This window comes from Coffea arabica, chromosome 2e (assembly GCF_036785885.1).
Source record: "Coffea arabica cultivar ET-39 chromosome 2e, Coffea Arabica ET-39 HiFi, whole genome shotgun sequence".
Taxonomy (NCBI): Eukaryota; Viridiplantae; Streptophyta; class Magnoliopsida; order Gentianales; family Rubiaceae; genus Coffea; species Coffea arabica.
The window spans coordinates 69567620-69639708 of record NC_092313.1 but is presented as its reverse complement, the minus strand read 5'-3'; the positions used below and the strand labels follow the sequence as shown (position 1 = coordinate 69639708).

Genomic DNA, 72089 nt, shown 5'->3' with positions numbered 1-72089 from the left:
TTTCTCTTTTGTATTTGATTTCGTGCTAAACTATAATACAAGTTTGGATCTTATTTTCATGTTTAGTTAAAATTTATGCCTAGAGTTATGGTTGAACTTGCTATATCTTGTTAGTGATGTGTATTTGGTTATGTGATGATATTATTTTAAGCAAGTTATTTATCACTTTTGCTCTTCTAACCATGATTAACCGGCCATTAATTGTGATTATCTAAAGGTGTTAAATTTACAATGAGAATTGAAATTTAACATTAGTTTAAGAAAGTGATAAACCTAGGGAGTACACTCACGAGAGTAGAGGTGCACCTTTGTGGCTTAAGTGACTTGTTTCATGTAATTTCATAGAAGAAATGACCTTGTAGTTAATTTCATAACCACGAGAGTAGGTATGACTTAGCTACAAGTATAATTGATTCACTACGAGAGTAGGTTTCACATACATTAGGAAATTACGCCATAACTAGCCAAGATAATAGGATTCACTTAACCGGTAATCTCATTTGCAAGTATAGTAAGGAATTCCATATCTCTAGGAGCTTTCTAGTATTATTTTCATTAATTTTATGTTTATGGTAGTCTAGATAATAAAGGAATTCGAAAAACACCGGTAGTTGCCTCTTCCCTGTGGGATCGACCTTTAATACCCTATACTCGCTCACGATTCGTATACTTGCGATGCGTGTGGGGGTATTTAAGAGTTTATAAATGTAAAAATTGATTGTGGATGAGCTAAATGTTATATGTATACCCCGCGCATGTCAATAAAAAACACAAGAGTAGATCTAGTTATTCACCATGAAAATAGGAAAAACTAAACTAGTCTAACCCATTACATCATGAGAATGAGTTTTGGTAAATATGAAAATGAATCCCTAGTTAAACAAGAGTAGTAATAAGAGGTAAATCTATTCATTTGTATCTTTTGTGCCATAAGTAGACTCTACATATAGTTAAGATAGTTGATTAGTAAGTATTGTGATTTCTATTGCTTTATTTGATAGTTAGTCCAAATAATAGAGCAAGTAAAGCTCTAGTATTTGCATTTGTTGTTCCTCGTGGAATTGACCTGATATATTCCCTAAACTACTATTTGACCTGTATACTTGCAGTCAAATAGGTGTATTTTAGATATAAACCTGTACTTATAACAAGAACCCGTCAATTTTCAATGATGGATTATATTATTAGCTTAGCATGCTATGTTTGCTAGGGGTATATACACTTTAGCTAAATTGACAATTAAAAATTTCTTTCTCCTATACCCTTTATTTCGTTGAATTTCATTATCTTGTATTCTTTTCCAATTGAAGATTTTCTTTTTCAAGAAATGCAGTTTGATTTTAGAAAATCCACTTATACTAACTACGACATGATAAGGATGCGATTAGATGCAATGGAAGGGAAGCCATTGCTGAATCTGTCCTAAACATATACAAAGGAGAGTAATTTCGGATTGCAATGTTAACTTTTCACAGTTGTTTTTCTTGTACTTATGCCTGATTTGGATTTCTTAATTACTTAGACTAATATTAATGAGTGCATTATTGTAAAGTTTGGCTTTGTAAACATAAACAACTGATTCTCCCTCTATCCTTCCCCTGATTTTCCTTTTGATTTCTTACTTTGATATATCATAGCATCATTTTGATGCTATTAAGAGTTTTATGTGGTCATTATAAATACCTATAGAGATTACCAACTTATTCTTTCGATTTAACTCCTACAACTTTTCATTTTGAAGCCCTAGAATTATAAACTAATAATATCTACTTCATATTTTGCAATTTCTAAAGAGTACTTGGGCACTGCCACGCATTTTTAATTATGTGACCCTTACCCGCTTCGCATCTAAGTGGGTACCCGACCATCTTTTGATTTGGTCAAATAGTACGGATCGGATATCCTAATTTTCAAATCGGATTAGATCTTCGAATTAGCGAATATTTTTGTCCACCCCTAATTGCCATATTAATATCCACTCATAAAGTTAATGGCCTTAGAATCCCGTTTGGATTGCTATTTTTAAAAAATTTTGTAGCAAAATATACTATAGCGATTTAATGTGTATAAGGTAAAAAACTGATTTAGAAATGTGTTCATTAAAAACGTAAAAATTTTCTACAAAAAATTGCAATGACCTTGTTTGGATTGCTACTTTTAGGAGTTTTATAGAAAATGTACCGTAGCGATTTAATGTATGTAAGGTAAAAATATGATTGGGAAATGTGTTCAACAAAAATGTAAAAGTTTTTCAGCGAAAAATTACAATCCTTGTTTGCATAAAAATTTGAAATATTTTCATAAACCTCTCTTAAGGTTTCTGACAATTTTACTAGCCTCTCTTGAAATTTGCAAAATTACACAAACCTCCCATGCGATTAAGGTTTTTACAACAAAATTAGTCTAAGTTAGAAAAAGTAACATTAAAAAAGTACTTTAAGGAGAAAGATGAAACTTTCATACCATAAATACCCTTTATGTATGTATATAGGTTGTATTAGTAAAAGAATCAAAATAATTAAAAGTTAGAAACAATTAATATACACATTTTACTACTCAAAAAGTTCACATTAAATACATTAAACAACACAAATAAGCAACAAACCTATACTAATGATCACAAGACTCAGCAAAATAGGCTAGTAATCTCTTTTAATATAATGTTTGCTATGATTTTTGTAATTTTGAATAAAACAGAATTCAAACTTTGTCTTTCTTTCCCTCCTTTTTCCTTTACTTACATGAAATTACTTTTAAGGGATAATTGCATAAACCTCCCCTGAGATTTTTGATAGTTGCATTCACCTCCTTTTGAGATTTGGAAAATAGCACTAATCTCCCTTAGCATGAATTTAGGGTCTATAGTTGACATAAGCTAGGAAAAATTCACTTCTATACCCTAAGAGTTTAAGGTTGTTAGTAAACAAATTTGGGCCAAAAAAATTAGGGCAATAAACAAGTCTAAGATAACTGATTAAACAAAATTAACAGTTATTTTTTGTTTGATTAGGCACTGTAAGTGCACTTACAAAATAGTGCCATTTTGATGCTCCAACATGGTACTATTTTGTGATTGACAACAGTTGAGAGGACAATACAAATCATATATTTACTACATAGAAGAGAAGCAGAAGCAAGAAAATGTGGGAGAAAGAAACCTCCAATAAGGTTTCATAAAAGAATAAGTTTTGGTGATTTTGGTTGAGTTTATTTCATCTTATGCATTCATGAAACAAAAGGAGAAAGAAAGCAGAAATGAAGGCAAAAATTTGAGAATTTTTCTGTTAAAAATCTATGACAATCAAAAGATGATAGATTAACAATCCTTTATTATCTCAATTTAATACACAAAGTTGTGGTGTTAGTTATCGTATGATGAAATTGTTGTGTCGATCATAAGAGAACATAGCTGTTTATGAAATACAGTAAATAGTGTGAGATCAATATACTATAAAATATGATAATAAGAAACTCTGTTGCATTGATCAAAGGTGAATTTTGTGACTGATAGAACTTAACAATGAATAGAAATCAGTTATACACAATGTTAGAAGAAGGGATTTGGTAGAAGAAAAATATACAGGACAAAAGAAGGTTGTTTATGACTTGCTATGTGGTATATCAATTGGCATTATTTTGTAATTGCAAGTCATTGTTCATCATTAAAGAAATTTTCAAAAGTTATTTTCATAAATCAATTACTAATAATTAATCAGTGCTCTAATTACATCATTGTTAGATATTAGTTTCTAATAAGACATAATGTCTTAGGGTATACGAGTAATTTTTTCCCTTGTGATGTAAGTAACTGGGCCCACAATTTTGCCAACGGAGGTAAGTCTAATTTTATAAACCTCAAGAAAGACCATTGAAATTGTTAGAAACCTCAAGGGAGGATTCCGAAATTATCCCTAAAAATTTTCAGGACCTTGTGATGTTGATATGCTAGCAAGAGTTCAATGGTTGAACTTATCTATTGTGGGACCAATCTTTGTGTGCTTAAGCTTAACTTTTTGTTATTATTACCTAGTTTGTTTGATGTATAGGCTCCTTGGGAAGATTGATTATTCCTGCGCGTGTTAACAATATTATCCTATCTGCTTATTTGTATATTCGATAGCAAGATTTTGTCTTTCTTCGCTTTATTATTCAGAAGAAGAACAATGACATAATCAAAGCTAGGAAACAGATGGTAAAAATATCCTATGGCCAATAAATGTAAATGGCCGATAAATTGAGCCTCTAAGCTAATGCACTGATTTTGTTGCAGAGCTACTATGTATCTGGTTTGGTAGGTTGAGTTGCTTATCTCCCTCTGTTTTGCAATGAAAACTGAACAACTCAATTTTAAACTATACACCAAATGATTTAAACTCTATTTTTTGAATGATCAGGATAGGACAAATAAATTTATTCCTAGAGACTAGCTTGTCTAAAATCTGCTAAGCACTTTGTATCTTGGTTGATAACAACTTTAATAACTTTAAAGAGCAAAAATAATGTACAAATGGAGTAACTAGCCCGACTGAAAAAATAGTCATTTGTAAGCATGAATAAATGAATCATTAATTCGAAATTTTGCAAATGTAATGCACCCATGTATACCGTCCTTGAAATGGAAATGTTTTTTTCTTAGAGGCATGCTTTAGAACATAGGAGTATCTTTTTCCTGACTTTATACATTTTCTCTTTGCCTTCTATGGGCTAAGTTGATCAATATAAGATTACACATAATTGAAAAGAAAAGCGTGTTTGTTGTCTATATTTTTGTTTTTACCTCTGATATGGAGGTGCCGATATTTGATTTTTAGGTGCATAGATTTCGATTTGCAATGATGGATTATCTTATTAGCTTAGCATGCTATGTTTGCTAGGGGTATATATATTGTGGTTATAGTGATAGTTAAAAATTTCTTTCTCCTGTACTCTTTATTTGTTGAATTTCATTATCTTGTATTCTTTTCCAATTGAAGATTTTCTTTTTCAAGAAATGCAGTTTGATATTAGGAAATCCACTTATATTAACTAGGGCATGATAAGGATGCTATTAGATGCAATGGAAGGAAAGCCGTTGCTGAATTTGTCCCAAACATATACAAAGGAGAGTTAATTTCAGACTGCAATGTTGACTTTTCACAGTTGTTTTTCTTGTACTTATGCCTGATTTGAATTTCTTAATTACTTAGACTAATATCAATGAGTGCATTATTATAAAGTTTGGCTTTGTAAACATAAACAACTGATTCTCCCTCCATCCTTCCCATGATTTTCCTTTTGATTTCTTACTTTAAGGATATATCATAACATCATTCTGATGCTATTAAGAATTTTATGTGGTCATTATAAATAACTATGGAGATTACCAACTTATTATTTCGATTTAACTCTTACAACTTTTCATTTTGAAGCACTAGAATTATAAACTAATAACATCTACTTCATATTTTGCAATTGCTAAACTGTACTTGGGCACCGCCATGCGTTTGCGTGGCTGGCAAAAACTAGCCAAGTTAAAGATGTAGCTTAGTGGCAAAACTTCGCTTTGCGCAAAAAAGCTAGTTACAGAGATAAAAATCCCTCTTACATTTCCAGTTTTCATGATTGATGAATGCACATGTAAATTTCTGACATAACATAAAAACTTTTGAAAATTTCTGGAGGGTCGAATAGCTAAATATATAGAGGAAATTTATGCTTAGAAAAAAGAAAAATTAAAAGATTCTTAAAATTCTTTAATGAAGAAAGTATGAAATTCTAGAACTTGAGGATGGTTTTCCGTGATCCTAGTTCGGTCCTTGCACAATAGGTGGCTGCTTAACTCCATGTTGCCGGCCAATGACCTTTCATTCATGATTGACCACCGGATAAACTTCACTCCGTGCAATAGCCCGTCAACCACAAGGTAGGCAAGTCTTGTGCAATGGACAGATGTTTCCAGGAGAGGTTTGAATCTAGATTGGCAGGAAAGTATGACACCAGCTCTACCATCTCGACCAACTGGGTTATTATCACTTTACCCCCTTAACGTTTGGTGCTACTATCAATTTTCCCCTTAACGTTATCTTTTAGTCACTTTACCCCCAAAACTAATAGTCAAACTTAACAGAATTTGTTAATTAAGTGAAAAGTTATGTTTAATCCTTAAAATTATTATCACTTTACCCCCATAAAATATAGTTTCATTATCAATTTACCCCTTAGAGTTATTTTCTAGGCAATTTATCCTACCATTAAACCAACTTAGCAAGTTAAAAAACTATAGAAGAAAATACCCTCCTCTTTGCATAATAAAAATAATAAAAAATTTAGAGTGACTTTTCTCATTTTTAGTATCAAGAAAAAAAGTCAAAGTATTAATTTCTTTCTTCTTGGCAATCTTATTAATATTGAAAAAAAATAGAAAGATGGAGAGGGGGAGGGGGAGGGGGAGGGGGAGGGGGAGAGGGAGAGAGAGAGCTCAATTCTTTTTTTAAAAATTATAAGTAAGAAAGAATTAAATACTTTTATTATTTTAAAATTATTTCACTTTTTTTGTTTACCACCAAATTCCAATCCTAATTTCGACAATCTTAAAATAATACGATAATGTTAGACTTTTCTTTATTTTCTTTTTTTGCAAAATCTAATTTTTTTTGTCTCCTTCTTTCCTATCTCTTTTTCTTTTCCTAGTATTAATAAGTGTGAAAAAAAGAAATTTGAAAAAACCCTTTTATTTTTATGTTTTTCGATCTCTTAAAGTGAAAAAAAGGAAGAATAACCATTCCAACTTTTTTATTTTTAATTATATATAAAAATGGTAAATATATTTAAAATATTTTGACCATACTAGTTAGATTAACGATGAGGTAAAATGCCAAGAAAATAATGTTAAGAACTAAAGTGATTGTATCACTATAATCTAAACGAATAAAGTGATAATAACAATATAGTAATGCTATAAAATAAAAGGATATTTTTGTCCAAAATTTCTTAACATGTTAGTTGAATTACTTATGGAGGTAAATTTACTAAAAGAAAACGTTATGGGGTAAACTGATAGTAGTGATATAGTTTAAGGGAGTAAAGTGATAATAACCCCGACCAACTCAAGGTACTCTACAAACAAATTTTAATAAAATTATACTCATGCACTGCATTTTTTGCTTTCATTTCAAACTTAGACAATATTTTCTATGAATCTTACTTGATAAGAGTGGGAAAAAATGCCAGTGGATTTAAAAATAGGTGGTAATAAGTGCTACATTTGACTTTAGATCTAGTATTACATAACAAGATTCGCTAAAAGCTGAAGTTAAATTTGAAATTTACATGAGAAATGGAGTTAAGAGCTTAGTATCACCAACATTTGACAATGGAACAGCAATGATGGATCGTTCATCGGTGGTGGTGGTCAAAGGTGATTGACTGGTGGTTGGGGCTTAGGAGTTACAGCACCCACCAGACATGGTTAGAGGAAGAAGATAATGACCACGTCATTTTAATTAGTATATTTGATTAAGGTTAACAGTTTAAAATGACAGAAATACTTGGTCATCCATTCACTAGTTAGGGACATAAGTATACAAATTTAAAAGTTCTAGGCCTATTTAGGTTGTTTACCCTAGTTAGTATAATAAGGGATAGGAATACTATGAAAAGCTATGTTATACAAAATTTTCTTATATACTTATAATTTGGTGTAAGAAGTATGAGTTTGACAAGATTATGAACATAAATACGTATCAGAAAAGTATGTAGACATCAACTAAAAGTGCGGGTAAACTTACTATAATTTTAAGATATTATACTGTGTTAATATAAAAGCATTATCCTTCTGTGTGAGGCACTATTTTAACTGAAGTTTTATCATCTTATTGGTTTTATGGCTTTAGCAATCAAACGTCTTGGGTCTAATACTACTTGACGGGTATTTTACATACGTACAAGCTAAAAAATATCGAATTACACCCGTTCACTGCAAGTATACAGATCAACTAGTAGTTTAGGGTATATATCGGGTCGATCCCACAGGGAAGAGTGAACAATTACCGGTATTACTAAAGCTTCTCTATTATTTAGACTATCAATGAATTATAACAAATTTAACCTACTGAAATTATGCAAGAAAATAGCAAATGAAAGCTCCTTAGGTTGTGGTATCCCTAACTACTCATGCAAGTGCTATATTTGGATCATTAAGTACTACATCTAGGCTAGTTATGGTGTAATTTCCTTAAACATATGAAACCTACTTTCGCAGTGAATCAACTATACTCATAACTAATCCATACCTATTTTCATGGTTATGAAATTAGCTACAAGTTCATTTCTTCAATGAAATTACATGAAATGAATCACTAAAAACCACATAAGTGCACCTCTACTTTCGTGAGTGTACTCCCTATGTTTAGCACTTCTTGAACTAGTGTTAAATCTCAATTTTCATTGCAGAAACAACACCTTAGATAATCACAATTAATGGTACCAGATTAATCATGATTTAAAGAGTCAAAGTGCTAAATAACTTGCTCAAATCGTAGCAATCAAATAACCAAACAATTAACACTAACAATCATAGAAAGTTCAACCAAACCCAAGGTATAAACTTTAGAAACACATAATGAACACAAAATCCAGAACTTGTATATTAACTAAACTTGGAATCAAATACAAAAGATAAAGAGTTTGGAAGGAATACAACCCTTGTCACATGAGCTTTCTTCCTTGCCTTCTTCATCCTCCATCTTCATCCTAATCTAGATAATAAACAAGAATGGAAAAGCTACACTACTCTATACTAAGCTAAACTAACACTAGGAAGATGAAAGAGCTACATTTCTGCAGCTTCAAACTTTCTCCCGTAGCTCACTCTCTATTTTCTTGTTGGATCCCCCCATTCCATTCTTCTTGCAATGAATTTGGCTCTTTAATGATGAAAGGTGGTCAAGAAATGAGGATTACATCTCCCTTTTACAGCTGGGAATGTTTCTCACATGTATAGCATCACATGTGAGTTGGTGGGAGTGAAATTGAGTTTTACGCGTACAGAGCAGCCTTTTCTGACCGCAATCCGGCCAGAAATCCGGCCTTAAATCCGGCCAAATTCCGGCCGGATTGATACAGTGACCATTTGGTCACTTCTGGTTCAATTTCCAGCTCTGCTCCGATTTTGACTCAATTTCAACTGCATTTTTCTTGATGATAAAAGCTGATTTAGCTCTTGACCAAAACATGAAACTTGTAGCCCTTTGCGTTAGCTTTCCAATGCATCAAGAATCACCTCATTTGGATCTGTGTAGGCTGATAAATGACCGAAATACCCTTACCTGCTCATTGCCCTGTTCCAGCTTCGACCAGTAGAAATTTTCTATTGTAATTCGGCATTTTGACCTAGAAAACCTTCAAACTGGATTTAGATGTCTTCACCAAAGTTGTAGATCTATCTCTTATCTTCAAATGGGTTCAAGAATCATCCCAATCCGATCATTGTAACTCAAGTTATAGCCGAAATACGAAAATGTGTCAAAACTGTCAAAATACACAAAATCCAAGTAAAAAGTGATAAAAACCTCATTTAATCACTTAAAAACATTTATTCACCAATTATAGCCAAAATGATTCATATTCTTTCAATAATATAACCAAAGTGACTAAAAATAATATAAAATGTCATACAATTATTACGTAAATTAGTCACTTATCACTACTTTTCCCATTTTCACTCCTTAAATCTCATCATTCCCCGGCTAAAAAGAAAAAAAAAACTTATCCATTTTATATCTATAAATATATAGAAATATGAATTCCATCCAATTCGCTTATAACTCAGAAGATCCTTTTACAAACTTCAAGTTTGTTTGAAATTGAAGTATTGTTCTTAAGTATAATTTGACAAAAGTTGATTACGTCTTTGATATGATTAGTTGAAAAGTTAGATTTTTCAGTGTGTTTGTGACAGGCATGTAATACCAAAATTTTTTCAAATCATACATAGGAACATAGTAGAATGCGAACTTTTACTAACTAGGGTTGTAATGCATGCCTTGATTAGGAGTTCACAAGAGGGAAAGTAGAAAAAATTTAGAAGTTCCCCCAAGTTTTTGTTTTTTATAATTAACGTAGTTTCTTTTATTTATAGTCACTTGTCTATTTAATCCTTATCATCAAACAAGTAACCAATTCAAAGACCTTAACCAGTGTGGAATTCTAGTGTTTTAACTTCTAAAGATTTAGCTAATGCGGTTGTTTAGTAAAACAAATTCGGAGTTGCTAATAAAATTGAGCGATTATTTCAGTTTTCATATCATAAGACTGAGCAAAGAATATCAAAGATTACAATGTTTTCAAATCATTATATTATATTATACTATTAGAAAAGTATGGATGTGTTTTCAGATTCGTGTTTTTTCCTTTTTGTACGCATGTGCCCAGTTTGCCGTGACTAATCAAATCCTACACAAGAATATAATAAAATGTACCAATATGTAAATCACAAACCGTACCAGTTTAACTTAAATTTCGATCTCCTATTCAAATATGAACTCTCAGTCTCATTCACCAATCTTTTCAAATATGCTTAGTAGTAAATGTGTTCCTTTGGTTGCAGGAAGTTGGATTGATGAATATGTACATTGCTTCACTCTATCGTCTGAGTGAAATAATGTTTTGAGTACGTTGATATAGAATCTAAACACTAGACAGTCCCAATTTTACTCTTAACATTTACAAGTTTTCTTGAAAAAAAATTGTAACATTACATGCGTATTTGGTGTGAGAAGATTGCATGTGAGGACTGTCTCGATGGGATAATGAGTTTAATGTCAAAAAGTATTGGTGCTGCGCAGTTACCTATTTTCTGTATCTATACATGCATGCCGATAGTTTTTCTTGCATGCTTCTCTGTCATTGGAATTTCTTCAATCATCTCTTTTCTGGTAATTGTTTCACGCCCTTTCACATAATCTTTGCCATATTATTTGGATTCTTCATGTTTATTAATCCACTTAAGCCACTTTACTCATAGTCAAATCCTCCATTCAATGTTCAAAGATTGACAGAGTTTTGACTCTTTAAGTTAAATTAGAATATAAGTTCTGGAAATTTTGCAAGGAAGGGTGGTTTTGACTTTAAAAGCAACAATGAGTTCCTTGAGACCTCTACCATGCGAACCCCGGCTCAAGCTCTTTGGATTTGGTAAAAAGTTTGCAGGCATTTTCTTTCCCTTTTTTTTTTGTTTCAATTGTATTTAACATGAAAAGTCTTTAATATACTATAATACGAGTTTGTTCTAAACCAGGTGTTCCTTTTTGGGTGAATTACATAATTCGCATGACAACAAAACTGAGTAGTTACTCTTTGGATACGTGTAACATATGGTATGAATGTATGTATTTATATATATATATATATATATATATATATATATATATATATATATATATATATATATGGTTCTTCAATCCTGTATGCACAGAATAAGAAGTAGGCAAGATGTTTGGTTTTATATTAAAGTTTAGGTGAATGGTATTGTTTGAATTGTATGTTGATCCACTCCCTCTATTTTGCATGCTTATTCTGTGCCGACACACATAACAAACATAAAAACCTTATATGGGTTATTTGTATATATTTTAGGAAAATTTGAAGTGAGGGCATTTGGAAGCATTTTAAGCCCTATTTAAATTTAAATTTTAATTCTATACATTTGACATGCACCTAACTATGCTTGCTATGTAAATAAAAAATAAAAAAAAAGTTCTACTCACAAGTATATATTTTAAGAAAATTTGAAGTGCGGCAATCGGAAGCAATTTAACTCTACGTAAATTTGAAATTTGAAATCTGTATATTTGACATGCAACTAACTACTCTTGTTGTGCAAATTAAAAAATTAAAGTTTTACTTACATGTTCATTTACATGCAAAAACTCTTAAAAACAAAACCCTGAAGCCCTCAAGACCTAATTTAGTTGGTAGGGACACTAGTCAGATAACTGTAAGATATAACTTTCACGCCCTCTCCTAACCCCTCTCCCCTTGGGTCAAAAGAAAAAGGAAAAGATAACTAATAGAGAATACCATTGAAGTAATAACTAGAAGTCCTTAAGAGTGATGCTCGTGTAAATAGTAGCCAAATCCGCCATAGCCAAATTACTGAGTAATAGAAGCTCACGTTCTGTTTCACATTTTGCATGAATGCAGAAACACATCCGGAGGGCTGTTATTGGTCACGCACTTATGGTGGAAGAGTTGAGTCCCCGGAATGTTTCTACTTTTATCATTATTATTGTTGAATGTTTCTACTTTATCATTATTATTGTTTCGTCATCGTAATTAGTGCACTTTGGGAGTTCCTTTAAAACCAACTTAGCACATTGATTAAATTAGTGGACTTTGGCCTTTGCGAGTTCCTTTATATCCAATTTTTGGCAGTTCCTCATGATTATTGTTGTTTCCTCATCATAATTTGTGTAGGCCTGTCAATCAAGCCATTTGAGTCGGATTTTAACAAGTATAGGTTCGACTCATAATTATTACCACTTTCAGATTTTGAATTATGAGTTTCGAATTAAATAAAGTAAAATTTATACTTGACTCACAAAATATTCGGACTATAAGTCTAATTCAAGTTTAGCCAAAATTCACTTATTACTCCTTAATTTTTTTAACATAATTAGTATAACTATTAAGTTCTAAAACTAATTTAACATCCACAGGACCACAACATTAAAACTATACATGAACCAATAACAGTTCATTAAATAGTATATAAATCAAGAATTTTCCAACAATAATATATCCAATTAGTTTAAATTACAAGAAAAATAGTAATAAACATGATCGACAATCAATATATTTTCAAAGATCCTCAATTTGCTCGTACTAAGATTTGTACTTCTGTATCTTTTGACATTATTTTGTATATTTAATATTTCTTATGTATATTAATATATTTTGACACATAACTCATAAGTATAAACTATTAATATTATATTTAATTATATTTAATATATATCCAATATGAATACATTATATATATATATATATATATATATATATATATATATATATATATGCAGATTAAAGGATCGAACCTATATCAGGTTTTAGCCTAATAAGTCCCAAGTTCGGCTCACATTTAATTCGGACATAATGTTTAGACTCAAACTCGGTCCAATTTAATAAAAGGTTAGGTTTATTGGGCTTTTTTCTCGGGCTGAACTCAGGTTGGCCCGGCACCATTGATAGTCCTAAATTTGTGGTGCTGTAATTATAATATATATATATATAGATGCAGATTAAACGGTCGGATCTATATAGGGTTTGAGCCTAATAAGACCCAAACTTGACTCACACTTAATTCAGACATATTGTTTAGGCCCAAATTTAATTCAGGGCCGAACTCGGGTTGGTTCGGCCCCATTGACAGACATAAATTTGTGGTGCTGTAAATATCTCATTTGCCTATCCTCATAATTATCTCGGTTTCCGGATTGCTCTGCTATTTTTCCATTCACTAATTGAGTTAGTCTTTTGGTTAAATGCAGATTTGGCCATAGTGAAAAGTTACCTTTTCTTTCCACAATAGGTAGAAGCAATGGCATATGAACATCAGGGCACGACCTAAATCCATCAGTTTTCAAACTTACGAGCTGTATTACAATTCACATTTTGCAGGCACCCAGTCCTCATTTGCCTCAATAAAAAAGTGCAATCCACTTACCTTTATTTTTTTTTTTGTAATTTTTTCTAACAGGAGAAAAGTGAAATTTAAAAAACAAAATAAGGGTAAAGGGATTATCATTTAGGACTTCTCATTCTTGAAATCTCAACCTTAATCATCCAACCAAGACTTTCTCGGCTTAATTTCAAAAGCAAATGGAACGAGTGTCGCGGATAAGCAGATTTTTTTGGTACACCCCTAGAGCACAATACTAGCCAAAGGTCCACCAGGAACACTCGTCCCTTGGCGGAGGGTGCAGCCTTGCAGATAAGACTTTTTTCCTGTCTATCATGTTCTTGATCAGACATACTTTCGGACATCTTTGGTTTCCATGCCCAAAGCAAAATATACGAGTAAGACAGGCATAAACAAGATATTTCCAAATGATTGACACCAGAATGATAAGTACAGTAGGCGGCCCCCGCCCATCCACACGAATAATTAAAGTAATCGAACTTAAGAAGAACGTGTTTGTAATCATAGTTTTTGTTTTTAGCAAATAATGAGGGTTTAAAAAGATCGAGGACTATACAGTTTACACAGGAGATTACTATCTCAAATAAATCAGGAGATCGATCCCTAACACGATGTAGAATTATGAACTGTGACTAACTATAACATTTGGGAAAACAATATAATATACGAATTAAGTGATAAAAATAAAGAAAAAAATGTTCTACACTGCTATTGGTTTTAGAATCTTGTATTGATGTTTCGTTTAGTATAATAATATGGATTAATCTTTCCTACACTGACAATGTATACACTGTCAGCGTTAGATGGATGATAACTATGCAAAATTTGAATATGAAATTTAACTTTTGCACACATGTTATAAATTAAACGATGATAGTGTCTCATCGTATATACACTATCGATGTATATAAGATTTACTCTAATAATATACTTATCTCCGACACCACTCAGTATAGCAAAAACTACTCCGTAAGAAAGTGGAAAATGCTCAAACAAAGCCAGATTTCAAGCTTTCTAAACCTAAACAGCCCTCAAACTTCAATGTTTGAATATATACTATCGGTAGTATTAATTTTATGACACTGGCCTCTCTCTAAACCTACAAAAAGTGTATACTTTTAACATTTTCATCAATTTAAACTGCTAACACTGAGGAAACACCAAAAGACTGATGCAGTTTTGATCGTTTTATTTCTCCAACCATATTAGGTGGCTGTTGCAACTCCAGGTGGCTGGTCAATGACCTTTCTTCGGTGAATGACCACTAATATTCGATTCTGAAGTTTTGATGCAATCACACTCTAGATAGATGAGATCTAAAAAAGATTTTAAAAAGGGTGAAATAAATTGTACCTTTGACTTCAATTCTAGTGTTATTTTGAAAGATTCACTAAAAACTGAAGCTCAATTTGGAATCTACGCCAAAGATGGAGTATAAGAGCATACTTTTGTCAATAGTCGACAAATAGAATGGTGATGGTCAATTGTAGGTCAAATGGTGGTCAATGGTCATTGATCGGCAGTTAGAATTTGCAGCAGCCACCGGACATGGTTGGAGTAAGAAGAAGATCAAAATTACATCACTTTATTACATTCTATATAAGTGTTAACAGCTTAAATTGACAAAAGGATTAAATCATCCATTTAATAGCCAAAATATACAAATTTAAAAAGTCCAAGACTATTTAGGTTCTTTGCCTTAGTTAATTAGTATAATAAGTATAATACAGGATAAGAATGCTAATATGGAAGATCATATGTATATATATACTATACAATTTTTTTACGTTTAATTATAATTTGGTGAAACTCCGAGAATGAGAACACATCTAAAAGGTATGAAACTAAAAATGCAAGTGAATTGACCATAATTTTAAGATGTTAAGCTGCATTAACATCAACTTTTATTCTCATGCTTTTCCATAGGAGACAGTAAATTAACGAAAGCTTTAGTCATCTTATTGGTTTTATATCTATGAATATACTATTTCGTACTATAACAGGAAAGACATGATAAATCCTTATACAAATATTAAAATTTTGCCTCAAAATGAAGTATGATTAGTGAAGTACTATACTATAAAAGTTTATGACATTTTTTTATAGGATTAGTTCAAAGTATAAGATTTTTTAAAGCATTCATAATTTGTATACAATACCAAAATTTTTTTTCAAATTATACATATGACCATATATTTTATGGGAATGATGCAAATTTTTACTTACTAGAGTTGTATGGCTTGTTTAGGAATTCACAAAGGGAAAAGAAGAAATAGAGGAAAAGTAATGAAAAATAAAAGCTCTGCCACATTTTTTTTTAAAAAAAAACTTTGGTAAAAAAGGGAATAGTTTCTTTTTTAGCTTTTCTTTTTTCGCTCAAACTCAATCACTATACATTGAACAAATTGACTAATTTTCTTCTGCTCCTCCGCTATGGTTCTTGTTAATTTGGATAACAGGAATTTTTTCAGGCACATACAAAGATATAAAATCTCTAGTACCTCCTTTACCAAAGAATTTTTATTCCTATTCTATGATATATGATAAAGATAATTTAAAGTTGATTATCAATGGCACTCCATCTTTTGATATGATAATTGCATAATTTAAAGATGATTATCAAGGGAGAATTGTAATTTTGGTCCCTAATCTATAGTGTATGCGTGGAATTATCCCCAATCTATTTCGAAAATCAATTTTGGTCCCCAATCTATTCAATTTTGTGCTAAAGTGGACAATTGACGGAATCTCTTCAATTTCAATTAGAACTAAGTCACGTGAGATCACGTGCCGGCACCTAAAACCCCTTTTTCAATTTTTTATTTCTAAAACACGTTTTTTCTAGTGGCTTGGCTTTTGGCATGGACACTCCTGTCCCTTCAGCCAGATCAATTTCCTCCTCGCCAATTCTTTTCCAATCAAAACTCTGAATTAGAGATCCCAAGGCCAAACCCACCACCCGCTGTGCTAGGCCAGAACCAGGGCAAGATCTCCTTCCCATCCCAAATGGAATCAGCTTTGATGGCTAAACCTGCAAGCCTTCGAATCTCTCTAGCTTGAAGCTTGTTGGATCATCCCATACGTTTGGGTCCCTGTGAACTGCCCATGCATTAACTAGCAAAATTGTGCCTCGCAGAATATTGTATCCCCCAATTTTATAGTCATCGGACGACTCATGTGGCACTAACATTGGTACTGCAGGGTACAACTGAAGTGTTTCTAAAATAATGTTATGAAGATAAGGAAGATTTGATAGATCATGTTCGTCGACCAATCGATCAATCCCTATTTGAGCATCCAATTCAGCTCGAGCTTTCTCTAGCACCTCGGGATGGTTGAGCAAAAGAGACAAGGACCATTCTATAGTCACCGATGAAGTGTCTGTTCTAGCCGTAAGCATGACCTACCAATAATATACTACTAATGCTCATTCCAGTTCAACGGTGAAGAATGGCTAATAGGGAAAGAATATACTTACCAGTATAATCCCTTTGATCATTTGGTCCGTATAATCCCATTGATTTCCAATTATTATCATCCGCTCTTCTCTCTCGACTGCTTGCTTGCTTGCTTATGAAGTAGTACTGCTGTTGCTGCTCCTGTTGTTTGTGCAGGAGAGTTAAACTAGGTCCGTCTCTGGCATTAATTGCAGATTATCTCCATTACTAATGGAGGCAGGAACGAGACTTGGACTTGGAGGCCAAGCTGAGCTTCTTACTCGTGCTGTGGGTTTTGGGGGTTTGAAGGCAGCGGCCAACAAGAGGAGTAATTTGGATTGTGAGATTAACCTTTGCATGTCTTTGTTTAACAAAGCTGAAAATATTAAAAAACGTGTTTTAGAAATTAAAAAATTCAAAAAGGGGTTTTAGGTGCCGACACGTGATCTCACGTGACTTAGTTCTGATTGAAATTGGAGAGATTCCGTCAATTGTCCACTTTAGCGTAAAATTGAATAGATTGGGGACCAAAATTGATTTTCAAAATAGATTGGGGATAATTCCGCACATACACTATAGATTGGTGACAGGTTGTCGAAGCCTGTGCAATAATAAAACCTGCTCAAACTAAAAGTAAATTTCTGTAGATAGTGTTAAGCAGGGTCGAATCCACAGGGACTGGGAGTACTTGTTCGTTTCCAAATTCACAGTGACAAGAGAGTGTTTTTGTGCAGAATGTGACAATCAAATAAATTCAAATAAAATCTAAGAAACTACTAAAAATTAAATAACAAATTACTAAAATCAAATGAGTGATAATTAAGGATCTAGCCAAGGAATAATTTCAACAATGGTTCACCTAATTGATCCTTGAAACAAAGACAATTCCAATTATTTATCAATAAATAGGTTATAACTACCAAACAAGCGATGGCAGTCCACCTCTCCTTACTGTGTCGGTGATCAAGGTACGCCCGTTAATCACTGCTCTAATTGAGAAATAATCCTAGGTACGCCCGTAGAATTTAATTCCCCAGTTGCCTTACGTATTAGAGGAGCCCTATTCTAACCAAATAACGCACTACCAGGGTTATTTTAGATTAGCCCGCGTATTCCCCTGACACAAACTTAATCATGCCAGTTGTCACTATTTTAGAGCAATTAAACAATTACGGATTTAATGCCCTAATTGACAATAGGTTACCCAATCAACTAATTATCTGGATCCAAGACAATCAATTAATTAAATAATCACAATTACTGCAAATAAGGAATATGCGAATACTAATTAATAAAAGAAAAAGACAAAATTAAATCGATCTCACAATTTTAGGCGACCCAAAGCATTCGTTGTTCCTTAGCTAGAGTGGTGAAATTAGTTCATGTTTGATGAACTATGTCCACAGGAAGTTGAAACAAGAGTCGCGGCCATTGTCACAAAAATTGGGAAACGCAATTCGCTCCAATCCAGAAAAGATAGCAAAGTTACAAGAGGTAGCCCTCTATTTCACTTCGAATGACATACGAAGAAAGAAACGTAAATACTAAAAGTTCAAAGATGAAGAAAAGTCAAAAGCCAAGAATGGCTTAGGGGTCCTGACATTCGTAAGTCCCCAAAGCCAAAAAGTAAGTCCAAGGGAAAAGTCAATAAAATTTAGCCTAAGCTAAAGACGAAAAACTAAGAAGAAAGGCCAGATCCCCCTAGTCCTCTGCTGCTCTCTTTGTTTTTATCCTCTGCCTCCCTTTTGATGTGCGGCGGCTCACTCCAAAAAGAAGACTTCGGCCCAATTTGCCCAACAAGGGCTCGCGTTTTGTTGTTCCAAAAATGCCCCTAGAACAAGCTCTATCATCTGGACTCTTTTTCTGTCAAATTAGTACCTGTTATTATATTTTCGTTCTACTCCCTGAAATAAATGTAAAATACTAAAAGTGAGTAGAATCCCGCAATTAATCCACATCAAGTCAGGTAATAGGAGGAATTAATAATAAAATAAATGATAAAATTGCAACCTATCAATTCCCTCCACACCAAAACTATGCTTGTCCTCAAGCATAAGAACAATAAACAAACACCAATATTTGACAATGGCTATTGCTCTATCTACCATATTGCCACGATATCAAGAAAAATATATATCAAGCATCAGTTATCAAAATCCAAAAAACATCACTCCGGTTAGCTTCTAAACCACAAACTCCTCCAATTTCAGATTAACTAATCTAAGAAAAAGAAATGACGCACTACATTTATCAGCAAATGGTCCAACTATTAACCAAAATCTCAACATTAAAGCTAACTATTATTATACACTAACACAACCTTAACTTTTTTATCACATTTTTCTACTATTCTCTTTTTTTTTTTTTTTTGCTTTTCTCAATAGTAACAAAAGACTTAGTCGCTAGCCATTGGAGCCTTTTGACGCAAACTCTGACATTTGTTAGATGAAAGAGCCCGGTTACTCAGTTTCTATCGTCACGTGACCACGTACTCATAGCAATTACAAATTTTTGACGTGAGAATCGACACTTTTGATGAAGATCCCCAGTTACTCGGTAGTAAAGACTAGCGGAGTACATTCAACTCTTATTCATAGCCAAATAACACAAAAACTCAAAATAACACAAAAACCCAAAAGAAAATTGCATTAGCAAGTCTCATTTTCAAACATGGAAAACTAAGGTTAATTACCGGACCAATTCACATGAAAATGCTAACAATCATTCCCTATGCCTAGGAAAGTTAACCAAAAATTATATGAGTAAAACAATCACTGATATTCACCAAAGAGATATTTTTGGACTCAACCACATTGACTTGATACACTTTTATTATTAAAGTTTGGCAATAGCAGAAATAGAGGCAACAATTCAACATCAAACTTGGCAGTCATAGGAGAGCTAGACAGATAAATGACAAAAAGTAAACGAAAACTAGACAAATAACAGACTAAAAATAAAAGAAAAATATCTGAAAACTAAGAACTAGAAAAACTAATACCATAACTGCTCCCCCCCACACCTAAATCCTACATTGTCCTCAATGGAGGTAATAAAGTAATTAAAGTGAAGAGAACAATGAAACTTCCCTCTCGAGTGACGAAGGGATAGGCGGGAACGGTGGAGGAAAACCGATGTGGCGGAAGTATGCACCCAAGTGCTGAGACATCTTAACTCAATTCAACCAACAAATGCAAAACTCTGTCCACCCAAAATCTCAACAAATGGCTCCAGTTGGCCAGTTACCGTTTGAACTCAAAATCAGCAATAGCAGTGCAGAAATTAGACAGTAACAAATCAATAAAAACACTTAGCTCTCACTCAAACAGTCACCCAAATAGCAACCTAAGTCAGCAGCCAATTTGGCACCGACTAATCACTTAAATTGGACCGATGTCAACGAGTAGATTCAAGTGCCCTCGTGCCACCCAAAACGTCAACCAAGTGAAACAAACGGGCAGAATATTCTTCAAACTATTAACTTAAATCCAGTCAACAACCAAGGCAGCAAAACAACCCCCAAAACAGTGCAATTAGCAACCCCAGCAATTCATCAGATGCACCCAACTGGAATAAGCAATGTAAATGGCATAGAAACCTCCCAATTTAACAAATAAGTGCGGTATTTCAGCTCACCCAAAGTCCCAACAAATGGCCCCAGTTGGCCAATTAATTGCACAATTTTACCCAACCCAAAAGAAATAGTAATTCCAAGCGAAAATAGTCCAACCAATACCACTGGTGGAATTCACCAATTGAGAAAATAAACTCCAACTGTCAACAACATTAACTATTGAGCAACCCAGGCAGCACCAATTAGTTATTAAGAGATTGGGGGACAAGTTCCAATTACCTCCACCTTGGACGACAACCAAATGAAAGGGGACAGTAGTGGGTGACGTGCGCAGGCGAGGTGGGTTGCGCGCGACTGTGGAGACCAAGCTGGAGGCAAAAGTGGAGCCCTGGTGGACTGGGCTGCGGTGGAAGAAAGTAGCCGCGACGACAATCGCGGCGAGCTTAACCTGGGCTTCGTGAGCTAATGGAGGCGGCGCGCTGAGATGGGGCTGTGGATGAGCTGGAGGTGAGTGGGTGGCGGCGGAGCTCAGAGAGAGAGGGACGGCGGCACTGTCGCGGCTTCCGCGCGGACAGCGGGTGAGGTGGAGTAAGCGACGGCGGCGTGCGGGAGAGAGGCGAGCATGAGCTGGTGGTGGCGGGGCTGGAGCTGGGATGGAGGTGATGGGCCGCGGCGTGCGTGGTGGACGGCTGATGGCGCGGGTGGAGATGGAGCTCAAAGTGCGCAGCGGCGACGAGGTGCAACGGCCCGCGTGCGCGTGGCCTTCGTGCAGAGTCGTGGACAGCCGTGCGTCGCGGCGGGCGGGAGTGGGAAGCGGCGGCGTGCGCAGAGGAAAAGAAAGAAAGGGCGAACAGGGGCAGCGGGGAAGAAAGAAAGAAGAAAGAAAGAAAAAGAAAGAAAAGAAGGAAAAAGAAAGAGATTTTTTTTTTTTTTTGGAAATTTAAGCTACGGTGAAAAGGAAATTTTTTTTTAATTTTAAATTAAATTTTTTTAATTAAATTTTTTTCCTATAACAATTGCAAAACTCAACCTTTAACTCTCTGACGAAGGCATGGAATGAGAACGGGGGAGCTCTCTGACCTTGAGCTCTTCTGACGATTCTGACCGTGAGCTCTCCAGACGTCATGACGTGGGCACGTCATGACAGAAAAACACCTACAAATGATCAAAAACGAAAATTGAAACCCGAAATCAGTCAAATTCAAGGAAAACATATTTAAACTATCACACGAAATCGAAACAAACAATTAAAAGAAATAATTGGGTTGCCTCCCAATGAGCGCCTTTCTTTAACGTTTTTGGCTTGACATTGAACACCACTCTTCAATCTGGGTGTAACTCAGTTTTTCTGGAAATCGGTGGTCCTCCTCCAGGATCCAAATAGCCTTTGAGGGCAGCCTCCTTTCTTAATTTTCTACTGTTTTTCACCTCATACAGTGCTTCCATCCCCTTATACTTGTTCTCAGTAAATTTGAATTTATTCCTACAAGCAAACGAAGAAAATTCTTGCACAGAGGGATTAATAGCATGAATAGCAAATACAGGGTGAGAGTTAACAGGATGTTCCATTGTATCGAAAATATTAAAGTGGACTAGTTCTCCATCAAATTCCATGGACAATGTACCCTTATTAACGTCAATTTTTGTCTGTGCTGTGCTCAAAAAGGGTCTACCTAGTAGCAAAGGTAAGGGGTCAGAGGAATGATCATCATCCATGTCAAGTACATAAAAGTCATCCGGGAATATCAATTCATTAACTTTAACCAGCACATCTTCTATCAACCCATCAGGGTATGCATTTGTTCGGTCAGCTAATTGAATTATTATTTCGATTTCTTTTAATGGACCGAAGTTCAGAGAAGTATACATAGATTTAGGCATTACGTTGATCGATGTTCCTAAGTCTAGCAGGGTATTCCTAATTAGAGTATTACCTATCTTACATGGGACAATAAACCTACCTGGATCCCCGCACTTTGGTGGAAGCTTCCTTTGGAGAACTGCTGACACATTCTCCCCAACAATGATCCTTTCGTCTCCCCTCAGCCGCTTTCGGTTGACACATAGATCCCTCAAAAATTTTGCATACTTCGACACTTGTTTGATGGCATCTAATAAGGGGATATTGACCTCTACCTTGCGGAACACCTCTAGGATCTCCTTCTCTTTGTCCTGCTTCTTCGGTTTCTCCAACCTGCAAGGAAATGGAGGGGGATTAGTTTTAACATCTATAATCGGGTCAGGGAGTACCGTTGAATTTTTGGTTCTTGTATTCTCTGCCTCAAGTTCTTTCTCAATCTTCTCTTCGTCCTTATCCTTTGGAGTCACGAGTTCGGGCCCCTAAATTTCTTTCCCGCTCCTTAAAGTCATTGCACTTACGTTCTTCAGGTTCAGTTCAGGTTGGGATGACAATCTTCCATTTACTTGGGACTCCAAACGGTTGATTTTTGGGGCCATTTGACTTATCTGATTTCTTATGTCCTGCATTTCGGAGTCCGTCCTTTGCTGATTTTGCGAGATGATTGCTATCAGTTGTTTCATCATCTCCTCCAAAGATAGACTAGAGCTCGGTAGCGGAGGTGGTCGGGGTTGGTACTGCTGCTGGTACCCTTGTTGTCTATTAGGCACGAAATTAGACTGCCTGTTCCCTCCATAACTGAGGTTAGGGTGGTCCCTCCAATCAGGATTGTAGGTACTTGAATAGGGGTCATAGTGCCTTCATGGCGCGGGCACGTGACCTGTCATGTTCACTTGCTCTGCACCCTCCTCTTGCATCATTGGACACATGTCTGTAGAATGAATCATATCAGTGCAAATCCCGCACACCTTGGCCTGAAATGCATTTCCTACAGCCAGTTGCCTAACAAACGAGGTCAACTAAGTTAGCTGCTGCTAGATAGAGGATGTCTCTACCTCATTCACCTTGCGTAGTGGAACATCCTCTCTCGTACCGAATTGTTGTGAATTCTCTGTCATCCCCTCTATTAACTCCCTTGCTTCCCGAGGGATTTTGTTCTCCAGTGCCCCTCCACTTGTAGCATCAATTATGCTCCTGTCTCTGAAAAGAAGCCCATCATAAAAATATTGTATGAGCAACTGCTCACTTATTTGGTGCTGGGAGCACTTGTTGCACAACTTCTTGTACCGTTCCCAATACTCATAGAGTGACTCGCCTGGGTGTTGCTTGATCCCGCAAATTTCTTTCCTTAGACTCGCAGCTCTGGACGCAGAAAAATATTTATCTAAAAATTTTTTCTTCAACTGGTTCCACATGGTGATGCTATCTGGTGGTAGGTAGTACAGCCAGTCCTTTGCAAAATCCTTCAAGGAAAAGGGAAATGCCCTCATTTTTATTTGCTCTTCTGTGATTCTTGGGGGTTTCATACTATTGCACACGACGTCAAACTCCTGCAGATGTTTATACGGCTCTTCACCTGGTAAACCATGAAAAGATGGTAAAAGATGAATCAGTCCAGATTTTAGTTCAAATGGAGTGTTATCATTTAGGGTGGGGAAGGTAATGCATAAAGGCTGCTGATTTAAATCAGGAGCAGCCAACTCCCTCAATGTTCGTGCATTAGCCATGGTTCCTTCCTCCTGGTCAGAGTCACTCGAAGTGTCTCCAAACGAATCTGTTGGTTCAACTTCTTGCTCAGGTCTCTGAGATGTAGCACTGGAGTGCTCCTCTAGGAGCTGTCTGGTCTCTTTTCTTGTCCTACGCTCAGTCTTCTCTACCTCGGGGTCGAAAATTAATTCACCTGTACGAGAAGAACGAGGCATACACTTGAAAAGCACCAGAAAGTTAGATCAAAAATGAATTTAAAAAGAAACAAATAATAACGCCAGTCCCCGGTAACGGCGCCAAAAATTGACAGGTTGTCGAAACCTGTGCAATAATAAAACCTGTTCAAACTAAAAGTAAATTTCTGTAGATAGTGGTAAGCAGGGTCGAATCCACAGGGATTGGGAGTACTTGTTCCTTTCCAAATTCACAGTGACAAGAGAGTGTTTTTGTGCAGAAGGTGACAATCAAATAAATTCAAATAAAATCTAAGAAACTACTAAAAATTAAATAACAAATTACTAAAATCAAATGAGTGATAATTAAGGATCTAGCCAAGAAATAATTTCAGTAATGGTTCACCTAATTGATCCTTGAAACAAAGGCAATTTCAATTATTTATCAATAAATAGGTTATAACTGCCAAACAAGCGATGACAGTCAACCCCTCCTTACTGCGTCGGTGATCAAGGTACGCCCGTTAATCACTGCTCTAATTGAGAAATAATCCTAGGTACGCCCGTAGAATTTAATTCCCCAATTGCCTTACGTATTAGAGGAGCCCTATTCTAACCAAATAACGCACTACCAGGGTTATTTTAGATTACCTCGCGTATTCCCCTGACACAAACCTAATCATGCCAGTTGTCACTATTTTAGAGCAATTAAACAATTACGGATTTAATGCCCTAATTGACAATAGGTTACCCAATCAACTAATTATCTGGATCCAAGACAATCAATTAATTAAATAATCACAAGCACTGCAAATAAGGAATATGTGAATACTAATAAATAAAAGAAAAAGATAAAATTAAATCGATCTCACAATTTTAAGCGACCCAAAGCATCCGTTATTCCTTAGCTAGACTGGTGAAATTAGTTCATATTTGATGAACTAAGTCCACAGGAAGTTGAAACAAGAGTCGCGGCCATTGTCACAAAAATTGGGAAACGCAATTCGCTCCAATCCAGAAAAGATAGCAAAGTTACAAGAGGTAGCCCTCTGTTTCACTTCGAATGACATACGAAGAAAGAAACGTAAATACTAAAAGTTCAAAGATGAAGAAAAGTCAAAAGCCAAGAATGGCTTAGGGGTCCTGACATTCGTAAGTCCCCGAAGCCAAAAAGTAAGTCCAAGGGAAAAGTCAATAAAATTTAGCCTAAACTAAAGACGAAAAACTAAGAAGAAAGGCCAGATCCCCCTAGTCCTCTGCTGCTCTCTTTGTGTTTATCCTCTGCCTCCCTTTTGATGTGCGGCGGCTCACTCCGAAAAGAAGACTTCGGCCCAATTTGTCCAACAAGGGCTCTCATTTTGTTGTTTAAAAAATGCGATAAACTCTATCATCTGGACTGTTTTCCTGCCAAATTAGTACCTGTTATTATATTTTCGTTCTACTTCCTGAAATAAATGTAAAATACTAAAAGTGAGTAGAATCCCGCAATTAATCCACATCAAGTCAGGTAATAGGAGGAATTAATAATAAAATAAATTCTGTCCATGTTTCTAAACACAAATTCGTCCATGTTTCTAAACACAAATTCGTAGAGTGATTTTTATTGTTAAATTTGAGTATAATTTTAACTTAAAAACATATTTTACATTGGAAAAAAAATATGTTTATTGTATAAACTTTCATTTAATTTAATTCATTATTACTGCATTCTATATGCTGTCGGAGATTGACCCTGACCTTAGCGTTTTAGCTCCATTGCTGACCAGTAAGGTTTTAGGACGTGCCCCAACAACACAAAGGCCAATCTATCACAAAGATACGCAGCCATCTGCTCCAACCGTCCAAGCTTCTTGTGTATATATCATCATCATCATCATCCCCATCCCCAGAATTATGTTCAACAACCAAACCCCCTTTGCATGCAATATTTTCTTACCCTGCATCTTGTCTCCAATTAATGGCTGCCTTCTCTTCTCTAACTTCCTTATTTCTCCTTATCTTCTTCCTCTTTTGCCTCCATGCATGCATGATTGCTGCCTCATCCGATGACAGTCATGAAACCTACATCGTCCACCTCTCCAAGTCTCAAAAGCCATCCCTTTTCACCACCCACCACGACTGGTACTCCTCCATGCTCAGCTCCCTCTCTCCTCTCTCCACCGATCGTCAACAGCCCACAACTAAACTCCTGTATACCTATGAACACGCTATCCATGGCTTTGCTGCCCGCCTTAACATCTCCCAGGCCGCAGAGCTCCGCCGTCACCATGGCATTCTATCTGTCGTCCCAGACAGCATCCGCCAGCTTCAAACTACCCGCACCCCCTACTTCATGGGCCTCGCTGACTTCTTTGGCCTCTGGCCAGTCTCCAATTACGCCAAGGACGTCGTCATCGGTGTCCTCGACACTGGCAGTTGGCCTGATCATCCGAGCTTCTCTGACGAAAACCTTCCTCCTGTTCCTTCATACTGGAAAGGAGAATGTGAAACGACTTCGGACTTTCCCTCAACTTCATGTAACAAAAAGCTTATTGGCGCCAGAGCTTATTACAGAGAATATGAGGAACAAATGAAAAAGTCCATAGAACAAATGGGAGAATCGAAGTTGCCTTGGGACTTCAAAGGTCATGGAACGCATACTGCTTCTACGGCAGCTGGTTCGGCCGTTAAAAATGCTGGCCTCTATGAATATGCTAAAGGGGAAGCGAGAGGAATGGCGATTAAAGCCAGGATTGCCGCCTACAAAGTCTGTTGGAGAGGTGGATGCTTTGACTCCGATATATTAGCAGGCATCAATCAAGCCATTTCCGATGGAGTTCACGTGATTTCACTGTCAGTGGGTGGCAAACAAGCTAGGGAGTACGACCTTGATCCCATTGCAATCGGTGCATTTAGCGCTATGGAGCAAGGGATTGTGACTTCTTGCTCAGCGGGAAATTCTGGCCCGCTCCCCTACACTGCCGACAATATTGCACCCTGGATTCTTACTGTCGGTGCATCCACAATCGACCGGGAGTTTCCAGCTGACGTTGTTCTCGGAGATGGAAGAATTTTCAGTGGCGTGTCGCTGTACTCCGGTCTCCCTCTGTCGGATGCTCAGATCCCACTTGTTTACGCCGCAAATTGCGGAAGCAAATTCTGTTTCCAAGGAAAACTCGATCCTTCCAAAGTCAAGGGAAAGATTGTGGTATGTGACCGTGGAGGTAATATTACCGGAGCTGCCAAAGGATGGGCAGTCAAACACGACGGTGGTGTTGGCATGATACATGCAGACACTGAGGAATATGCCATTTCCGGCGAAGACCTCAGGGCGGAAGCCCATCTAATTCCAGCTACGATGGTGGGGATAACAGCCGGCGACAAAATTAAGAGCTACCTCAAGTCCCATCCCTCCTCTGCGACAGCTACAATTATCTTTAGAGGAACGGTGACTGGGAACTCAATATCAGCGCCACGGGTGGCGGCATTCTCGAGCCGTGGTCCAAATCTTATTACACCGGAGATCTTAAAACCAGATGTTATCGCTCCCGGCGTGAATATCTTAGCCGGTTGGACCAGGCTGGCCGGACCATCCAGTTTGGAAAACATTGATAAGAGAAGAGTGAATTTCAACATTATGTCCGGTACGTCCATGGCCTGTCCTCATGTAAGTGGATTAGCAGCTTTGCTTCACAAAGCCTTTCCTGATTGGACTCCGGCAGCTATAAAATCAGCTCTTATGACGACTGCTTATAACGTTGACAACAGGGGCAACAATATTATGGACATTTCCACTGGCAAAGAATCCATCCCATTTGGACATGGGTCAGGTCACGTCGATCCTAACAAGGCGCTTAATCCAGGCTTGGTATACGATATGGGAACTAGTGATTACGTGGGGTTCTTGTGTACGATTGGGTATAGTCCAACTAAAATAGCAGTGTTTGTCAAGGATAGATCGGTTCCCGTGGACTGCAATGCACAGAAATTGGAGAGTGTTGGAGACTTGAATTATCCTTCTTTTTCTGTGGCTTTTAGTCGTAGTAAAAAGGCGGCTAAGCATAAACGGGTGGTCAAGAATGTGGGGAGCAAATCAGATGTTGTGTATGATGTGAAAGTAAATGCTCCTCAATTTGTGGAGGTGAGGGTGTCACCGAGTAAGCTGATATTCTGCAAAGGAAAGGATGCCTTGTCCTATGAGGTCTTGTTCACAAGGGCTGCATTGGAGGAAATTGGTGACATTGAGTCTGGATTTGGGTCACTGGATTGGAGTGATGGGGAGCACCTTGTGAGAAGCCCTATTGCAGTGAGGTTTCAGGGGAAATAATAAAGCACCCGGTTGGACAGTGGCATGCATAGCCAATATAATTTGCTTGAATGGTTATAGATCTTAATCACTATGCAAGTACGTTAATCAATAAGTGGAAAGCACTATTTTATTATAATGATAAACTGGTTTAGTTTGCTTTTTTAACTATTAAAAATTAGCTAATGTAGCTGCTAACTAAATTGAGTTATTATTAATGATTTTCACGTCATTGGTCTGAGCAAAGAATATCAATGACGAAGAAAATTTAATGACTTAGAAAATTTCTAAAGCTTCAAGAAATTAACTCTTTTGTACCATGATATTAAATAGAATTTAAGGGGGAAAAAAAAGCAATTTGAGCTCAATAATATCTGGTAATCTTTGCACAAATAAAAAATCAATACTTTATCCAAATAAGCCAAATTTTTTCCAAGGCACTAGTACTTATTGAAGCATAAAATGCAAAAGGTATAGTATATTGCATGTTCCCCCAATTTGGGTAGGGAAAATATTCGGGAGGCAAGTTTTTTCGGCCTCCATTCTTCATGGCCAAGTTAGGCCCAGGTTTAGGTTAGTATTGTTACCCTTTTGACACAAAAAAAAGGGCAAAATTGTTCTTCTAAAGTAACAGGAATTAGTTTACTTCTAGATTTGGTAGGCATTAGGCAATACAATATCGGGTCTTGTACAGCCCTCCAATCAGTCATAAATCATAATGGCTGTTACCCCAAATAAGTCATAGTGACAAAATTTAGCAAAAGTAATCAGGAGAAAAAAAAAAAAAAGAGGAATACATATTCATAGCTAGGTAACCATAACAAGTTTGGGAGAAGTTTGAATTAAGTGGTAAGGTAGAAGGGATAGTAAATGGAAGATTCTTTGTTTAAGATCTCTCACTTAAAAAAAAATTCATTGGCACAATTATGAAACCGAAAAAAGCTAATATCACACAGCACAAAACAAAAACTACAAAGCCGACACAAACATAAACCAACAAGGTACATATATCCATGGCAAAGTGATCAAATCATTCAGGTCATTCGCCAACTTATGGTGTAGGATTGAAGTTGAATTGATCACAGGTATTGTAATCAGCCTTTAGGGTCACCCTAAATCCCAACTGGGAACTAGCCAGATCAAACTCAAATATGTGATCCTCCAACTGATATGCACCCAAGACAATTGGAGCTCTGGGCTTATATCCTCCATCAACGAATGCTAAGCACCAAATTCCAGGCCTTGCTTTGACTATGGAATTTGAACCGAATATACTCCAGGCAGTGTCACGATTTTCCATCACAAAGTCGATGATAGGAGCAGCTATATCGACTTTTGGAACCGGAGGAGGCAATTTATTGAAGCATACTCCAAAAGGTGATACTGGATCCACCTGAGATGCACCAATGGCAGTGAATTCATTCGTGAAGAACTGAGTGAAGTTTTCGAAAATTGAGTGCTCAAGAACGGTGTACGGATCTGTTGTGCCGATCACTGTTCCACCAAAGCTTCTAGTTCTTGAAAGCAAAGGTGTGTTGAATTGGACAGGCTTGTGATTTATCCTGATTGATTTCACTAGTATCTGGTACTCTCCTTGTGATCCAATAGTTAATGGGGTATATTGCATACCTTGAGAGATGTCCTTGTCGCCAATTCTATAAGATGCGTTCCCCAAAAAGATGACTCCATTTTGGTTGGTCTTTGAAGATAAACACAAGGCAAATTTCTGCGGGAATCCAAAGTGAGAAGCTAGTTGCATTGGTAAAGAAACTTGATTGTGGCCAAATCCAACTATTCCTTGTACATTTTGCGGTAATGGCCCTTGTAGAAAAGATGATGGCGTGCATGCAAAGAGGAAGTAGCGGACAACAGCCAGAGGGCCTGGATTTGAGGCCTCAATAGTCTTAATTGCTAGTGTATCTTGTGCAAGTTCACTAACTACATTTGTGTTGGTGAGAGGGTTTGTTGCAAAGACTGCACAAGTGTTGTTATGGCAACCAGGCTTAGCCTGGGATAAACATGTGTGGCAGAAATGATTTTCAACTTGTGAACACTGAGTTGAATGACAAATTGGAGCATTATAGGTGGATGACAGGTAATCTTGCTCACAATTAACTGATAAGAACTTGCCATTCAGGTCTACAAGAAGTGGGATTGATTTGAGGGGTGTTCTTTTGTAGATATCGACAACAAGGAGGCTTGTGGCGTTATCTTTCAGCACTGGGAGGTAAAGGGCGTTCGGGTTGAAGGGAGCTTGAGCAGCTCCAGGTGCTGATGCAAACAGAAGGGAAACGAGAGTCAAGAGAGCGAGAATAAAATTGAAGCGGGAAGCCATAAGAGGAATCAGAGAAGATTAGCAGAATCAGTGTTTCTGAGATGTGGTTTTTGGGTAGTACGAGGAAAATGGCTTGATCTATATGTATAGCTATAAAGTTTGTAGCGGGTAAGAATGGGGGAAGATAACTTCAAGAAGGGGTGGGAATGGAGACAATCTTGATGATTTCTGTTTCTCGTGTAAATATCTGAGTTTGATGACTTAATCAGTGGATGAGTTTTCTTTTTCTTTCTATTTGGTAGGTTGTCTTTAAACCAAACTTAGAGCAAACAAGGGTAAAGACAGCGGTGTGATGATGGCAATAGAGGACACAGAAAGAGTAGAAGCAGCTAGGGAGTGCTTGATGAGGCAGCATCTAGCAAAGAGGGGATAAAACTTCACTAGCTAGTACTGCCACCAGGTTCTTCCAGACTGGATTCCAGCTTTATCAAAGGAAAGTGAGAAGTGCATACCCGTTAAAGTGAGAATTCTCTTGTCAGTTTAATTTTCTCAATGCAATTGCAATAGTCTAGAATAGTTCCATCACCAGTTACATTTTTTCTTTCCGAGGAATGTTTTATATGAAATTATTAGAAAAAAAAAACTAGTTTAACTTGCATTGTATAATTTCAAATGCAATGAGTTGGGATATCAAGATCAAGAACACTATCTCTCAGAAATCGACAAGTTGTTGGACACTAAAAGTTCAAGAGGTCAATGGAACAAAGAGAACAATAATATAATCCAATATGTACTAATTAGTAGTAAAACACAAGTAAAGACATTGAATGAGAGTTAATTCGGTCCGTTGAGCTAATTCTGCAAGAAAATAATCACAATCAACTTGAGCATGGTGATAAAATATATAATTTTCAATTGATTCCATTTATGAAAATTTAAAAACATATCAATATTGCATGTAATTAATGCTACATACATACTATGTATGTTAGCATGGATTAAGTTATAATGTGAATCAATTTTGAAAGGTAGAGTAAAAAAAATTCTTTCTTGAAATTACATTTTGCAGTTGGCAATAAAACGTTGCACCCGCTTGGATGTGTGTACAAGACGGTGATAAAGTTCAGCACGCAAAAAAAAAAAAAAAAAAAAAATATTCTGTCGCATCAAGGAGCACATAATTTATCTCCAAATACTTCAAAATAATTACATTCAACAGAATAAATCATCAATCTCAGTTCCCATTTTACAAATGGTACGAATGCAAGGTGAAATTGAAGTTAGCACAGGTAATATGACGCAAAAGTAGCGAAGATGCAAACCCTAATCTAGTTCTTTGCAAGACCAAATTGAAGAAGATTATTTTCCAGTTGATGTGTAGCTATGACAATTGAAGCCGTAGGGTTAGTTCCTCCATCAACAAAGGCTAAACACGAGACATTTTGTTCTACTTGTACCGTGAAATTTTCGCCAATAATTGTCCTGCTAAACTTTTGATTTTGCAGCATGAAATCAATTCTAGGAACTTCAGGGCCAGTTCTGGTACTTGCTAAGTAGTTGAAATTGAAGCATACCTCAAATTGTGAAACTGGTTTCACCTGAGGAACTCCTATGAGTTGATTCATGAATAATGATAAGTGAATATTTAACGTACATTTTGTACGAATTTGGCATGAATTTTTGGTATGTTTTGAGAAGATTAAAGCCATATTTGAACTCTTTTGGTGATAATTGCTTAAATATTATTTAAGAGTTAAGAAATTGATAAATGAATGGATTAATGCGTAATTTTGTGAAATTGTGAAGGTAATTGATGTATGAAATTCATGCACAAGTTGAAAGAAATGTCAGGGTCATCCAGAGGACAAAGTACACAAGAAATTGGGAGCAAAAATGTAGAAAAATGGAAGAAGTGAAAAACTGGAAATATTGCTTAACACGGATCCGAGCTCGGATCCGTGTGTACAAGAGGGATCCGACCCCTCGTCTGTACTTCTGGCGGAGTGTATCCGAGGTCAGGACGATCCGACCTCGGATCCATCATGGGAAGGCCTCGGATCCTATGATCCGAGCTCGGATCCATTATCACTCCTCGGATCCGAGGCTCGGATCTGTCTCTCTCCTCAGCAAGTGGCACAGCCGTTTTTCTTTACCTTTCTCACAACTTTTACAGCTATTTTGAGGGACAGAAATCGGTGGCACATGCTTCTGCAATAAAAGAGAAGACCAAATGAGTGTGGACAAAAGGAACATTGACTTCTTTTTTACAAATCTAAGTGGAGGAAATTATGAAGAGAGAGGAATGGAATTTCTACCACCTTTTATGCAGAAACTCAGGGGAGAAGCCAGAGGACCATACGTAGCTAGTTTTCCTTCTTGCAACAAGTTTTCTCTCTAGAGAGGAGTACTTGGAGAAGCATTTTTTGGAGAGTTTCACTTGTAATCATATTTTGCAAGAACATAGCAGGAATTGGAGAGCTTCACCTTCAATTGGCTAAGCTTTCTTTTATCTTTCTTATACTTGTACTTTATGATGTTTTGCATTAATAAACTTGTGAGTTTGATTGTTAAATCATTCATGAGTAGCTAAACTCCTTCATCTAGGGAGTAGATGAAACTTATGGCTAAATAATACTAATTGAATGTGATTTACACTTGTTATATCTTGTCTTAACTTGTCTACTTGTGTAGCTGTTCTTACTTGTTATTGATTGATCACCAATAGCATGTTTATAGTGTTATTATTCAATGAGAATTGGTAATAACAATTGAAACACATGAGTAGTGCTTGAGTTGTATGTTCATGAAAATAGAGATACACTTAGGTGGATTATTGAGTATTTCATGAAATAAAACGGAGTAGTAGTAGTATTTCACCATGAAAATAGGGAAATCTATATTGCTCTAAGCCATTTCATCATGAAAATGAGACTTGGTAATCTTGGAAATAAATCTCTGGTTAAACAAGAATAATAGCAAGAAGTAAATCCATTTATTTGTGTAGTTTATGCCATAAGTGGAATCTACATCCCTAGAATCTTCATTAAGTGAAATTTCTCTATTTGCATTCAGCATTTGTTAAACTAGATTTGTATATCAGATTTGTAGATTACAGCATTAGATTTTCTCTGCTCAAAATTAATTGTAAGTCTAAATAATAGAGAGAACAAGGGCTTAGTAATTGTTTAAATTGCTCCTCGTGGGATCGACCCGATACACATCTTGTACTACAATTGCGACCTGTATACTTGCAGTCCAACGGGTGTAAAATCGAAATTAAACTTGCACTTAAAGTAAAAACCCGTCAAGTTTTTGGCGCCGTTGCCGGGGAGCGGCAATATTAGGGCCTAGTCATCTCTATTAATTTAGACATCTTCATTGTTTTTATCCAAGTTGTTGAATTAAAATTACAAAAATTTCTCTTATTTTTACTTGTAGTGCATGTACCGATCAAATAGAGAAGTTGCACATTTTGATCCGGAAATTGAAAGAACATTGCGGAGACAAAGGAGGAATACACTGCACCAAGAGGAACAAGAGGTTTGGCAGCCAATAGAAGATATCTTGATAGAATTACCATTTGAAGAAGAAATGGCGGAAAATGACCTAAATAGGCGAGTTCTACGAGATTGTGCTCTACCGGGAACACAAGGATCTCAAACGAGCATAGCAAGGCCTGCGGTAAATGCTAACAACTTTGAGATTAAACCATCACTTATCCAAATGGTTCAACAATCTCAATTTGGAGGTAATGCAGTAGAAGATCCTAATACACACTTAGCTACATTCTTGGAAATTTGTGATACAATTAAAATGAATGGAGTTAGTGATGATGCTATAAGGCTAAGATTGTTCCCATTTTCATTGAGAGATAAGGCCAAACTTTGGCTACACTCTCATGCTCCTAATACTTTCACTGGATGGGATGAATTATCAAGAGCATTCTTAAATAAGTATTTTCCACCAGGAAAGACTGCTAATCTTAGAATGGATATCACTAGTTTTAGTCAATTGGAGGGAGAATCATTATATGAGGCATGGGAAAGGTTTAGAGATTTACTTCGGATATGTCCACATCATGGACTGCCGGAATGGTTAATCATACAAACCTTCTATAATGGTTTAGCTTTTTCTACTAAAACTATGATCGATGCAGCTGCAGGTGGAGCTTTAATGGGTAAATCACCCCAAGAGGCTCATAATTTGATAGAAGAAATGGCAGCAAATAACTACCAATGGGCCAATGAGAGAGGTAATACAAGACGTCACGCAGGTATGATAGAAATGGACACTCTCAATATGCTGAGTGCTCAAATGAATAATGTGATGAAGTTGCTAAGTAGACAAGGTGGAGTTGGTCCAAGTTCATCTAATGCACATGTAGCAAGTTGTTCTATATGTGGAGGTGAACATGATACTAATGAGTGTGTTGATTCTGAACAGGTACAATTCGTCAATAATTACAATCGTAATGCTCAAAATAACCCCTACTCGAATACTTACAATCCGGGGTGGAGAAATCATCCAAACTTTGGATGGAAGGATCAAGGAAATCAACCAAGGCAAACCAATCCACCGGGATTTCAATCAAGGCAACAACAAGCTGAAACTAAACCTGGTTGGGAGATGGCAGTGGAAAAGCTTGCAAAAGTTATCTCGGACAGATTTGAGCGAGTAGAAGGAAGGTTGGACCAACTCACTACAATGTACAGGAATGTAGAGGTCCAAATTGGTCAAATTGCTAGTTCTTTGAATAATCGAAATCAAGGAGAATTACCTAGCAAAACAGAGGTCAATCCTAAGGAGCATGTGAAAGCCATTACTCTTCGTAGTGGTAGACAATTAGAAGATCCTCCAGTGAAGGAAGTTGAGAAAGATGAGAATGAAAAACAAGAAGAAAAGCAGAGGAACCAAGAGGCGATTGTGGAGGAAAATAGTCGAGAGAATCCAAGAGAAAAGCAACCATCATCTTCCACTACCATTCCAATACCCCCTGCGGTTCCATTTCCACAAAGATTAAAGCAAAATAAGTTTGATAAAGATTTTGAAAAATTTGTTAAACTTTTCAAACAATTGCACATTAACATTCCTTTTGCCGATGCTATTTTGCAGATTCCGTCTTATGCGAAATTTCTCAAGGAAATCATGACTAGAAAAAGAAAGTTGGAAGACTGCGAAACAATAGCATTAACGGAGGAATGTAGTGCAATTATTCAAAATAAGCTACCATCGAAATTGAAGGATCCGGGGAGTTTTTCTATACCTTGCACCATAGGTAGCGTTGATTTTTCTAAGGCATTGTGTGATCTTGGTGCTAGTGTATCATTAATACCTTTAACGGTGGCTAGACAATTGGGTTTGCATGAGCTTAAACGCACTAATATTACTTTGCAACTAGTGGATCGGTCTATTAGATATCCATTGGGAGTGTTGGAGAATGTATTGATAAAAGTTCAAAAATTTATCATTCCAGTGGATTTTGTGGTATTAGATATGGAAGAATATATATCTATGCCAATTATTCTAGGTAGACCATTTCTAGCTACTGCAGGTACTATTATTGATGTAAAAAATGGCAAGCTTAAGTTTCAAGTAGGTGAAGAAGAAGTAGAATTTAATTTGAATGAAATGGAAAAATACCCTTCTTTTACCAATCATGCTTATTCTATTGGCACAATTGATAAACTAACCCAAGAGATGAGTCAAGTCAACCTTGACTTAGATCCTCTTGAGCATTGTTTAATGAGTTTAGGTAAGCAAGAAGATGTTTGTGAAGAAATTGAAGAATTGGCCAAGTACTTGGATTTTCAAGCACCTTATAAAAGGGGTAATTTGTATGAAAGTCTTGGCCAAGGAAAAGGGTTTTCACAACCTTCAGAAATTGAACCTCCAAGGTTAGAGCTCAAACCACTTCCGACTCATCTAAGGTATGAATTTCTTGGAGAAAATAAAACTTTACCTGTAATTGTTAGTGCTGACCTTGATGATGAACAGTGTGCAAAGTTGTTAAGAGTTCTAAGAAGGTGTAAGAAGGCAATTGGATGGACAATTTCAGACATTAAAGGTATAAGTCCTTCTATATGCATGCATCGAATTTTATTGGAGGACAATTGCAAACCAGTGGTGGAAACACAAAGAAGACTCAATCCAAACATGAAAGAGGTGGTAAGAAATGAAATTCTTGAATGGCTTGACGCAGGTATAGTTTTTCCTATCTCCGATAGTGTTTGGATTAGTCCAATTCATGTGGTACCAAAGAAGGATGGAATGACTACAATCGTGGGTAAAAATGATGAATTAATTCCATCTAGACTTGTGGTAGGGTGGAGAGTGTGTATTGATTATCGTAAGTTAAATACGGTAACAAGAAAATATCATTTTCCCTTACCATTTCTTGATCAATTATTGGAGCGTATAGCTGGATATGAATTTTACTGTTTTCTTGATGGTTTTTCAGGATATAATCAAATAGCTATAACTCCAGAGGATCAAGAGAAGACCACATTTACATGTCCTTATGGCACTTTTGCCTTTAGAAGAATGCCATTTGGGTTATGCAATGCTCCCGCAACTTTTCAACGATGCATGATGGCTATTTTTTCTGATTATATTGAGAAAATTATGGAGATATTTATGGATGATTTTTCTGTGTATGGTTCATCTTTTGATCAGTGTCTTCATAATTTGGAATTGATTTTGCAGAGATGCGAGGAAGCAAATCTTGTACTGAATTGGGAGAAATGTCATTTTATGGTAAAAGAAGGAATTGTCTTAGGACACAAGATTTCCTCCAAGGGAATTGAGGTGGATCAAGCCAAAATAGAAGTCATCGAAAAATTACCACCCCCAAGCAATGTCAAGGGGATAAGGAGTTTTTTAGGACATGCTGGCTTTTATAGACGTTTTATTAAAGATTTTTCTAAAATAGTAAAGCCATTATGTGATTTATTATGTAAAGATTCTCCTTTTCAATTTGATGACAATTGTTTGGTAGCATTTGAAAGGTTGAAGAAGGAATTGATTTCGGTCCCAATTATAACTTCGCCTGATTGGTCACTACCATTTGAATTGATGTGTGATGCAAGTGATTATGCGGTTGGAGCAGTTTTGGGACAAAAGAAAGAAGGACGATTGCACGTCATTTACTATGCTAGCAAGTTGCTAAATGAGGCACAACTCAATTATGCAACGACAGAAAAAGAGCTATTGGCAGTGATATTTGCTTTGGACAAATTTAGATCCTATTTAGTAGGATCTAAAGTCATTATATATACGGACCATTCAGCTCTTAAATATTTGCTGCATAAGAAGGATGCAAAACCTAGACTAATTCGGTGGATTCTTTTATTGCAGGAATTTGATGTGGAGATAAAAGACAAAAAGGGATCGGAGAATCTAGTTGCAGATCATTTATCACGTTTGGAATATATCCCAATCAAAGATCAAGTTCCAATTCAAGAGAATTTTCAGGATGAGTTTGTCCTAGCACTTAGAAATTCTCCATGGTATGCAGATTTTGCTAACTACTTGGTCAGTGGAGAGATTCAAAAGGGATTTAATTATCATCAAAAGAAGAAATTCTTACATGACGTAAAAAGTTACTTTTGGGAGGAACCATTGCTATACAGACATTGTGCCGATGGTATGATACGTAGATGTATTCCTGAAGATGAGGTACATAATGTTTTATATCATTGTCATAACCTTGAAACAGGTGGTCATTTCAGTACTTCAAAGACTGTGGCAAAGGTATGGCAATCAGGATTTTATTGGCCAACTATGTACCAAGATGCTAGGGAATATGTTAAAAATTGTGATGCATGCCAAAGAACTGGAAATATATCTCGAAAGAATGAAATGCCCCTGACTACGTTCTTGGAAGTTGAGTTATTTGATGTATGGGGTATTGATTTTATGGGACCATTTTCTAGTTCTTTTAATAATAAGTACATCTTAGTAGCAGTGGATTATGTTTCTAAATGGGTTGAAGCAATCGCTTCACCTACTAATGACTCTAAAATTGTACTTAGATTCCTTAAAAAGAATATTTTCAGTAGATTTGGTATACCCAAGGCCATAGTAAGTGATGAAGGGAAACATTTTTGTAACAGACAATTGGATTCCTTATTGTTTAAATATGGTTGTAGGCACAAGACATCACTTCCATATCATCCTCAAGCCAATGGACAAGCAGAGCTAGCTAATAGAGAGATAAAGCTCATTTTGGAGAAAACTGTGAATAAATCACGCAAGGATTGGGCTACAAAGCTAGATGATACACTATGGGCTTACCGAACGGCATTTAAGACACCCCTAGGGATGTCACCGTATCGTTTAGTCTATGGGAAAGCTTGTCACCTACCTGTGGAGATTGAGCACAAAGCTTATTGGGCAATTAAATCTATTAACATGGATTTTAATTTTGCAGGAGAAAAGCGATTACTTGAGCTAAGTGAATTGGAGGAACACCGACTACATGCATATGAAAATGCCAAAATTTATAAAGAAAAGATCAAATATTGGCATGACAAGCATATTATTCCTAAAAAATTTCTGGTAGGGCAAAAGGTACTTTTGTTCAATTCACGCCTGAGGTTATTTCCAGGAAAATTGAAGTCAAGGTGATCGGGACCATTTGAAATAACTCAAGTATTTCCTTATGGAGCAGTGGAAATAAAAGGAGAAAATGGTTCTCCATTTAAAGTAAATGGGCAAAGATTGAAGCCCTATTTGGCCGGAGAAAAGGTTCCTAAAGGAGTAAATTACTCCTTAGGAAATGCAATGGAGAATTAAAGAAGTTATAGGAAAGTCGAGCCAACGACTATAAACAAAAGCGCTTGTTGGGAGGCAACCTAATAATAATAGTGTATTTGTGTGTTTTTATGTGTTTCTTATATTTTGGTGTAAGTTAATTGACTAATTAGATGTATTTCACTTGTTTATAGGAGATACGGGAGTTTTATCATCCATCTTGGAGGTGCACTTGAAGATCATGTTGGCAGGGAGTTTTCTTACCAAATTGTGTTTTAAGTGTTTAAAATTTCTATGCCTATACATACATTGTGCATTTCAAGTGAGTTTTGGTGATATCATGGTTATAAAGGTTCATGGATTCATTTGATGTGTATTTAATGCTCAGAAATGCCATTTTGATGTAAAAATGCAAAAATGATCAAAGAACCTCACCCCTCGATTTTCAATGTAAATGTGTTTGTTGTGTTTTGAGAGGATGGATATTGTGTTTAAGGTATATTGCATGTGCGTGGGAGGTTAGAATTGATAAAAAGTTTGTCCAATGTGTGTTTTGGAATTGACCGGAAAAGGGAGAAAAAGTTTAAAAAATTGCAGTTTCTGCAATTAGTGCAGAGAAGTCAGGATCCGAGCTCGGATCCTAAAATCCCAGACAGATCCGATCGCGGATCCATAGATCCGAGCTCGGATCGTTTCCAATCCAGACAGATCCGAGGGATCGTCTGTGTTTCTGTTGAGGTTGATCCGAGCCATGTCGGATCCGAGACCTTCCAGAAAGGATCCGACCTCGGATATCTTCGCGATAAGAAAGGAAACGAGGCCTCGGTTCCTCATTTTTTCCAGATTTCTCTTCTCTCTCTCTTCGAAACCCTATCCCCTTTCCTCCAATCTTCCATTTCATCCATAAAATTCCCAATTTTTCACAATAAAACCTTCCCTAACCTCTTGTGAGCATTAACCCTCAACAATTTAGAATCAAAAACATCAAATTGAGAGGTTTTGATCTTCAAGACGCGAAATAGGGCCAAACTGAAATCTAGCAATTTGAGGTCGAATTTGGGCTTGTTTCTCTTCCATTTTTGCATCATTATCATCCTCCATCATCACTCCATCTATTTGAGGTAACAAATTTCGAATTTCTGTGACATTTTATATCTCTCATTTTTGTATATTTTTAGTTTTTCAATACATTTTGCTTAATTGTTGCAAATTCGTGATATAATTGTGCTACATTGTGCTCAAATCAGCTGTAATAATTATTTTCATGCTTATTTGTGTAAAAATTATGAATTTGGTGATAGTTTTGAGATTTCCTTCTCAATTTTTGGGCTTGAGCATTTTAGTGGTTTAAATTTGTGAATTTTGCTTTCAGTGAATATATGAACTGTTCCGAGAAGTATAAATCAATGTTATAATTGAAAATGATATGCTATCATTAGAGCAATAGCCCATTGGGTAAAAGTGTGTGTTCCCGATCAAGTTAAGCACATTGAACCACTTTTACTTGAAATAATTAATATTAGGATAAATTGGGAGTCATGTGTAGTTAACTTAAGTGTTAACGAGTGTTATGAATTGGATTGATGATATTCTCAAGTGTTTGAGTGTTTATTTTTGCAAATAGATATAATTTAAAATTGTTTGCACTTAATATGCATGAAATAATTTCTTTACTGCTAATATCCTTTCTAAGTGTAGGAATTGGATTTGAGAAGTGTTAGGAAGCTTATTTGTTTAAATTTGGGGACATTTTGGCAGGGAGTTTAGCTCTTTTTCAAAGGGAAACTCTGCCGAAATTTTCTTAAATTCCTATTTTAATATGAATGAGCGAGTTTCTATCTTTTCTAATAAATACTCATCTTGTTTATAGGTGCTATGGCTCGTACAAGGATGGCTCGTATTCGTACTCCTACACCATCGTCAAGTGAAGAACATACACCTTCTGTGCATGAGGAGTCGCCTGAGGAAGAATCTCCTTCGCCTGAGTCACCACCTCGATCTCGCCGGAAGACTGCATCCACTAGCCGTGATGAGCCACCGCCAGATTACGATACCACACGATTCACATCGCTCGAAAACCAAGAGTGGTATGAAACCGGCCTAGCCAAGGAGATCATCATTGAGAAACACTTGGCTCCAGAGGTGGATGCGCACTACCATATTTCGACAGCATTCAAGCGACTTGGATGGGAGAACATCCTTCAGTTGCCCAAGTACTACTACCCCAACTTGGTCCGGGAGTTCTACGCCAATGTGGAGAACAAGCAGAGCCACAGTGGCAACCTCATCGTCTCGTGGGTTCGAGGCAGGAAAGTGGTTCTCAATCGAGAGGCACTGCGACGTTTCGTTCAACTCATAGACGAAGGCGAAGATGTCAAACTGACTAAGGAATTCAAGGCTCGAGACCCTTGGCAAGTGGGAGAAGCCGTGGAGCGTCTAAAGGGTCAGTACCGTGAGCGAGGAACTTCGAAAAAACTCACGGTATATGCCGACTCCTTTGAGCATCGATACCACCTGATCTTCTATCTTTTTGCATTTAATGTGGTGCCGAAAAAGAGTGGTAAACGGGAGATCCGAAATAGCGATCTCTATTTTCTGGATAAGATGATACATGGATTGGGTAGGCAGTTGACTGGCATTCCTCTACCCAACATTATCATCAGCTATATGCGGACCACAGCTCGCATGAGGGCCGGCGAGACTTGCTTCGGATTCCCTCGACTGCTATCCCTCGTGTTTGAGAAGCTCAAGGTTCCTCGTGGAACCGAGAGAGCGGTGGTAACTAGGTATGTCGAGGAGGTAAATGCTTCTATACTCAACGCTTTGGGTATTTCTACGGATTTTGGAGCTGGTTTGGTCCGGGACACAGGAGAAGCATCGACTTCCACTCAGCCTCCGCCTCACACTGAACCACAAGCGGCAACCCAAGAGACGGAGGCACAGCAGACTCTTCCTCCTCCGGTTCCGCGACCACCTCCTCAACCGCGCTCCAAGTGGCAAGAGCTTCTCAATGCTATTTGTTGTATGGAGACGCGAGTCGTCGAGCGCATTGACCAGACGGAGCGGGTGATGACTGAGCGCCTCGACCGATATGATTGCCGCCTTCGTGCGATCGAGGATCATTTCCATATCCGACGGTCCTCTACTCCGACACCTCATCAGGATGAGGGCCATATTGGTACCTCACAGGGTCCTCATGGAGCCGAGGAGGCAGTAGACCCTCGTTCCGAGCAGCCATGACGCTACTTAGCGGATTTGATCTTTTATGTCTTTATTTTTTTTTTTTTTCTTTTGATTAAAGACACTTGTAGATTTTTCTTTTAGTTGAATCATCTTGTGCTACTTATGGTATTTGGTACCCTTGTTGTCTCATTTTGGACAGAAAATGGATGATCGTGATGATTAAGGGCTTCAAAATGGCATCACCACCTATTAGAGGGAAGTTTCAGTTCTTTTACCTTCCTTTACAATGAGGACATTGTAGACTTTAAGTGTGGGGGAGGGATTACTCTATCTTATGGGCGATTGTGTCTTGAAATGCATGATTTTAGTTGTTTATAGCTCAAAAATGTTGGAATTATATTTGGAGATATTGTCATGAGGATAATTTTTGTGAAATTGAGGTTGTTGGCAGGGAGTTTCATCTATTTTTATGGGGAAACTCTGCCAAAATTTTTCTAAAATAATTTCCAATATTTCATTGCAATTCTTCCAATTAAATGGCCAAAATGTTAAAATTTTAAGTGTTTAATTCTTCCATTGGATAAAATGCTATGTGTATTTTGGAAAAGTTTAATTCTTATTTGGCTTGGAATGAATTATTATGCAAGTAAGATTTTTACATTTTAGAAAGTATATTTGGTTAAATAAGAAAAATTATGCTTAGATTTTTGCAAGATTAATGATATTTATCATTTTTACTTAATTTTATAAGTAAGTGATTGATATAGTCAAAGAAAAGGCCAAATTCTTCCTTTATTTATATTTAGAGGGAAAAAGAAACGGATTCTGCTAAAAAAAAAAAAATTATTATTATTATTTTACTCAAATGATTCACATACTGAGTAACCGGGGGTTGGCATTTACAAATGTCGACATTCGCGTAAAAAGGTATTGGAATTAAGAGTAGGCTTAGCTATTTAAATAAGTGAAATGTCGAGTAACCGGGAATTTTCACCTAAAAGTGTTGATTTTCGCGTAAAAAGACGTTTTCACTATTTAAATAAAATGAATTGAGAATAAATCCCTCTAAATTGTTGAGTGTTTGAATGAGGAAGGCCATAGAATTGACTATGTGATTTACTTATTTGTAGAATTAGGATAGAATGAGAGATTGAGTTGAATTTGATAAAATTAGGGCATAATTATTTTTCTTTAATTAAATATTATGAGTATTTAGTGTAATTTGAGAAATGACATAATGATTGGTTTCTAGTTTTTTAGGAATTAAATTTGACAAAAGTACGTATATTGCTTTATCTATTGAATCATTGAAGTAAGTTTTGTGTAAAAGTGCTTGAGGACAAGCAATGATTCAAGTGTGGGGGAATTTGATAAGTGAATATTTAACGTACATTTTGTACGAATTTGGCATGAATTTTTGATATGTTTTGAGAAGATTAAAGCCATATTTGAACTCTTTTGGTGATAATTGCTTAAATATTATTTAAGAGTTAAGAAATTGATAAATGAATGGATTAATGCGTAATTTTGTGAAATTGTGAAGGTAATTGATGTATGAAATTCATGCACAAGTTGAAAGAAATGTCAGGGTCATCCAGAGGACAAAGTACACAAGAAATTGGGAGCAAAAATGTAGAAAAATGGAAGAAGTGAAAAACTGGAAATATTGCTTAACACGGATCCGAGCTCGGATCCGTGTGTACAAGAGGGATCCGACCCCTCGTCTGTACTTCTGGCGGAGTGTATCCGAGGTCAGGACGATCCGACCTCGGATCCATCATGGGAAGGCCTCGGATCCTATGATCCGAGCTCGGATCCATTATCACTCCTCGGATCCGAGGCTCGGATCTGTCTCTCTCCTCAGCAAGTGGCACAGCCGTTTTTCTTTACCTTTCTCACAACTTTTACAGCTATTTTGAGGGACAGAAATCGGTGGCACATGCTTCTGCAATAAAAGAGAAGACCAAATGAGTGTGGACAAAAGGAACATTGACTTCTTTTTTACAAATCTAAGTGGAGGAAATTATGAAGAGAGAGGAATGGAATTTCTACCACCTTTTATGCAGAAACTCAGGGGAGAAGCCAGAGGACCATACGTAGCTAGTTTTCCTTCTTGCAACAAGTTTTCTCTCTAGAGAGGAGTACTTGGAGAAGCATTTTTTGGAGAGTTTCACTTGTAATCATATTTTGCAAGAACATAGCAGGAATTGGAGAGCTTCACCTTCAATTGGCTAAGCTTTCTTTTATCTTTCTTATACTTGTACTTTATGATGTTTTGCATTAATAAACTTGTGAGTTTGATTGTTAAATCATTCATGAGTAGCTAAACTCCTTCATCTAGGGAGTAGATGAAACTTATGGCTAAATAATACTAATTGAATGTGATTTACACTTGTTATATCTTGTCTTAACTTGTCTACTTGTGTAGCTGTTCTTACTTGTTATTGATTGATCACCAATAGCATGTTTATAGTGTTATTATTCAATGAGAATTGGTAATAACAATTGAAACACATGAGTAGTGCTTGAGTTGTATGTTCATGAAAATAGAGATACACTTAGGTGGATTATTGAGCATTTCATGAAATAAAACGGAGTAGTAGTAGTATTTCACCATGAAAATAGGGAAATCTATATTGCTCTAAGCCATTTCATCATGAAAATGAGACTTGGTAATCTTGGAAATAAATCTCTGGTTAAGCAAGAATAATAGCAAGAAGTAAATCCATTTATTTGTGTAGTTTATGCCATAAGTGGAATCTACATCCCTAGAATCTTCATTAAGTGAAATTTCTCTATTTGCATTCAGCATTTGTTAAACTAGATTTGTATATCAGATTTGTAGATTACAGCATTAGATTTTCTCTGCTCAAAATTAATTGTAAGTCTAAATAATAGAGAGAACAAGGGCTTAGTAATTGTTTAAATTGCTCCTCGTGGGATCGACCCGATACACATCTTGTACTACAATTGCAACCTGTATACTTGCAGTCCAACGGGTGTAAAATCGGAATTAAACTTGCACTTAAAGTAAAAACCCGTCAAACAATTTCGCAAAAGATCTGAATAATGAGTGCTCCAAAGCTGTGTATGGAATTGTTGCACTAATTATTGTTCCTAGAAAAACCCTGGATCCTGAAATTGAAGCTGATTTGAGCAGAACTGGCTTTTAAAAAAAAAAATCTTGATCAATCTAACCAGGATAATGTATTTGCCCTCCTGAAAACCAATTGTTAAAGGCGGATAGCCCATTCATCGCGAAATATCAATTCCAGGGCGCATAATATAAGGGCCTTGTCCTATGAAAATGACTCCATTGCTCTTGGAGGAAGAGGACAGGCACAAGGCAAATATAGGTGAAGTATGGCCAAATCCAGCTACTCCTTGAACATTTTCCGGCAATGGTCTTTAAAGTAAAGATGAAGGTGCACAGGCTATTTACCCAAAAAAAGAATGTGCACAGGCAAAAAGCAAATAAGGAACTCTCACGCATGGACCTGATTTTGGACCTTGAGATCTGTAAATGGAAAGAACATCTTGTGCAAGCTCTCCAATGGCGTTTCGACGAGTCAGTGGGTTGTTGGTTAAGAGAAAGCATGCACTGTTATGACACCTAGGCCTAGAAGAATTGGAGGGACATTTGTGGCAGTAGTGAACTCCGGCCCTTGAACATTGAGTGGAGTGGCAAGAGGGAGCTATATAGGTTGATGATGAGTAGTTTTGCTCACAATTCACCCATAAAAATCTTGAATTGAGATCAAGAAGAAATGGAATAGATATCTGAGGAGCCCTCTTGACTATGTGGGCAACATGAAGGAAACTAGTAGAATCTTTGCACATTGGCAAAACGAGTGCGCTAGTCTTGAAAAGGGTTCGAGTTGCTTGAGTTTTGGACATGAATATTAGAGAAGTGAACCAAGAAGGAGTTGAGAGATTTAAAGTCGTAATTGAAGCCAGTAGAGGAATGAGAAATTGAAACTTATATCCAATAGGTGTTAGAATCATTATATAATAGCTAGTGAAAGCTGTATATTTTAGAGTACAAGCACTTAGATCAACGATGATAATAATGACTTTTTCAAGAAGAATACGTGAGTTGGGATCACTAACAATAATCACTTTTCTTAATGCTGATGTTTGATTTCGACTTGGTATCTACTTTTTACCTCGTTCCTCGATTTCAACAAAAGAAAGGAAAAAAAATGCAGTACATGCATGCAATATTTGTAGAGTGTCTGTGGCAACTTTTCAAGTGCTGGAGGTTTTTCATTTATTCTGGCTACTGCTCATGTGATCAAAGGCAATAGGCATTTAAGGGAGTTGCCATTTTTCATGTGAAGGCTGAGAATGCTGTTTGCAGATGCACCTAAGCCAGTCCCATGTTTTGGACTTTAGACCATGTCTTGAAGCTTCTAATTTAGCAAATAATGGTAGCGGATAATGGTGTTGACCATCATTCCCTTAAATTGAAGCCTAATTTTGTCTGTAGAATTTTTTTTTTAATTTAAATTGCAATTTACACATCAAAGATCAAGAATCAATTTGTGAAGGGAAAAAAAAGACCGACAATCATCTATTAGACAAAATTTTTAAAATGGCCCTTTTTTTTTGGGTTTTGTTGTTGGGGGGGGGGGGGTGGGGTGGGGGCGCAGGGCCGGGGCAGGAGTGGGGGTGTGGGGTGGGGGCTGGGGTATAGGGGTTTACACTTTTACATAGCGCGCAATTTGAAGTAGGAAAATTTGCTACAGGCTTTGTTGGGCCAAATAATTTTCTACCCCTAACAGTTTTTTGAACCTTGATTGGACAAATGCAAACAATTCCGATCCCAACGCATGCGAGTCACAATGGTTTGTAAAGGTAGTGACCCAAGCCAGAATGTGAGAGTGGGACACGGCCCGAACAGTTGTCAGGAAAATCGTTCAGGCCAATTTTGTGCAAAATACACAAAAAGTAACTTTATATGCACATGGTGTAACTCACTTTCAACAATGTGTAACTATAGAACAAAATTTTGTGAGCTCCACACATGATGTGAAAAATGATGTACAAGATACAATTTAAACCTTACTTTTTTTTTTGGTTAAATCGTGGCCATGGACCTCAGGAACAATTGCTTCCAGCAACCAACCTTTCCTGCCTCTCCTCCGTGAGATTGATACTAATACCATATCCAAGGTGTAATGTCAAGGCAAATGGATGAAAATCAAAATTGAACCCAATGAATCCCACCCAACAGTTTGGGCTGGAATAGAAGGAGACAGAGCCAACATTTATGATTTTGACTTGAAGGAGTTTGGGCTTTATTTTACGTGAGTTTGGGTGAAACTCGCTAATCTCCTCCGTATTGTCGAAACTCAAATTTTAATGTCATAGCAATTTTTTGTTTGTAAAATATCGAAAATATTCAAATCAAATGAGATATCATCGCCAAATTGACTTAAGAGGTGTAGTCTTGTTATTTTTGCTCTAGCAATCCCTATTTTTCCTCCCCATTGTACTAACAAAAGCAAGTGGGAGTGGATTAATCTTCTTCCTTCAAATCCACCCCTTTACTCATGAAAGGTAATTTTTCTGCATGTGGCGCCTTGAAAAATTTTGAGTCAAATTTTCGTCCTCAAGTAAGAGCCGAACTCTGCGGACGCTCCCGAATAGGATCCAAATTAGCCTTTTACTGGAGGTGGAGATATCGAGTGCTAAAAGCCAAAAACAAAAAGTAAGGGATTTGCCCGTATAGGTAGATCCAATAAGTTTTGAATTTGAACAGCCAATGTATTTAAAAAAAAAAAAATTTGTTCCGTCAAATCTTGGTATAGGCAGCTAGAGTTGAAAGCCTGGAACCATAATGAAGACAATGTGATGAACAGATTCATTGTAGCTGAGGGAATAGATATTTTTAACTCATGAAGGCGGTTTCATAGAAGCCTCATTGATATTACAGAAAAATCCTTCTGTCTGAAGTAACAGAAGCAATGATACATTTCCATCATAAAACCAAAAAACAGAATAGAAAAGCTGGCACATGGAGCTGTGAGGAATTAATCTTGTCTCCCAAGTGATTCTCTCCACCGCCTTTCATGGGGTCTGTGTCCCTTTTTACTTGAGCATTTAGAAAATAGCAATCCAACAGGAGCATACAAACAAGATTTGAATTCTGCCCTAATGAAGAATTATGAGGATAAAAATTTTCTTCAATAAATATCCTCTAAGAAGTAACAGTCAAAAATCTTGAAAGGCTGATAAGAAAGGACAATGTGCAGTAAAAAGAACCCCCCTCATACCCCACACAACCGGAAAGAATTGAGTAAAGGGCAGACCTGGGGCTAGACCGCTAGAGGTTAGAAATTAGAATGGCTCCCCTACCTTTTCCCGTTTCTAGCTTTTGAATTTAGCTCTTTGAAAAAAAATCTGTCATCCCTCTAGGCTTCAGTACTCAAATCCTTCCATAATTTTTCACAAAAGAATGAAAGAATGCTACAATAATGTTTATCTTGATTACGTACTGATCTAATTGTATTCTGAGCATGTTACTGAAACCTACCATTCACAGTAGACGAAGTATAGACAGACAACTCAAGAGAAAAGGCAGAACAACAACAGAGAAGAAAGAAATGATAAACTAACCACTTCTGAGTAGCATTGGATTGTTGCAACTTGCGACTCTCAACTTACAAACCAAAACATAGCACAAACTCATATCCTATGCTAAGTAGTAAACCAGAACAAAACAGAAGCAATTCCAATTTACATGATACTACAACTGTCAGTATTTTCATCACTGAAGATGTGAGTATAATGATCTGTGGCCTGAGGCGCCATCATCGGCGGTCCATAGTGCATGGGGGCCGGGGGACGGGCATACATCATAGGGTGGTACATGCCATGACCACCATTAGCTTGCTGTTGATTCATCATCATTTGAGCCATGTATTGCTGGTTCATATAAGGGTTCCCCTGTCCCATACCTTGATAATACCCACCGTTCATCCCTGCACCGGCCGGTAGTCCCTGCACCGCCGGCATATTTCCGGCAGGACCCATTGGATAGCCGCCCATTTGGGCCATTTGACCCATATTCCTGGGAACTGGTCCTCTGTGGTTCATATCCATGTCATGAAATCCCTGGGGTAAATTGTTCATCATCATGCCCCCACTCATCTTCCCTACCCCATTCTTACCCCAGCTCTCATTAATCTTTCCTCCACCATTGCTATTATTCTGACCTTTACCATTTACCGCACCGTTCTTACCCTCCCCTGGCATGCCTCCACCATTTTTACCGCCATTTTTACCACCTTGACCACCCTGATTTTGATTGCCTCCCTTACCATTCTTACCTCCATTGCCATTCTTACCGTCATTATTACCTCCCATACCTTTAATTTGCATAGATATATCAGCCCCACCACCTTTCTTGGCGTTCCCACCATTGAAAACACCTTTCAAAAAACCATTCATTATACCATTAGACCCCTTGTTAGGTCCATGACCACCGCCTCCACCAGGTCCACCACCGCCACCGCCACCCATAATAGGTATAGTTTTTGCAGATGGATGCTTATGATGACCACCATCAAAACCATCATCAAATTCATCATCTAAATCATCATCATAATCATCATCAAACTCGTCAAAATCATCATCGTCGAATTCATCATCTTCATCAGGCAATCTAAACTTGACAGATTTCTGATCCTTGGGAGGAAATTTCAGATGATCCTTTGGCCCTTTAAGATTCTGCAGCTGATGAGCTTGTTGGTCACCCTTCTGCTGATCCTTTCCACCCTTTTGAGATTTGTTATCTTTCCCACCTTTAAAGTTATCAATTTGCATATTCTTGAACTGGTTGATCAAGTTGAATGCACCACCCCCGCCTTTCTGTGCTCCCCACAATTCTGCGTGCTTTCCAGCCTTGTCAAGCTTCTTTATCAGTGTAGCTGGATCAACATTTCCCGTCACAGTAACTTTTTGTTGGTCTACATCTATTTTAACAGTATAAACTCCTGCAAAATCATATTTACCAAAGGGTCAGCAGTGAGTCCACAGGGGTCATACGCACTTGAACAGAGTTGCCCAAGATTTACCTATTCTGAGCAACTATTTAAAGATTCTAGTGCCAATTACTAACTAAAGAGTGACTTACCATCAATTTTCAGCAATTTCCTTTTGACCTTGTCCTTGCAACCATCACAATCGATGTTCACTCTGAGAACACAACTCTGCACGAAATTTGTGGAAAGGAAATTGAAGATGAGAAAGAAGTGCAAAATCTTTGCACATTCCGAGAGAAAATATCCTCATCAGGTCTCAAACTACAGATTTATTTGCTCTTTTTTTCTAAAAATCATCACTTTGAGGGAAAAAATAGTCTTGATTAGCTTTTACAACTCCAGAATCCTTCCGAGTTGAAATCTTTGCAGTAAATTTCTCATTTTTTTCTGTCAAACACTCAAAAAAGTTGAAAGAAACAACAAATATTGCTCCAGATAACTTCATGTAACAAGAATAGCCAATTACCATATCTTAAAATGGAAGAGTAGTACTACAAACTTAATCATGCACAATAAAGCAAAAACAAGAACCTAAATCTAATATAAGAGAAAGCCCATGGGAAGAAGTAACACAATACCTGAGTCCTCAAGAAGTCCTGTTTACTCATTCTGCTATTTTGTTACAGAACGAGATGCAAGGAGCCCTTAAATAGACTAATTGCTGACACGAAAATGAGAACTTCCAACCAGAAAACAAGTCCTTTTGGACAAAAGAAGCTAAATGCGATGAACCCCTCTCGAGGAAACTTAGCAGAGAACAAGAAAATGCAATGCTCAAATTCAGGAAAGGAAAAGAGAGAAAGAAGGGTCCGTTGGGAGCATATAATTTTTGCAAGAATAAAACTATTTAAGCTCTTTTCTGTATTTCTGGCTTTGCTACCTAGTTATATGGGGTTTCGTGCTGTTTTATACTCCTCCGTTCCATTTGATTGTCCCATTTTTTTTTCACACAGTTTAAGAAAAAGTAGTTAACTTTGTTGAAAAAGTAAATTTAGATTGCTATTTTTCTAAAATATCCTCACATTAAATAGAGTCAACTTTATGGAAACTTGAATTGATGGTAAAAAAAGAATCAATTTTCATTAAATGAGGTAGGTTTATAGTAACAACAACTTATATTGAATAAGGGCATTTTAGGAAAATTAAAATATAACTACATTCTTCAATTGGAAAGTGGAATATAATTTGGGACAGATGAAAAAGAAAAATGGGACTATCAAAGTGGAACGGAGCCAGTAATATGGAATTAGCATAGGAAAGCAAAGTGAAGCGAGTGTAGTCACAGTGCAAACCATGAGCTGTCTCAAACAATAAAGTGAGCACAATATGGCGGATTCGATATCAATAGCAGCTCCAGAAGATAGCTTTCTTATGGTACAACCGGTACCAGTACTGCTTGTGGGAACCCAAGACCAGATTTGACCATGTGACAGCTTGAATCATTTGAATCATTTGCCAGTAGATTTTAAAGTTATGTTTACCAGGAAAGTTCTGCCATCTATAATATGGTCGGAGGACAAGCTAAAAAGCACCACACTAAGCAATTTCTTACTTGCCACTGGCCATTTGGTCCGGTGGTCATCACCATTAAAGGTGATGCTGGAGGTCAGGGATTCAATCCCTGCCTCCCACAAATTTGTCACAATTTGTGGCAGTCTTAATTGACCTTCATCGATGGAGTCTGTACTCACATCGAACCCCCTCCCCTTCCCTTTAGACTAGGCTAGATTAGGTTATAGGACATCTATAGTTGCGACAAAAAAAAAAAGCAATTTCTTACTTAGGTTTGTTTTAATTTGTTGGAGGGTTTGATGTTGATGCTATAGTTAAAATGTTCTTTCACAAAAGCAAAAAAAAAAAAAAGAAGAAAGATGCTATAGTTAAAATGTTAATGTCACAAAAATTTTTGAGTAAATTATAAATTTGGGCATCGCAAGATTGCACCTAGACTTGAAGGTTTAATCTTGTCATTTCGACAAATATTTTGTTAATCCTCTCATCTTTTTCCATATTGTTCCTATTCTTAATTATGAGGTTCAGATTTGAACTTTGAACCTCCGACTATTATTTGATATACAAAATTTGCTTACCAAACAATAGATGATATTGGCACTTTTGTTTTTGTAAATGTCATATGTTTTTCCCTTTATTGCCCGTATTTTCCACTCAAGTTATGGCCTAAAGGAAGATGGAATGGTTATGATTGTAATGAAAATGAAGGGTATTCTTGTCTTTTACATATGATTAAGAAAGTACAAAGAAATGCCATTAACAGACAGGGGAATGACAAATATCAATCCCCTACCAAAAATATCTTCTTCCAATGGAAATCCTTTTTTCTTCTTTTTTTCAGAATAGTAAATTTTGTTTGAGTTGCATGACTTGCCCGCCATGTCCTAAAGGGTTTGCAGATGATTACTTGAATTGTACTAAAAGCCATATTGATGTTTACTGGATTTATCTTGCGTGCACATTTTGTGCATTATTCTGATTTCTTTCTTTCTTTTTTTTAATGTAAGAAATACATTATTGGGATAATTTAAGTGGTTTACACAAAAAGATAGTGAAAGTTTGTTATTTGTTTTATCAAATAAGAAAATGCGGACATTATCAGAAACCGAATTGAACTGAATATTTATGCTCGTTTCATTGGGTCTTTACCGTCTAGGATTTCATTCCATTTGAGAAACATTTGGTTTATTAATCAGTATTCCTTTAAGGTTTAAGTATTACAATGGTTCATTGTTTTTTTTCATTAATTACTAAATTATTGATGCTATTCTACTGCAAAAGTGAAACTCTACTTAGGCGTCTATCATTACTATAATAATTTGAAATGAACGCCTAGATAATGTGTTTGGATAATAGATTATTCGGAATAATCTTTTGAAAAAAATACTGTAGCACATTTTTTATATGATATATGTACGATAAAAAAAATGGTTAAAAATGAATTAATGGTGTAAACAAATAAATTTTGATAATAATGCACTGTGGCTCATGGTTGCCAAACAGATAATAAGTAAATTGATTCATAAATGAAGTAAATGAAACAAAAAATTGCTTATTTGGTTGGATATGAATTTTTTTTTTTAAGTTCAGCATTTGCTCTATTAAATATTTCTCAAGCATACAAAGATAGCTCAAATAATTGTCAATTTTCTTGATTCATAATTTTCTTCAGTAAAAGTCAATAAATATTTTTTAAAAATTCATGTTCCTTAATAATTGTTAATAATTTTCTTGATTTTCTATTAAATATTTCTCTAGGATTCAATGGTAGTTCAAATAATTGTCAATTTTCTTGATTCATAATTTTCTTCTTTTAAAAAATAAATATTTAAGTAATTCGTGTTCCTTAATACTACTATGAAACATTAATAAGTATCTTTGACTCAAAAAATATCTCATGAAAGAATTAGAACACAAGGCCCTGCTCTCTGCATATATAAAACAGTCAACAAGAATTAAAGGTCGACAGCATATGATATTGTCACTTGTCAGTAGGAAAGCTGGTCTACGTCGATTTGCTAAACACTGCAAGAGATTTACCCCCATTTTGAGGTACTTAGTTTAACATTAATTTTTCAGGTTCTATAGTTTAATGTAACCTAAACGTGCAAGAATCTTGCCAGCTCCAAACCCTATGAAAAATTTAACCCTTCAAACATTTTTTTTTTTTTTAACTACCACCATTTTGCAGATTTTTGTAATTGAATTAGTAGTCACAGTAATCAATATACCGAGTAAAAAAAGTTGGGACACAGAGAATTGCCTCTTCCCAAACATCATCGTTCTTGGGGTAGTCTTTGACATTTTGGAAGCGTTTAAAATTAAAATTTCAATCTCAATTGTTTATAATCAACCAATTAAGAAAATGATTAACTTTTTATATACTGGCAGTGCAGTAGTATACTGATTTTTTTATACCAGTAACTTTAAATGTATGTCACAACTATATGATTTAGATTTAGATTTCGAATTTAAATTCACGTTACGTGGCATGATATAAACTTACTAGTGTAAAAAAATTATATATATACACTAACAGTGCATAAAATAATTTAGTATTAAGAAAATATATGTCAAACTTCTCACATCTCATACGAAGTTGGTCAACTCGATTTTCTTGTAAAATGTGATTATGCAAATATTTAAACTCAAACCGTCCCATAAACATATTTAGATTGGTATAAACACACAAATCAAGATGCATTTGCAAGACAAGAGATTGATGAAAGCAATGACTTGCAAGCATAATAAGGTTGTTATTGCTTGTTAAAACAGCCCCTTCTCGCCTTAACCAAAATGTCATCTGTCAATCAATTGTTTAAAGTTAAAGAATTGATACCAATGGATCCATTTGCATTTGTATCATAGCTTGATCCAATAAGTTGATCTTTGCATTTCCAAAACTTCACCATTTGAAGAACTAGTCTCTCAAATTGCACGGGACAAGGTGAATATTCTTTACTTGGTCCAAGTCCCAATCACAAGTATGTCAATTAGGGCATCAAGAAAAATAGTTTTTAAATTGAAAGATTGATGAAAATTTGTAAATAATTAATTGCAAACTTGAATCTAATCTTGAATCAACACTTTTTAATGTGTTAGGCTATAAATTGGTGTGACTGGTGTAGGTCCAAAACTCTTCAATAAAATATCTTCTCAACAGGAAGGTTCCACTTTTGATGCTTTAATTACATCATGTGCATGTATAATTTCTATGCTTTAAAATTCGCTTGGACTTCTTGCTTAATTTTGTGATAGATTAGAAAGTTAACCTAATTTTGTATGCTGGATTCATGATATCTCTATTAATTAATAATGAAAACAGTGAGGGTAAGGAACAAATGAGTTTTCGGACCCCTCATGCATTCTTTTTTATTTTTTATTTTTTTGGATTTTTGTAAGCTAATTCCTTTAACGGATGACATCGCTCATTGTTACCTTAAATGGAATAGACAGCCCATAGCCACACCAGTAGAGCTGTAAGGTAAGGTTCAGTGTACCCATCGGTCCAATCAAAGATTTTTAGTGCCATTGTACAATTTTACCCTTCTCTTATGCCAAGAGTTTAATGACATCAATCTACATTTTTTTTTCGAATCTTGAATCTGATAACGGAGAAAATTCTAAAAGTCGTTCCCTAAACCATTAGGTGATATCAATCTACATTCTTAGAACAAATGTACAATAAAATTAACTTCCTTTAGCATCTCTTACTTTCTTTTTAACTTAAAATAGCGAACTGGGATGTGATTTGTTTACAATTTTACACCTGCTTCATTTTGGGGGAGCAATGAATGCTTAGTGCAAATTGTGAGTCAAAAAATTAGGAAACAAGGGGAACTTAAGAACTTGTAAGAATTTAAAAAAATCTGCAATCAAGTCGTGCATTATATACATTTTCTTTAAAATTATATTTGTCCCTAATTAAGTGTAGTAGAAGAGCAAATAATCGAAGATAAAATGGTGTAACAATACCTAAGAAAACTTATACTTACTTCTCAAGTTTTAGAACAATGAATGACTGTACTTTTACAAAATAAACTAGTTTTTCAACGCTCAAAAAGAGTTTCTATCACTACTCTTTTGAGTATTGAAAAACCCTTTTAACATTAACTCCATATGACTTTTTTCTGTCTTCAAAGAATTTCATTACTAAGAAAGATATTTATTTTTAGTGTAGCATGAGACATCTTTTAAAGTAAATTTTATAAATACTGATAATGTATATATTATCACTATTAAATTTATAATATATAAATTAAATTTTACATAATCTTCGTTCATCTAACGCAGCTGATAGTTAGTGTAGGCCAACATCATTGGTGCTTCTTGAATGCATAGGTAGGTATTGGGGCAAATGCCACGACGGTACATACACGTGAATGCGCCTTTTGGCGTTAAAAGAAGCTTCCAAAATAAGGCCAAGCTTGGTTTGGTTATTATTACGTTACGACTTAATGTAGTGGAGAGTACGCGTGAACATTAGGTAACATTTAAGTGACTGAAAATGAATTCGCATTCGGGATTTCGTCTAATAGTTGGGTTCCACGAATTAAACGTTTTGAATCGATTTAAGTGTTCAGTATATATGAGTTTGTTTTAACCACATAGTATTAAACAAATTAAACAATTTCACGTATGTCAATCAAAATACTCTAAAATAATTAATAAAATTTTGAACCACTCGAAGCACGGCTTACTAGTTTTGAAATCAAAACCAAGGTGCTTTAATGTGGTATCAGAACGAATAAAATTTTATCGGGTTAATTGATGATAGGGTCATTTTATCAAATTGTTTTGATTATAGATTGGTTTTGGATTAATATAATAGATTTTAGGGCACTAATTAGTCTGCTTTGCTTAACCAAAACGTAGGAGCGTTCGTTAAACAGACCGTTAAATTAGAGTTAAGCAAAACGTTGCAGTGCTTGCTAAACAGATCGTGAAATTAGAGTCTTATGAAATGATACTCTTGCTACTAATCTAGTTAATCCAATTGTATATGAGAGTATATGAAAATTTTATTATTTGAAATAATTACTATAACACTTTTTGTGATGTGATGTATGTGAGATAAAAAGGTGGGTTGAGAAAAGTATTTATGACGCAAGCGAAATATAAATTGGGTTTGTTTGGATATCCAAATTATCTCAAATAATATTTCGCTTGTATGATAGATACATTTTCCAACCCACCTTTTTTATATTCTCAACCACTTTTTTATCTCACATACATCACATCACAAAAAGTGCTACAATAATTATTCCAAAAAATATTTTAAATAATACACAATCCAAACAAACACATTATTTGAGATAATGTGCTATCCAAACACTCCCAAATAAAGGACCAAAATTTCTTAAGCTAGTTTCACGGGAATTATTGGGAATGGCTTCAAAATGGTTATCAGTGGCAATCATTTACCGACTTTCTTTATCTTTTTTGAGTACATAATTAACCTTGAGACATACGCAAATTCTAAAAAACATAACGTAGTTAATTTTCATATCTGATTACATCTATTTCATGTTTGATGTATGTTTTGTCATCAGTGCAAATTTGTTGATATAAAATCATGTTGTCAAGCTAAGATCAATCAAGGCTTCTTATGATAGCACCCTGCAATTTGTTAATATCAAATAATGTAAACCTGTTCAAAATTGTAATGCTAAGGAGCCCATCCTTAGACAAGGATGCGATAGCTAACCTTCCATGTCTGTGATATGTTTTCTTAGATGAGTTTTTTTGTTTGGTTCTAAGAGATTTAGGGCTGTGGAAAAACTAAGAGATTCATTTTTTTTACCCTCTTTTGTTGTGACAAAATCACTGGTTTAAACATAATAGCAAGTTTTAGTCCTAAATTTCCTTCTGCATAAAAAGTATTCTTAATTTTGTTTTTGTTTTCTTCAGAGCAGGGCATCCCTTATCTTTCTTTCTTTGGTGATCTGCATCCGTATAGCTTAAACAAATGGCACCAAGTATTTCAAAACTTTTTTTTTTTTTTTGTTGAATTTTAAAGCACAACGAAAGCTCTTTTCTATTTTCTGTTGGGCTTTTCCGAGTTATCATGACAAAAGTATTTTGTTCCATTCGAGAACCAGGCTGATCATCTGGAAAGCAACAGAGGGACTTTTATGAAACGATCCCTTTCTTTTATTAATTCCTTTCCTTTTTTGATTTAATAAAATAACGATCTGATATATATGAAATAAAAAGATGATTGAAAAATATATTCATGGAAAACGTTGAAATTCTTTTGGTGGAAAATGGCTTTCCAAACGAGATCGATTAAGAAACTTACCTCCCAAAAAAATGATTAGTTAAGAATATCCTATCTCTTTAACCTTTTTTGTTTTCTTTCTATGGGCAGGTGAATTACTTGTGCATGATGTAATTTTTTTCTATCATGTAACTACATGTTCCATATTCAAGATTCTGGGATGAAAATCCTAAGCATTAATCTACTCAAAGAAAAAAAAAATCCTAAGCACTAATCCAAAAAGTGAACAAATTAACAAATGAATGGAAAAAATGAACAAATTAATCATGTTCACCGGTCAAGATTTGGTGAAAAACAAAGTGATTTTGGAACTTGCTCAATAATGTCATTCCCAAAAAGCATTTTAATAATGATTCTTGATGGGGCTTGAACATACTAGTGGGGGATGTGTTCTATATTTTAAAAGAAAAAAAAAATTATGTCCCCATTCAGATCTCTTTTACAGATAAAGGGGTGTTTTCAAAGGGCAAAAGGAAATTGGACACGATTTTCTTCACGGGTTAGGCTTTTAAGACCAAATAATGATTTGGTTGCAAAAGAGGGGTCCGATCTTAGAGGCAAAGAAAAAATGAAAATCATTGTTCAACAACTTTTTTTTATTTTAACTTCTTGTGCCTTGGCTGTTAGTGCTTGTCTGCATCAACAGGGAATGTAACAAATCCTGCAATTACCTTTTGTTCCCTATTTTATACAAGCACATAGATATTTGCTGATTATTATATTTCCTTTCCTCAAAATTCTGAAAAACGAAACAAGAGATAGTATAAGATTTATATACACAAAAAAAAAAAAATCGAATTTCCTATCATTGCTATATCAAAAGTACAATGAGTCTTGGCAATAGAGTGTAAGTGTAAGCATATTTTGATCTTAATTTTTGTTATGCCTAAATTACCCTCATATCTTTTAATTAGAGCTATTGCATATGACACTAATAAGAAAAATGAAAAGTTTCAATAAATTACATCTCAACAATGTCGGTAATTAAAATTAAAAACTATCAACTTACAACTATATTCACCAATTATTTTCTTCATCTCCAATTATTGTCTGTGTCAAAATTATCTCCAATTATTATATTCTTATGCGTGATGAATAAAGTTAACTATATTTTATCTACATATTGGTTTAGAAGAAAATCACAATTAATAAAAAGAGAAAAGATCATAAATAGTTAATGAGAAAACAAAAGGTTAAATTGATAATTAAATTCACTATATTATGTCATATTGACTAAGAAAATTTCAAAAAAATTGTAGATAGTTATAAAAAATATAACAGGAAAGGTTTAAAACTACAAAAATTGATAAATATTTATTATATCCAAATCCTAATGTTTTTATATGTATTTTGATGAGATTTTGTTGTATACATTGGATTGACAAAACATATAAAATTTCCTCTTCTTACTGTCACAATCCAAGTAAAATATGCAATAACTTAGTTTAAATATGATAATCTTTGATCTACAGAATTCAATAAACTTTTAATTAATTTGTATATAATAAATGTTTTCTACAATTAGCAATTGTTTAATTTTGTTTATCATATGGTTTCTTAGTTAATATTATAGCAACAACTTAGTTTAAATATGATAATATTCCATCTTCAAAGTTTTTATAACTGTAGAATGCACAATAAACTTTTAATTGCTTTGTACACAATAAACATTTTGTACAATTACCAATTGCTTAATTTTGTTCATTATACAGTTTCTAAGTTTATATTATGCCAATAATAAAAGTTTTGCACAAAATTTAACATATTAAAGGTTTTATATTTTAAAAAATATATTCACGTGCAAAGCACGTGAGTTATTACTAGTGAAAATAAAGATGTAGTAATCAACCGTAATTTTACATTTTGTCAATTCTTTAAACATCCCACCAATTACCCCCCACACTTCACAATGAATTGATAGCAGTGATAAAATTTAAGGGGTAAAAATAACGTTAGGGGGTAAATTGACAGCAGTTATATAATTTAAGGAGATAAAGTGATAATAACTCTAAAAAGGACTTTTTATTTTCTTTTTTTTCAAATGTGGGCACTTTACATTTTTAAAGATTTAACCGACCATACTACTAAAAAAGCCTTAATTCCAATATATAATTGTTCTATGGGTGCTGTTTTTTTTTAGTTATTTTAGTGTGAAATGAAAAACGACAGTTCACAGCTACATATGATGAATTGATTTGTAGTGTGATGAAAGAAAGATTTGTCCCCTGCCGACTTGAACTTGTACAGTTCAAATTGAATATGTGTGATGATTTCCACATATCATCACACATATGGGTTGTGTTGAATGTTGGATGGGAAATTTTAAATTGCTGATCTAGTTGATATGAATCATATACTATATCATAAGGACTATTTAAGAACCTAATTTACGAGATGAAGGGCTTTTTGAAGGATAAATTAAGTTGAATTGAAGCCAAAAAATAATAATAACAAAGCACTTCGAATCAACTGACTATTTTTTGTTTAGCTTAGATTTACAAATCCTCTAATAATTTTGCATAAGGTGCTGGACATACAAAAACATGTACAAGGTGAAAAGATGATAAGGACTAAATACAATTGTACGTTGTGTGACTTTGTCCCGTCGTTATACATGTTTAGATTTTTGGTGTATAAATACATCATAATGTTATATTGAATGTTTGTCAAATATTTTATTCATGTACACAACTTTTACTCCGAATACAGTAATGTAATATAATTATATATCAAGTAATATAAAAAGTACGATAATAGGATCACTCGCAGAAAGATTTCATTCCTTGGGAAAGAATTTGCAAATAACACCCTAAAAAGCTTAGGAAACTTTAACTTAGCTCCTATTTGGATGTGAATTAACAAGTTGACCGGTATACCCGTGCATATTTAGGTATAGTTGCATGTGAGAATTGAGATAGAGTTGACCAAAATGATTCCGTGTTCCCAAGTTTCATTTCTGTCTCTAAGATGTTTATCAATCGAACTTAGTTTAAAGAGTTGGCTGCAATGAGATACATCGGTTTGGATTAGAGTTTGTGGGAATTTTTTTGTTGAAAGAATTACTATAATAATGCGATGTATATAAAAAAATAATTGAATTCAAAGAATTACCCTCACCGTCCATAGTCAATTTTAAAGAATCCACATATATAAAATGTGGTTTTATATTTGTCAAATTTTGATGCGTTAAAGTCTAAATCGACCATCTTACTTCAGAAAACCCTAACACCAATAATAATATGGCTCTAAAGTTCAGACCGACATGGACTAGCACAATTCAACTTGAACAAGAAATCAAACTTAAAACATGATGGACGGCGTTGAAAAGTTCAGTGGGAAAGCTCCACTTGCTACCCACTTGATTTGATATTGACTTATAATATAAGGGCTTACTCTTCTCACGTAAAATCTTTCAAAATGACAAAGTTGAGTCAAAGGAAAAAAAAAAAAAACACCTCACGCGAATTTAGTGACTAGTTTTTGCTTCAGTGTAGAGCTATATAAGTATTGATGCTAAAAATTTAAATGTTGGTTGACATGCCTATTAGTTAGTTCAAAATCAATGAGAGAATTTCATGTGTATTTATAAGAGTTTCACTTGACTCGAGATGCACGTACGAGTAGATTAAACTTGATACATAAATTAACAAGTAGAGTCTTTATACGATAACATGAAACTTTTTGGCTCATAAGTATGCTTAGTAGTCAGTCCAAACCGTCATAAGACTTCTGACATGAGGCAATTTGCTGCATTCTTTTCTAATTTTTGTATATGGTCCACGAAACTTCATCCCTTGTGAAAGAATTTGATAGTAATTCCAATCTATGAAATTTTAGCAAGCTCTTAATTGGCTGTGAATTGTCCTAAAATTAAGGTTGAGCACTAATGTATCCCACGCACGTTAAATTGCACGTGACACATAGTTGACCATTGTGAATCTTGTCCCCTTTTTCCTTTTCTTAGAGAAGTAAGAAATTTCGTACTTTCATTTTCATCTGTAATATATTTATCAAATCAAACTTAATTTCATATATTCTTGTGGTTCTGGATTTGAATCTTACCCTGAATTTGAACTCTCGTGACTCGTCCGGACTCGCTGAGTGGAGTCGTGATCCTAAGGGTTCGAGTAGGGACATATTCTGGGTTACCAAAAAAAAAAAGCGAACTTAATTTAAAGAGTCAGCTGCAACACAATGAGAGAGACTATTGGCTAAATTTTCAAAACGTAAAAAGTTTCCATTTGATGATATACAGTTATAAAGAATCCCAAGCTCAATCCCACTTGGTTCAGTGTTGGTGCATATATATAGTCTTTGTTATGAAACTGGTAATCCTCTGAAGTAAAGGGGATTAGGTCATGATCAATCCAAAGCACCACTGGACAAGAAGCAAATCTCCTGAAATCTTGCATGAATGGAACTAATACTACAGCAAATTGTAGTGCATTTGTAGACAGAATTTGGCACCCAATAAGGGGTTTGAGTTTGACCCTTCTCGTGATAGGATTTAAAGAATTCATGTGGATGATATGTGCCCATTGATTAAAGACTGCTGAGATGAAGAACCAATGAAAAATCAAGAACATTAATAAATGATCAAATTGTCCATTTTTACTACTGAAATCGTGAATGGAGTGTGGACTACACTACAGTACTGCGTACTGAGACAATTCAGTTCTGTTGTTGTGTAGCAGCAAATTTATTCAAGTTTTCAACCACCACTGTGCCCAACCTGACAGATCCCATATCTTTTGTTTGGTAAAAAAACATCTTGTCTGGTTAGGCTGGCTAGTCAACTCCACTCCACATCCACATTTCTGAAGATAATATTTGAAGAATCATCTTTACAGTTTTCAAAATCCAATCAATGACAGAAGCCCTTCAATTCCTTCCCATCAGAACAACAGCTTCTTCTCTGCTAACACGTAACTCAGATTGCCAGATCCTGGATTTCTTTCTTTTCATGACTCTTTTTCTTCAAGAATATATATATATAGTTTTGCTGCTTCCAGAGCAGTGAGTAGAATAAATACCGACAATGATAAGAGCTTTAGACCAATTTGCTTGCGTAGGTGAAGGTCCATACTGTACAGTATATTACTATATATGCAACAAAAATTCTTTCAAACAAAGATGTTAATTAAGAGGATTATTGCATGGGGAAACGAGATTAAGGACTCTTACCCTTCAACTGGGAAATTTTTAATGTAAAGATTAATTCTCAAGTTCTAGTTGAGCTAAATTCTCAAGTTTTAGTTGAGTTAATTGGCGTGTTTAACATTCTAACAACTAATGAGTTAATTATCGCCTCTTGGGAAATTAGAAAGATAAACCGTATTATAGAGGCCTTATCGTACGATGGAGGGAAAATGAAGCTAACAACTTTGAATTAATTCTTGCTTTCATAACAAATTTTAGATCCACACATATATTTAGTGGGGTTTTGGGGAGTTGGGAGACAAGAAATGGAAGCAAAGGATTAACAAAATCAAATCTTTTGAATTTGTAAAAAACTAATCTTAATACATAATTTACCACTTACCAAGTCGATTAGAAAAGTTACCGGTTGAATGAGAATTAAAAATTATTGGATTATCAAGTTGCTGGCACAAGATTCAAAAGGAGATTCTTGAATTGGACAAGGAATTAGGAACCTCTTATCAAATGACACACTCGGCTTTAACTGTTCAAGAATGAGCAATCAAACAAAATAAATCTTTCAAAGTTGCAATATCGACAAGATTACTCTGATGTTTAACTCTCACAAAAGTCGCACGTTCTTTTACCAAACTTTATTTTTATTTTTTATTTTTGGAATTAAAGATAACACTTTTCCTTTGGTGCGATCCAAGACGACAAGCATTATTCATTTCCAATTCTAATCATTACCCAATTAACTACGGTAGCTATAGTGAACAAAATATACTACTGTTTCTGTTTATCCTTTTTTGATCATTAAACCCACCCTGCATTATGGAGGATAACAAAGAAGACAGCGACATACTCAAACCTAATGAAGGGCCATAAATCGTCAACCAACTTTAGTACTTGACCAATTCAACTGGATTACGCCCTCAATCAATCCTCTCCATAACTTGATCTTATCTGGTTTTGAGAGCTGGTTCTTCCCATTTAACAGCTCCAGAAACCACAGTTTTGATATGATGCTTATAGCTAGGACATAATCTAATACTGATTGGAGCTCATTTACCGGGTAGCTGAGATGATGTTGATCGTTTTAGAATCAGAATCATACACTACACTGATTCAATCTCTTGTAATTGTAACAGGGAAGAAAGTGACTTGCTCAAAGTTAATGAATGGTGGTTGTAATGACTCAAAAAGTCACGCCGCAGCTTGACAAACTCGGTTGGGGTTAGGTCCATCACAACTTCATCAATAACATGACCTCTCTCGTGTTTCATCTTGTGCACATCAGAGCTCATTTGTGGTTTGACACGCAAGTCTTGAGTCCCATTTTGTGTTCTTGAGCTCCTTAGTCCTCGCACAGTTTATGAATTGTGTTGATTAGAGCTCGTTTGTCATCCAAAACATTGTGTGGTGGTTTAAACAACTCATCAATCACATTCATTGAACATTAGTGACATCCAATGCTTTGTTTGGATATTAAATTTTGTCAAAAACTATTTCGCTTGTATCATAAATACATTTTCTAATTCATCTTTTTATATTTTCAACCATCCTTTTATCTCACGTGCATCACATCACAAATAGAGTTATAATAATTATTTCAAATAATACTCTATCCAAATAATATTAATATTGTGTGGTGGTTTTAATAACTAATCAATCACATTCATTGAACGGTAGTAACATACAAGGTACTACTACGACTTTGGATAATTGTTTTCAGGTATTCTTAGTAAAGATTTACTGTACCATTTTTTTTAAAAATATAAATCTATACATAAAGTGGAAAAATAGTTGAGAAAAGCATGGTGCTCTTTGGATATACATCAAATTGAGTCGAGTTAACTCAACTCAATATTACTAGACTCAAAATGGACTCGAATTCAAATTTACTCGAACTCAGAGTTTTCTATGAACATACTCTTCAAATGCACGTCAAGTTGACTTTATAGCATCAGATTCGAACTCGAGTGTGAACTTAGTTGGACTTGAACTCGAACTTACTTGAGTTCACATAAAAATGAAATATTTCTTAAACTAGACAAAAAATGCAGTTTACTCTAATAAATATAAAACATAATTAAATAAATGTATGTTATAAGGCTCAAAAAGCCTTCCAATCAAATTATTTTTAAATTCAAACTCAACTTGAAGACTTGCATGAACTCGACTCGAATTCAGTGTCGATCAAATTGCGCTGCTCATGAGTGTTGGTGAGCTCACTCCGTTCGTTTGCAGCGCTAACCTTGCCTAGTTGTGTAACTACTGGACAAGCGCCAGAGGCATCAGGAGACAGCTTTATTTATGGCTGCAGTGTGATGCATACAAGTGATTTGTTATTTTTTTTCCTCGGTATCCTCCCCACGAAGGCGGCCCCTGTCGGACCCGGGGCCGAGCAACGCCAAAATTAGGTTTTAATAATGGGCATGGTCCACCACCAGTTCAATGGAGCAGGTTCATTAAGAAGAATAATGAAGCCCCATGACAATTGACAAGTTTGTCATAGTCCAAACCCATTCGACCCGATCTGAGTGTTGGGGACCCAGTTTTCAGATTACCAGAAAGTACATCAGGAATGGAATGGGACCCCCAAGCCAATTACCCTCCATCTACCATTAAATCATCAAAACTAGTAGTTGTAAATTTTTAAGTCACAAACAATTACCTACTTGAAAATTCAATTTTTTACTAAAACATATGGTAATTATTATGTCTAGATGAGATGACATTAGTAAATTAACAAAAATATCCTTTGACTTCAAAATATACTTTTGATAGATGTGTATTGAAATTTTCAAAAGTTGCTTTTTCAAATGACAATATTGGAAAGCATGTGCTAAATTTGAAATAATGACTCTTATTTTAAGACATTAATAAAGTGAAAAATGATAATAATAATGGGACGGAGGAAATACAAACTACTGTAATAAAAGATGGGATATGAATTTCAAAGATCATGAAACCTCTTCATGTACTTTTCTAATGGTCTCTGTGAGGCATAAAAAGCCTTACTACTCCACAAGCCTATAAATTAGTTAGTTATTAGTTTGAATTGCTATTTTGAGGAATTTTTTTAATAAAAAAATATATGATAAAAATTTAATGTATATAAGATAAAAAGATGATTGAAATTATGCTCACAAAAAATGTAAAAAATTTTCTACAAAAAACCACAATCCAAACAACGAAAATAGGGAAAACATGATTTTATAACAATCCAAACATGATGAAAACCAACTCCTACACAGTTGTCTTAGATGTTACAGCATAAAGAAGACGGATTGAAAGTAAAAACAAAATTGTACAACATTATGCTGTTGTGAGGGTGCATTATATGTTTGTGTGCGCGTGCTTGTTTGTGCTGTCGTGATGAACTGATGAGTTAACAAAAAGAAAAAGGAGATTCAGTTCTTGGCAAACTGCAGTCATGCAGGGAGCTGCAAGCAAAACTTATAAACCAAGCCCAAACAGAAATAGGCAGAATGTCAATTCTTTTACTTTGATTTTCTTTCTATCTGTCATTTCTTTGGTCAGCAAAGCTAAAAAAAGACTACATAGACAAGGACCAAGGCACTGCAGCACTTAGGGAAGAAGAATCAAACTTTTGCCCATGCCAAGAACAAACAAAGGTAACAAGATCCAGATACTCAACCTGGGGATTATAACCGATTCCTTTCACTTTATCTCTACTCAAAAACAAATTATGTTCCCTTCACACGTGACAAGTTCCTTTTCTTTTTTCCACAGTATTCCAGGCTTTTGTCACCTCAGACTCAAGACTAAAAAAAATGTTTCAGTCAACCTTTAAACTTTACTTCTTCAGCAAATATTCCCAGCCAAGTATTCTTCTTTCATATACATACCCATTGACTGCTTACTGATCCAGGAAGCAACGATTTGCATTCTTGCTCGGTTAAACATGTTAACATGACAAAAAGGAAACCAAACAAAAGTTTTCTGAACAAATGAGAATATAGAGAAAGCTATATATAAATCAAGAAATAAAACCAAAGAGAATCAATTATTCCTCTTTATTCAATATACAAGCGCTAAAAACCAGAATGCCCCGAATGTCATGTGTATTTGGTACTCTGCCAACCCACTCGTACAGAAGCTTAAGTCACCTGTGAAATATTCTTGTGATTTTGTACAGTTACAAGTTCCCTTGTGAAAACCAGCTCATGAAACAGCTACCAAAGGAAGCAGAAAGCAAGTCAATTAAAAGGTAAACAATGCAAGAAAAAGTAACAGATATCGATAGGTTACGCAAACATCTGGTTATTACCTTCATCAACCTTAATCTCCAGAAGTTCCTCGATGGGCTGGCGGCATATAGGACACTTGTTTGTTTGCAGCCTCAATTCTTTGGCACACTCACTGCACATACACTGAAAATGCAAGACATGTGTTAAAGAAGTTGAAATGCAAGAGAAATATTAAACAAGACATATAGACTAGAAAGGAACATGATGGATCAAGAGGAGACAAGCGTGATAGTCTTCCGTGATTAGACTATGTATTAACTTCTTTAGTTGCATTCACATAAATTTCCATCTTTGTTCCTTTTCTTTCAAAGCACTGGAGATTAGATGGGCTGGTATTGGAAACATGCTTCCTACTAAGAGTTTTTTGCCTCTGCACAAAAATCTCAATAAGCAAGCTTTGCAGATTAATTAGATCATAAAATTAAACCAATTAAGTGTTTGATTTTTGTGTGCCCAAAAGACCACCTGCCAGCCTCGTTTATGAGCCGACCCTAACCCAATCTCATGAGAAGCAAAGCCCCGCAGGCCCCAAGAAACTTTTCAGCATTCTTAGCACAGAAACTACTTAAATGAAGTAGCCTAAAACTACAATGCTTCTTTCTACTTAGCAGAAAAACTTAGATGTAACTTGAACCTCTGAACAAGAAAAGGGTATAAGCAAAATGCTTACCATATGCCTACATGGTAAAACTGCTGTGTCCTTTGGATCAGTCATGCAAATGACACATTCTTTTCCCAAGTCCTTGTCATTTATAGCTTGTTCATCTGAGTTACTGATGCCAAAGATCTCCCGCAGCTCATACCTAATTTCCTCTATCCACAGAATCTGCTTGATTACTTTAACCTGGAAATGGTCATCATTGTTCTTCTCTATAACCGCCTGAGTAATTTGCGCATGAGGAGATGTATTCACTGCTTCCTCATTGAGCTGATCTTCCATCAATGTCGACGACAAACATGATTGTGCTGATATCACAAGAGGGAAAACATCTCCTGCAGATGGCTTTGATAAGTCATCTATATCAAAGAACCCAAGATCAATTCCACTTCCTGAAGGCTGGCAGAATTTCTGACCCAATCCTTTCTGGAAAGGAATTTTCATTGGCACGTACATCTCAGGATGGACAGGATTGAATGTACATTTGGTTCCTTCCTTTGCAAAATAGTAAATGGTGATACTGTAACCAAAGAACAAGAAACAATGCCTTTAAGAAGGAACTCAGACAAATAATAAAACAAGTGAAAATTTATTCATAAGAGAAAATTGAAGTTCAGAATCCAAAATCGTGAGAGAAAAACAATCAACAGTTAACAATATGCAGATAACTCCAAAGATTTCACAAGTTTGTTGTCAACACTCAATAGATGACCGAAGCTCAGACTTCAGGAGAAAGATATGAAGACCACTTCCCCCAAAATTTCAGACACAAATAACTCAACAAATGGTAAATAAAGAATTCTTAAGAAACCACAGAGACATTTGATTTTTGAAAGGACAGAAATGAACCAGAGACACCCTGCCATCTCTCAGTATTGTAATAGATAAGCCAAGAAGATTTGGAGATTCCTATAGTTCCAAATATTAGAAGGAAAGTATTAGAAAGGTTGCGTGGTGCGCCAAAAACCCATTTCACTTGCTAGCTAGTGTAACCCAAGTAAAACAGGAAAACAGTCTTCCCTCATCAGAGAGTAAAATACAAATTTCTGAAACTAACTTTCAGAATTTCGCAATGATTTCCTAGACTACTGTTATTGTACTCACTCAATAATCTCAAAGGTGCTAATTTCCTGAAACCATAGGTATCTATACCTAAGTCTCCACAAAGGAAATGAAAACATGCACAGCACATTGAAGTTCAAATTCCAGGAAATCCAGCATTGTGCTTGTGCAAGCGGATGGAACCAAATAAATCATCATATATCAAATCTCAATTAAGCCAATGTGATAATAATGGCTCAGTAGAATTTCCATGACAGAACAGTGGAAGTTTGATTGCATCAACTTAAACTGTATTCTTGAAAGCAAAAGGATCAGGAGACATGGTAAAAATGCTCAATAGGCAACCTATTCGAATCTGACCACCAGTGCACAAAATGATTCAGCTAGCTAAGATTCTACCAAATTTATACCTGGCAAATTTGGATATGCCCTCCAACTTCTTGTCAGAAGAACATTAAAAGAAAGTGTGGAATTATTCAAAAAGTCGAAGACAATTCTATGTTCCCAATAATAAAGTCGGACAGGGGATGTATACCATCTATCAGTATAAAAAAGAGCACCAATATAGGGCTACTTAAGTCTCAACAGCTACACATGGACAATCATCCCATGCATTAGGCACAAAGCTGAAATTTAAGTGGATTCAGTAGAACTCTTTGTTATATTAGGCCGTTGAACTTTTGTGCAGGAGACTATTCCAGGATCAGCACACTTTCAAGTTGCTTATAGACAAGTAGCTATATATATCTACACGTATAGATTAATATTAATATTGCAACAGTGAAGGTTCCAAATTTTGTTCCTATACTACTAGTGCACTGCATTTATGCAATGTAAATTAATTGGTGATAAAGTTTTCTACAATTTGCCTATCAAGATACAACTCGAAAAGAATCTTTTATATCAGCCAAATTTTGGCTGAAGCTTATGTAACCACGTAAGCCAAATCTAAACCATGGCATTATAAATTTGAGTGAATCAAGTTCCTTACAAAAGTTTCTATCGAAGACCACATAAGATGCACCTTCCATCAAGGACAAGCTATCTCACCACTTGTCATCAAGAAAATAAATATCAAAGATAATGAGCAGTAAAATCATTACAAGGCAACAAACAGAAAGGGTAAAGAAGTCATCATATAATACACCCTCTATCTCATTTTACATGTGATGGACAACTGCACACAGTTACAGTCTGACCCATATCCACAGACAATTAATTCCCCTTAAGTGCCATCAAACACTAAAATAGTTCGGTAGAGTTTATTCATGTACTACTTCTGGATACCACCGCAAATAGTGTAAAAGGGATAAAATGGCAAAGTAGTTGTGTTTCTTTGACTTTTCAAACCAAGACAAACACTTTAGGGCATATGGAAATAGTAACCATGATAAATAGCGAAAACTGACAAAATCACTCCAAAAATAGTTCCATATCCACAGACAATTAATTCCCCTTAAGTGCCATCAAACACTAAAATAGTTCGGTAGAGTTTATTCATGCACTACTTCTGGATACCACAGCAAATAGTGTAAAAGGGATAAGATGGCAAAGTAGTTGTGTTTCTTTGACTTTTCAAACCAAGACAAACACTTTAGGGCATATGGAAATAGTAACCATGATAAATAGCGAAAACAGATAAAATCACTCCAAAAATACATTCTTTGAGTGCTGAGATAGCTCTTTTCTCAAGAAAAGATGGAGAAAAGAAGGAAATTTTAAAAATGAATTTATCAGTTTGTCAAAAAATTTGTATTGAAGGGAGTAATCTTGAAAACTATTTCTTCTCTTACAAGGTCTCTTATTTATAACAATATTTCAAGTAAAATATCTAAGTAGATCCTAAATGTAAACTAAGTTAATTAAACCATATGCCATAGAATAAGAGATTAAATCAACTAGCCAGCCAAGCAAAATTCAGGAACATTGGTGTGAATGACCCAGATATCTTTATCATACACACACGGTATAATTATTAAGCAATCTAATACAAAATATAAGTACAGTCATGAGATCCTATCCATCTACCTCACCAGTCTATGGTCAGTCTAAAATGAGCCTGACTCAAGATTGAGACCAAATACAGCTTTCAGACCAAGAAGACCAAATACAGCTTTCAGACTCAACTAGCTAGCCAAGCAAAATTCAGGAACATTGGCATGAATGAACCAGATGTCTTTATCATACACACA

At 35.6% G+C, this 72089-nt stretch overlaps 6 protein-coding genes and 1 non-coding gene across 7 annotated transcripts in view; 2 read left to right on the top strand and 5 right to left on the bottom strand.

Moving 5' to 3' along the window:
• Positions 1 to 22012: 22012 nt before the first annotated feature.
• LOC140036442 (uncharacterized) lies at positions 22013 to 24469 on the bottom strand. Its single transcript, XM_072077858.1, has 3 exons — positions 23603 to 24469; positions 23445 to 23521; positions 22013 to 22883 (listed from the first exon to the last, which is right to left on the bottom strand). The coding sequence occupies exons 1-3, from the start codon at positions 24467 to 24469 to the stop codon at positions 22013 to 22015; spliced, it is 1815 nt and encodes a 604-aa protein (XP_071933959.1).
• Positions 24470 to 26169: 1700 nt separating this feature from the next.
• Positions 26170 to 28873, top strand: LOC113729402 (subtilisin-like protease SBT1.4). The gene has a single exon (XM_027253702.2). The coding sequence runs from the start codon at positions 26385 to 26387 to the stop codon at positions 28731 to 28733; it is 2349 nt and encodes a 782-aa protein (XP_027109503.2). The 5' UTR covers positions 26170 to 26384; the 3' UTR covers positions 28734 to 28873.
• An 890-nt stretch (positions 28874 to 29763) lies between these two features.
• Positions 29764 to 31047, bottom strand: LOC140036441 (gamma conglutin 1-like). Its single transcript, XM_072077857.1, has one exon. It carries the CDS (start codon positions 31045 to 31047, stop codon positions 29764 to 29766), a length of 1284 nt encoding a protein of 427 aa, XP_071933958.1.
• A 3381-nt stretch (positions 31048 to 34428) lies between these two features.
• LOC140036440 (uncharacterized) lies at positions 34429 to 39612 on the top strand. Its single transcript, XM_072077856.1, has 6 exons — positions 34429 to 34668; positions 35431 to 35985; positions 36100 to 37186; positions 37445 to 37761; positions 37876 to 38577; positions 38875 to 39612. Exons 1-6 carry the CDS (start codon positions 34429 to 34431, stop codon positions 39610 to 39612), a joined length of 3639 nt encoding a protein of 1212 aa, XP_071933957.1.
• LOC113733570 (small nucleolar RNA R71) lies at positions 34966 to 35072 on the bottom strand. Its single transcript, XR_003459075.1, has one exon. It is a non-coding gene; the product is annotated as a small nucleolar RNA R71 (small nucleolar RNA).
• Positions 39613 to 49530: 9918 nt separating the features above from the next.
• LOC113732799 (heavy metal-associated isoprenylated plant protein 32-like) lies at positions 49531 to 51847 on the bottom strand. The gene is made up of 3 exons (XM_027258784.2): positions 51548 to 51847; positions 51062 to 51137; positions 49531 to 50921 (listed from the first exon to the last, which is right to left on the bottom strand). The coding sequence occupies exons 1-3, from the start codon at positions 51575 to 51577 to the stop codon at positions 49663 to 49665; spliced, it is 1365 nt and encodes a 454-aa protein (XP_027114585.1). The 5' UTR covers positions 51578 to 51847; the 3' UTR covers positions 49531 to 49662.
• A 16037-nt stretch (positions 51848 to 67884) lies between these two features.
• The window catches only part of LOC113732798 (probable E3 ubiquitin-protein ligase LUL4), a 7502-nt gene continuing 3297 nt past the window's right edge, over positions 67885 to 72089 (bottom strand). The window contains exons 2-4 of the mRNA XM_027258783.2: positions 68848 to 69355; positions 68198 to 68300; positions 67885 to 68102 (exon numbers count right to left, since the gene is read on the bottom strand). Coding sequence (XP_027114584.1) covers positions 68092 to 68102; positions 68198 to 68300; positions 68848 to 69355 — 622 coding nt within the window. The 3' untranslated portion in view covers positions 67885 to 68091. The remainder of the gene's footprint in view (positions 68103 to 68197; positions 68301 to 68847; positions 69356 to 72089) is intronic.

Bases quoted from the DNA above. Each gene is read 5' to 3' on its own strand.
- LOC140036442 (XM_072077858.1), bottom strand. From the start codon at position 24,469: ATGCCTCGTTCTTCTCGTACAGGTGAATTAATTTTCGACCCCGAGGTA. The intron at 23,522-23,602 runs GTAGAGACATCC...AATGCATTTCAG, and splicing joins CACTACGCAAGGTGAATGAG to GCCAAGGTGTGCGGGATTTG. The intron at 22,884-23,444 runs GCAAGTGAACAT...ATTTCCTTGCAG, and splicing joins ATGCAAGAGGAGGGTGCAGA to GTTGGAGAAACCGAAGAAGC.
- LOC113729402 (XM_027253702.2), top strand. From the start codon at position 26,385: ATGGCTGCCTTCTCTTCTCTAACTTCCTTATTTCTCCTTATCTTCTTC.
- LOC140036441 (XM_072077857.1), bottom strand. From the start codon at position 31,047: ATGGCTTCCCGCTTCAATTTTATTCTCGCTCTCTTGACTCTCGTTTCC.
- LOC140036440 (XM_072077856.1), top strand. From the start codon at position 34,429: ATGTACCGATCAAATAGAGAAGTTGCACATTTTGATCCGGAAATTGAA. The intron at 34,669-35,430 runs GTAAATGCTAAC...GATTCTGAACAG, and splicing joins CGAGCATAGCAAGGCCTGCG to GTACAATTCGTCAATAATTA. The intron at 35,986-36,099 runs GTTCCATTTCCA...GCTATTTTGCAG, and splicing joins CCATTCCAATACCCCCTGCG to ATTCCGTCTTATGCGAAATT.
- LOC113732799 (XM_027258784.2), bottom strand. From the start codon at position 51,577: ATGAGTAAACAGGACTTCTTGAGGACTCAG. The intron at 51,138-51,547 runs GTATTGTGTTAC...AATTTCGTGCAG, and splicing joins AGGACTTCTTGAGGACTCAG to AGTTGTGTTCTCAGAGTGAA. The intron at 50,922-51,061 runs GTAAGTCACTCT...ATGATTTTGCAG, and splicing joins GAAATTGCTGAAAATTGATG to GAGTTTATACTGTTAAAATA.